Source organism: Nicotiana tomentosiformis, chromosome 5 (genome assembly GCF_000390325.3).
Source record: "Nicotiana tomentosiformis chromosome 5, ASM39032v3, whole genome shotgun sequence".
NCBI classification, from domain to species: domain Eukaryota; kingdom Viridiplantae; phylum Streptophyta; class Magnoliopsida; order Solanales; family Solanaceae; genus Nicotiana; species Nicotiana tomentosiformis.
Genome location: NC_090816.1, coordinates 96,137,363 through 96,209,451, shown reverse-complemented (window position 1 = coordinate 96,209,451; position 72,089 = coordinate 96,137,363). Strand labels below are relative to the sequence as shown.

At 39.9% G+C, this 72,089-nt stretch overlaps 3 protein-coding genes across 3 annotated transcripts; all 3 read left to right on the top strand.

Annotated features, from left to right (window-relative positions):
* Nucleotides 1-2,568: 2,568 nt before the first annotated feature.
* Nucleotides 2,569-2,949, top strand: LOC138892831 (uncharacterized). Its single transcript, XM_070176576.1, has 2 exons — nucleotides 2,569-2,744; nucleotides 2,793-2,949. Exons 1-2 carry the CDS (start codon nucleotides 2,569-2,571, stop codon nucleotides 2,947-2,949), a joined length of 333 nt encoding a protein of 110 aa, XP_070032677.1.
* Nucleotides 2,950-38,205: 35,256 nt separating this feature from the next.
* On the top strand, nucleotides 38,206-39,083 carry LOC138892830 (uncharacterized). Its single transcript, XM_070176575.1, has 2 exons — nucleotides 38,206-38,549; nucleotides 38,636-39,083. The coding sequence occupies exons 1-2, from the start codon at nucleotides 38,206-38,208 to the stop codon at nucleotides 39,081-39,083; spliced, it is 792 nt and encodes a 263-aa protein (XP_070032676.1).
* A 15,107-nt stretch (nucleotides 39,084-54,190) lies between these two features.
* On the top strand, nucleotides 54,191-60,139 carry LOC104117141 (uncharacterized). The gene is made up of 3 exons (XM_009628144.4): nucleotides 54,191-54,331; nucleotides 54,555-59,279; nucleotides 59,847-60,139. The coding sequence occupies exon 2, from the start codon at nucleotides 54,566-54,568 to the stop codon at nucleotides 59,246-59,248; it is 4,683 nt and encodes a 1,560-aa protein (XP_009626439.1). The 5' UTR covers nucleotides 54,191-54,331; nucleotides 54,555-54,565; the 3' UTR covers nucleotides 59,249-59,279; nucleotides 59,847-60,139.
* Nucleotides 60,140-72,089: the final 11,950 nt, after the last annotated feature.

The following is a 72,089-nucleotide window of genomic DNA, read 5'->3' as shown; positions in this document are numbered from 1 at the left end:
GTGATCTTGGAGCGAGTATCAATTTGATGCCCTATTCGATTTTCAAGACCTTGGGAATTGAGCAACCAAGACCCACATCTATGAGATTACAAATGGTTGATCGTACAGTGAAGAGACCGTTGGGGCTGATCGAAGATGTATTGGTTCGTGTTGATAAGTTCATTCTCCTAGTGAATTTTGTTATTCTTGATTGTGAAGTCGACTATGAGGTGTTGATTATTCTTGGAAGACCTTTCCTTGCTACGGGGAAGGCTCTTGTTGATGTGAAAGCCGGAGAACTCACTTTCTGGGTGGGTGATGAAAAAGTGTTGTTCCACGTGTACAAATCTATTAGGCAACCAAATAGCAATAAAGTGTGTTCATTTGTGGACTTGGTGACCGATGTGATTATTGATGATACAAATGTCACGATTAATGTGGGTGATATGTTGGAGGTCGTCTTGCTCAATTTTGATGATGACGAGATGGATGGATTTATGGAATGTGTTAATTATTTACAAGGAATGGGGTCGTACAACTATGCACCCCGGAAACTTTCCTTGGATCTTGAGAATAGGAAAACTCCTCCTACAAAGCCTTCAATTGAAGAGCCTCCAATCTTGGAGTTGAAGCCATTGCCTCCACATCTCAGGTATGAATTCCTTGGTTGTTGTTCTACTTTGCCGGTTATTCTTTCTTCTTGCTTGACTAACGTGCAGATTGACTCTATATTGGCGGTGCTCCATAAGAGGAAGAAAGCTATTGGGTGGACTTTGGCGGATATTCGGGGAATAAGCCCTGCATTTTGCATGCACAAGGTTAACTTGGAGGAAGATACCAAACCCTCCATTGAACATCAAATGAGACTCAATGAAGCCATGCAAAACATGGTCAAAAAGGAGATTATCAAATGGTTGGATGTCGGGGTAGTCTACCCTATTTCTGACAGTTCGTGGACTTCTCCGGTGCAATGTGTCCCAAGAAAGGGGCATAGCAGTGGTCACCAATGACAAGAACGAGTTGATTCCCACAAGAACAGTGACCGGGTGGAGAGTGTGTATGGATTATCGGAAGCAAAACAAAGTCACAAGGAAAGACCATTTTCCACTCCCCTTCCTTGACCAAATGTTTGATAGGTTGGCCGGCCTTGCTTTCTATTGCTTTCTAGATGGATATTCGGGCTACAACCAAATCCTTATAGCCCCAGAAGATCAAGAGAAAACAACTTTCACTTGTCCCTATGGCACTTTGGCATTCAAGCAGATGCCATTTGGCTTATGCAATGCACCGACAACTTTTCAACGATGTATGATGGCGATCTTTACGGATATGGTAGAATACTACCTTGAAGTCTTCATGGATGATATCTCGGTAGTCAGAGATTCCTTTGATGATTGCTTGGCAAATTTGGATAGAGTATTGGCAAGGTGTGAAGAAACAAACATGGTGCTAAATTGGGAGAAATGTCATTTCCTGGTCGAGGAAGGCATTGTCCTTGGCCACAAAATTTCAAAGAAGGGCATAGAGGTCGACAAGGCAAAGATAGAGGTGTTTTTTAAACTTCCACCTCCAACCTCAGTGAAAGGCGTGAGAAGTTTCTTGGGTCACGCGGGGTTCTACCGGCGCTTCATAAAGGATTTTTCTAAAGTGGTGAACCCATTGTGCAAGCTCTTAGAGAAAGATGCTAAGTTTCACTTCAATGATGATTTCATGAGAGCCTTTGATTTGCTAAAGTTCAAGTTGACAACCACTCCTATTATCACTGCTCCTAATTGGATTATTCCTTTTGAATTCATGTTTGATGCTAGTGATGTAGCGGTTGGAGCAATTTCAGGGCAACACATCAACAAGATTTTTCATCCGATCTACTATGCTAGTAAGACCATGAATGATGCCCAAGTCAATTACACCATTACATAAAAAGAGTTCCTTGCCATTGTGTTTGCAATTGAGAAGTTCCGCCCATACTTAATGGGTGCAAAGTTTATTGTTCATACAGATCATGTGGCACTTCGCTATCTTATGAGAAAGAAAGATTCAAAAGCTAGGTTAATGAGATGGGTGCTATTGTTGCAAGAGTTTGATATTGACATCCAAGATCGAAAAGGGAGTTAAAATCAAGTGGCGGACCACTTGTATCGTTTGGAGGAGGAGGGGAGGCTGCATGATGGCATTGAAATCAATGACTCTTTCCCCGACGAGCAACTCTTGGCTATTTCAATGAAGGAGATGCCATGGTTTGCGGATCTAGTAAACTTCCTTGTGTGTGGAATCATCCCGGATGAGATCTTTTCAAATCAAAGGAAGAACATCAAACGGGATTGTCAAGATTATTATTGGGACGAGCCATATCTTTTCCGAATTTGCATGGATGGGGTAATTAGAAGATGTGTATCGGACGAAGAGTAAAATGTTATTCTTGCGGCTTGCCATTCTTTGCCTTATGGTGGTCACCATGGCGGAGCAAGAACGGCATCTAAAGTGCTAAGTTGTGGTTTCTATTGGCCCACTCTCTACAAAGATACAAGTGATATGGTTAAAAGATGTGATGAATACCAACGGGCCGGTGGAATCTCGAAGAATAATGAAATGCCTCTCACTACCATTTTGGAGATTGATATTTTTGATGTGTGGGGTATTGACTTCATGGGTCCTTTTGTGAGTTCTTGTGGAAACACTTACATCTTGGTTGCCGTTGATTATGTGTCTAAATGGGTGGAGGCCGTTGCTCTACCCAACAAGGCTTTTGACACTTTGCTTATCAAGTATGGTGTCACTCATAAAGTTATGAATCTCTATCATCCACAAGCTAGTGGTCAAGTGGAAGTCTCCAACGAGGACATAAAGAGTATCTTGTCCAAAACAGTGAATGCAAACCGGATGGATTGGTCAAAGAAGCTTGATGATGCACTATTGGAAAATCTTGTCATATTCCGGTGGAACTTGAGCATAAGGCCATGTGGTCTTTAAAGAAGTTGAATCTTGATTGGGATGCAACCGCTAACTTGAGGGTTGCACATTTGAATGAATTGGATGAGTTCCGATACCATGCATATGCAAGTTCGTCCTTGTACAAAGAGAAGATGAAGCACCTTCATGACATATACATCCGAAACAAGGAGTTCAAGGAGGACGATCTTGTGTTGTTGTTCAACTCACGATTGAAGATGTTTCCCAGAAAGCTAAAATCTAAATGGAGTGGCCCCTTTGAAATTGTGGGTGTGACACCTTTTAGTAAATTGGACTTGAAAAACAAAAATGATGAGGTATTCCCAGTCAGTGGTCACTGGGTGAAGCATTATTTGGGAAAGTTTAATGATGACCACGTGGTGGCAGTTATTCATTTGAAGTGATGGTAATCTGCGTCGTGTCGCGATGTTAAATCAGGCGCTTCTTGGGAGGCAACCCATGTTTTCTTTTTCTTTTTCTTTTCCTCTTTTGTAGATAGGTGTTATTTTTATGCTAACTGTATTTGAAGTGTGTTGCAGGAATGAGTGTGCTTTACAGGAACTGTGCTAAGAAAATTGGCTAAGTGTGGAAAAAGTGTGGACCGTACATGTATTGTGCGGATCGCACAATTGTGAGTGCTACAACAGAAGAAAACTGCACAATTACAGTGCGGACCGCATAAATTGAAATGGGAAATTGCAAACTCTTTGAAGTTTGGGCTGTCAGAGAAATGGCCAAAGTGCGGCCGCACACCAAAATCTGCGGTTCGCACCAAAGATCTGCGGCCGCACCACACATTCTGTGGACCGCAGATCAGCAAGGCATTTGAGCCTTCAGGTAATAGAGTGCGGACCGTAGAAGGAATTCTGCAGCCGCACTCAACCCGTGTCCCTGCAGTCTGATCATTAAGTATAAATAGTGACCTTAGGGGCCACTGTACATTTTTTCCCCTCTCTGAGCACTCAAAAACTCTAAAATAGTGAAATCACTTGTTCAATCATCTGCCACACTTAATCCACATCTGTGTTCGCTCATTTGCACTACATCATATATGGTATGCTTCAATTACTCATAGAAAACTTCAATTTTTAGTTTAATTTTATAATTTGTTAGGTAGCTTTAGGCCATTTGTCAATAGATTTCAATTTTACAACCATGTGGGGTTTAAATTGTGTTGGGTCAACTGATAATTTCTTTATAGGGAATGGGTAGATTGACTTTTATGCTTAATTGTTAATACCATATCAAATTTGTGCAAACATTGAAAACCCTAGAAAGTCTGCTCGATTTTATTTTGAAATTGTGCGGTCCGCAGAAGTTGAAATTAGGGTTCCTTAGCCAAGGCTGATTTTGCGGCTACACTTGAAATTGTGCGGTTCGCAAAAATCATATCGCGACTGTAGAAATGCGAGTGCAGCCGCAGAACAGCGTAATCTCTGTCATCAGAAAGTTGTCACTTTTGGGATATCTAATGTGCATCCGCAATGATAAAAGTGCGGACCGCACTTCAAATCTACGATTTCTCTCAAAATTGTGCGGACTGATTCATTGATGCGTCCGCAAGTTCAAATTCTGCGGTCCGCACTACCCAGCCTGTGGCCGCACTTGTAATTGTACGGACCGCATTTCCCTACCCTGCCAGCATATTCTAAATTGTGTGTTACTGTCTGTTTGTAATTGAACTACAACTGACTGTTGCTCTTGCTTGTTACAGAAAATGGTCAGATCTCAAGGCCGTGGTGATGCATCAAAGGGGAGGGGTGAACCTTCCAAAGGACGAGGCACAAATACTTTACCCCTCGCCTTCCAAAAGATAATCGCAAAGAAGGCTAAAGTCGGCCGAGAAAGAAATCTAGAGCCCTTCGAATCTAGTTCATATGCCCCATCTCAGGAAGCATCGGAGGGCATCTTAGGGCAAGAGCAGCATGTTATCCAATCATATCCACATGGAAGGTATCAACTCTGGGACGATCCTTCCTCCTCACATAGAACCTCCGAGAGTTCGAAGAGTGCCAGTCAGGCTTCAGAGCCCTCTTCTACACCTGTCCCTGCGGCACCAGCAGCTACTGTTGACGATATTACGGATGATGGTCGAGGGGGTGATACAATAGTTGTTGGCCTTGAGAAGTCTGGGAGGACCATTTTGTTAGTCTAGCTGCTTTCACCAGCTTCCGTGGGTGGTGGCCTGTGAAATTGCTCACTCTTGAGCGACAATTCCAACTTAAAGATATTGACAAGTATAATACAGCAGTATTGAGATAGTTCCGAGAGCGAAAGGGATGGATGTGGTTCACCCAGACTGTTGTGGACGCCAAGGAGTTTTTGGTCCGGGAGTTCTATGCCAATGTGGAACACATAAAGAAAGGGATCAAAGTGACAAAAGTGAGGAATTTGAAGGTGAGATTTGACCAACACACACTGAACTCTTATTTGGGTTTTGAGGATGTAGAGCCCGCACAGTACTTAGAGAAGCTGGCGATGGGTGATGCAACTCGCCCATGGCTAGCTGAGCTTCTTGTAGCCCTGGGGCCACCAACACCATGGATCACTGCAGGGGTTCCTATTCAGTGGAACACCCTAAATTTCAAGGCGAAGGGATGGCAGACCTTCGTATGCAACATACTAGATCCGTGCCAGAACGAGACAAACTTACCTATTCCACGGGCAGTTCTAGTCGCCTCCATTATGGCCGGGTACACGACCAATGTGGGTGTCGTGATATCGGCCAACATATCAGTGGTGGCCAGGCAAGCTGATACCTCCTACCTGTATCCCAACACCATCACTGAGTACCTTACGGATGCACGGGTAGAGCCTAGAGATTTTGACACGAAGGTTCGGGCAAAAAAGCCTTTCTCTTGGTATTCTCTGATAGATGCACACAACCCGAAGAGAAAGGATCAGCCGACTACTACAGTAGACTAGTCAGATGAGCCATTGGTGGTAGCTGCAGAGTCAGCAAATATGCCTTCCACTTCAGTAGAGCCTTCAGCCAATGCAGCTGCCATGTCTCCACCTTCAGCCTCAGTGCCTTCTACCCCGGCTTTGAAGCCGGTGCCGATGCCCACTGCTCCACTGACTACGCTGCGAGTCTCCCAGACACCGGCGAGCCTCAACAACTGGATGCAAACAGCTACTGCAAAGCTGTTTGACATATCCAACTATGTTGCAGCACAGTCATTCATTCCGGTACCCCAGATTCCCCCTACAGTTAACGAAACCTTGAAGAAGCTACTGGAAAATAAAAAGACTATTATGGCCACTCTGGTACAACATGGGTCCGTGATTAAGGAGCTGTCCAAGTAAGTGAAGAAGATACGGAAGTCCCAGGCCTCCAAGAAGTCAGTGGACAAGCTCCAGCGATAGGTTACAAAGATTGCAGCAGCTGGAGACATTCCATTTGATATGCAGATAGACCCGCACCACCCAGGCCCAGATCCTACAGTACCTACAGCATCAGATGGCCAGTCTGAGGAGCCAAACACTGTTGAGGTAGTCCGTCAGATATTCACTAACCCAGCCACTCCCGGACTTGAGGATGAGATCCAATTGGATGAGGTTGAGGTCAGTGCCACTGCTGGGGACGCAGAGATGGCCATAGAGCGATAGCGAGTTTTCTTCACTCTCGCCCTTCTTTTACTCTTATGTTGTTAAGCAGTGGGGACAATGCTTAGTTTTATTCGGGGGGGGGGGTGAGTTTCTTTGACTAATTTTGATGATTATGTATTTTGATAACTATGAGACATTTGGCCTATAATTAACTTATTACTATTTTTTTCTTCTTTCTCATGATGTATATATTCTCTCTTATCTCTCATTATGTATATATCCATTACGCCTTAAATAGTTTTTCTTTTGCTTTGTAGCTTCTTTATCTTTATGTTTGTTTTCTTTTTGAATTAGTAGCTTCTTGTTGATTTAATAGCTTCTTTCTATGTTTTAGTGGATAAATAGCCTTTGGTTTTCTTAATGCCACGGTTCTTTCCAAAGGTAGTTTTTGTATGAACCGAGTAACTCTTCACAACGATAGATGGCATGACAATCTTCTTAAGGGATTGAGTCCATTTTTGGTGTTTAGGTAATAATAGTTATGGTAATGAATAAAAAGACCTAATTGAGTCATGCTCGTAGAGTCAAACATGCTTCACTTGGTACCAACACACTTAACTACGTGCTTATGGTTTAAAACAAGGTTTTTGGAAAGAAATAGCTCTAGCTAGTGACCTTGTGACTCTTATGTTGACTTAGACAATCATCAAATGGTTCAATTGAACCATAGTGATTTTCAATCTTGAATATGGTCGTTGTGGGCCCTCGACTCTATCCTCTTTAATAATCCAGCTGTGTGAGAGGTGAGATATTGTTGTTGCAAGTCCAAGCACCCCTACTAATGGTCTAGAACTTGTCCCGAATGTGCTTCTAGGCGAAATTGTAAGTTTTTCTTGGCTTTAGAAGTGATTGTAGGCTCTCCTTGACCCGCTTGAAGTTTTTCATTGCCCACCAATGTGTTGTTATCCCTAGTCAACCCATTTAAACCTAAAACCCTTCTCATTTGATAACAATTTTACAAGTCTTTACCCGTTTTGTCGTGACCCTCTCTTGGCCCGAACTTTCCTTAACACTCTTGTGAAACAATTGGCTAAAAACGTAAGTTTGGGGGAGAGACGAGGAACTTGAAAGAGGTATCAAGGCACAAAAAGAGAAAATAAATTATGAGAAGGAAAGGCAAGAAAAAAATGAGGAACAAAAAGAAAAAAATGCAAAACGAAAGTGAATAAGGTGAAGAGTTGAAGGGATTTAAATAAAAGTAATGAGGAAAAGTATGGAGAAATCAAAGAAGGAGAAAATGAATATCATAATCTAGAAAGAGTGATCTTAAGTCTCTCTAGTTCCCCCAAGGAAAAGAAAATGCCTCAAAGAGTTGGAAAAGCAAGAGCCGAGAAAAGAAAATGGAGTGCTTGAGGAAAGATGAACCCGTTCTATCATAGCATATCCAACCTTAGTCCAAAATCCTTCATTGCATTCCGAAAAACATGATTTCAGGCCGAGTGAGCTTACATTAGTGGTGATTTACATGAGGGGCAAGCCTATAGTACTTAAAGCCGTACTTGCGACATTCTTTTGAGAGAGATGAGTGAACCTTTCGCAAATCTTTGGATTGAGTGCTAAATTCGTAAGTGAGATAGGAAAACAGAGAGTAGAGGAGGAGGAGTTTGGGATCCACTAAATTCAACTCTTGATGCTCAAGTGTCACATTAGAACTATTTTTGCTTAAAGGTTTAACTTGTTGCCTTGTTGATACTTCATAAGTGGTGTGAGTAATTGCTGGTTCCAATTGATGTGTGAGTGACTCACTTTGAATTGATGGAATGGCTCTTAACTTATGGAGGTGGGAACTACTTTATTTGCTTGAGGACAAGAAAAAGCTTAAGTTTGGGGGAGTGAATAAGTGGGGATTTTGACTACTTATTACCGCTTTTTAGCTTTTGGTTTAGTCCAAAAGCGTTTAATTGTGTTCCCAAAAACTAATGAATTGTGCTTAATAGCAGGAATATTAGAAGATGAACTCCTGATATGAAATCCAACTAAAGAAGGAGTAATCTGAACTTAAAGATATAAAAGGCACAGAAACTCATAAGTGCGGACCGCAAAATTCCATCTGCGGCCACAGGTTATAAAGGAAATTCCATCAGAGATTTGTGCAAAGTGCGGTCCGCACATGAATTGTGCGGCCGCAAAAGCTGAGCGAGAAGCATAGTTCAGAGAAGATGCATTCCAAGTCTCCTAGAAGTGCGGACCGCACAACAATTGTGCGGCCGCAGATACAATTGTGTGGACCGCAGAAGAGTCAGGTGTGGCTGCAGTTACAATTCTGCGTACCGCAGAAGGAATGCATTGTGGCCACAGTTCAGAATTATGCGGACGCAGTTTTTCAATGCTGTCAAGATGAAGAAAAGTGCAAACCACACATGAAATTGTGCGTCCGCAGAACCTCTGAAAGGGCATTAGTGTCCAAAATTTCTAGCCCTGTATAAATAGACAAGTTTCTCATTTTTAGGTCAACTTTTGACATCAGCTGCTACAGTAGCCATTTCCTTTTACTCTTTTTAGTAGTTTTACATATTTTGAGCTATTTGAACATATATTTTATCATTTTAATTAGCAATATGAGTTTAATTATCATTTCTTCTTTTTCTTCTATTTCAAGCATGAGTAGCTAGATTTTCACTAGGGTTGTGTAATGGGTGGTTGAGTGTTTATTATTTAGCCTTGTTATTGCTTTTATTTGTGGAATTAATGGTTGAAAATATTAGTTTATGCCTATTTGACTTGGTGTCTACTTGAGAAAGAGAGACTTAGTCTAGGAAAACGTGGCTAACAAGAAATTGGATCAATCGAGATATTGACAATCCCAATTAAAAGGTTGAACCTAGAGATAGTAACAACCTGACTTGAGCTTTTTATCAACCGTTTTGTTCAATAGTCATTTGGAGTTGAGAAAGCCAAATTGAGAAAAATCACTCTCTGACCGAGAGGTATTGAGTGGGTAATTGAGTGTTGATGGCTATAATACATCCCCACCAATAAAACAAGCTTTAAAGTTTATATCCCATTAGGCAAACACCTAGGTGAAGGTCATATCCCTAGGCCTTTTTACAACATTTGAAAAACAACAAAAACGACTTTAAAATAACCCAATTTTGTGGAAGTGCAAATTTAGATATACAAACTCACGCGCTACGATATATACTACTAACTCCCACACATATAGCTCCATGCGGAATTCGACCCCGACACTTGTTGGGTATTATTATTGCATCGACTATTTTCATAACCTCGAATTGAGGTGTGAATTTGGATGAGATCACTCACCCCTGCCTCTAGCGGGCTGAGCGGGTGGTGAAGCAACCGGTGCCGGAATCATGGCATAAGAACCCTGCTTTTGCATGTCGCCCTGTGATTTAAGGTAAAATCTCGCAAGGTGCCTCGGATCTCCACAAGTATAACAAGCCTTCGGCTGCTGTGACTTTTGACCCTGGAACTGGCCCTATCGACCTGGGTAACCACTCTGATAATTCTAGATCGGAGGTGCACTAATAGGAGATGGTGGTGCACTGTAGGCTAGCTACTCAGGACGAGACACATAAGGACCACGACTGCCCGAAGCAACATGGGATGCCTGAAGCGCTGACTGAAACAGCCTGGGAGGATGGCCTCTACCAAAAGTACCCCTGCCTCCAGACGAGGCTCCACTGAAACCACCGAATTAACGAGGCCTCTTATCATGTACCGGACCCCTCTCCTGACCACGAACCATCTCGATCTGCCTAGCAATATCCTCACTCTCTACATCTCAATAGGAAGCAAGATAGTGGTGTGGAAGCTAGGTCCACAAATTGAGTCTCATACTAGGTAACAGTCATACTACCCTCCTGAAGACGCTCAAACTGCCTGCGGTAATCCTCTCTCAGAGTGATAGGAATGAACTTCTCTAAAAATAGCTATGAAAACTGATCCTAGGTGAGCACATGCGAACCAGCCGGTCTAGTCAACATATAATCTCTCCACCATCTCTTGGTGGAACCGGTCATCTGAAACACTGTAAAGTCGACCCCATTGGTCTCAACTATACCCATGTTGCGCAACACCTCATGGAAATGGTCCAGGTAATCCTATGGGTCCTCAAAAGGTGCACCACTGAAATGAACATGTAAGAGCTTGGAAAACTTATCCGGCCTCAACAAGGCCTCAGAAGACATAGCGGCCTATCACCGTCCTATTCCGTAATAATCGGTTGAACCACCCCAACTAGCTGGGCTACTGAAGTCTGATATAGGGGATCCCCCTGCTTCGGGGTGTGAGTAGCAATAGTCTGTGCTCCTCCCCCAACCCGAGAGACGGTTGGTGCCACCGGTAATGCACCGGTCTAGGCCACACTGTCCACAAGGCCCACCAAGGGGACAAGAGCGTCCTGAAGCACTGAAGTGGCTATGAATCCCTCCGGGACCTGAGCTGGCCCGACGGGCACGGTCTGAGCGGGAACCTCCTCCTCATGATTAATCTGAGGCTCCACTGCGGGTGCTGCTGCTCGAGCTCTAGGCTGAGTTATGCCTCTGCCTCGGCCTTTGCCCCTAGTAGCAGCTGTCACAGGGGGCTCCGGCTCCTGTTCGGCTGTAGCTGTTGTGCGTGGTTCAATCATCAATGATAGAATAAAATGGCACGATAGAGAAGGAAAGAAGTGAAATTTTTCCTTAACTCCATAGCCTTTGGAAGATAAGTACAGACGTCTCCGTACCGATCCTCCAGGCTCTACTAAGCTTGCTCATGACTCGTGAGATCTAGGCAACCTAGGCTCTGATATCAACTTGTAACGACCCGGAATCCCGACCTCGGGGTCGTGATGGCGCCTAGCATCCACTTGCTAGGCATGCCGACGTGAGATAATTAAATTGTCAATTTTAACAGTTTGAACACAATGATAATATATAGAATGAGAATAAAAACCCAATATGATACAGTGCCAACATAAGCTATATGATAACATCTACTCCCAAAGATCCATAGTCATGAGTACACGAGCAACTAGAAGTTCTACAAACAGAGTCTAAAATAAATACAACTGATTCGAAGGAAATGAATAGTAAAAGAGGGAAGAGGAAGGGGACTTCAAGGTCTGCAGATGCTAGCAGATCTACCTCAAGTCTCCATATGCAATGATCTGAGCTGACACACCTCACGCACCGCTAGGAACAATACTAGGATCTGCACAAGAAGTGCAGAAGTGTAGTATGAGTACAACCGACCCAATGTACTCCGTAAGTGTCGAGCCTAACCTCGACGAGGTAGTGACGAGGATATGACAGGACACCTATGTAAATAAACCTGTACGAGTATATAAGAAGCAGTAACAGCAACAGAGAATAACAACGTACAAACTGGGAGGGGACATTAAAAAAGGAGGAAAATATAATGATTATGACAGGTAGGAAATCACGTAATGGCCAAATCAATCATCAACCAACAAAATCAGATAAACCAATGATATAAAAATGGCACGGCATCACCCTTCATGCTTTTACGCTCATCCTTACCATGAAATGATGACATAAGTGAAATGAAATGGTACGATATCACCCTTCGTGCTTTTACTCTCAACCTCGCCACGTAACAATGAATAAATGAGATGAATGGCACGACATCACCCTTCGTGCTTTTACTCTCTTCCTCACTATGTATCAATCAATAAATGAGATAGATGCAATGGCAAGGCATGACCCTTCGTGCTTTTACACTCTTCCTTAGCATGTAATGAAGATAATATGAATTCGAAAAATATATAAAATGTGGAGAATATATTTAACGTCAAATATGATGCCAAGATACCAAACCTCAACTTCCAAAATACTCAACAATTATGAAGTGAGCAATAATTACGGAATAATCAAAGAAGTAACAACTCAACCTAAGCATGGATATAACAATTAATACTTCAATAAATCACGAAGAAATAAGTTCCACCTACATGCTTTAACCCAAAAACAATGCATAAGTACTCGTCACCTCACATATACATTGTTCACACTCATTAAACACGTAGCAAATAGACTAACAAGTCCTAATCCCTCAATCAAGGTTAACCACGATACTTACCTCGCTCCGTAATCAAATCAAAGCTCTACCGCACCCTTTCCTCTAAAATTCGCCTCCAAACCAATCGAATCTAACTAAGTATAGTTTAAACAAGTCAAAATAAGCTTTAGAAACTACCCATGAGTGAAAAAGATTCAATCCTTAATGATTTTGGAAAAGGTCAACAAAAGTCAGGCCCGTGCCCGCTTGGTAAAAACCCGAGATTCGGACCAAAAATCAATTACCTATTCACCCCCGAGTCCGATTATGTGATGAGTTTCGAAATCCGACCTCAATTTGAGGTCTAAATCTCAATTTTACAAAATTCCCAATTTCTACCCAAATCCCTAATATCTACCATAAAAATTCTAGATTTAATGTTGAAAACACTTGGAAAGTAATGGGTAATTGAAAAGAAATGGATTAAATTTGCTTACCAATGTTTTGGGGAAGAAATCCTCGTGGAAAATCGCCTCTAGGGTGTTTAGGGTTTAGAGTTTGTGAGAAATGAGCTAAATCTCATTTTTCCCCTCTTTTACCTACCTGCAGATATCGCAATTGCGAAACATAGTTCGCAATTGCGATCATCACAAAAGCGATCAACTCTTCTCAAAAGAGGAAAAGTCTCTGAGCATGCTATCATCGCAAATGCGAACAAGGACTGTCCGCAAATGAGAACAATAAGCTCGCAAATGTGAGTTTGCCCCATTTTCCTCAGAGTCGCAAATGCGAACATACCCACCATCGCATCTGCGGACTTGACTTCGCAAAAGTGAAGCTGACCCAGCCCCCACCAACATCGCCTATGTGAGCCTGACCTCGCATTTGCGAGGCTCGTATTTGCCAACAGGTTCTCGCAAATGCGAGACCTACAGACCTGATGAACCAGCATTCTTCTAAGTTCAAAAATCACTCTGTAGCCTATCCGAAACTCACTCGAGCCTTCGAGGCTCCAAATCAAACATCCACACAAGTCTAAAAAATCATATAAACTTGTTCGCGCGATCAACACACCAAATTTTGCTGACCAGTCATAAATAGTGAAATGAACCTATTCCAAGTTGTGGAACCGAAATCCGAACCCGGTAGCAACAAAGTCAACCTACGGTCAAACTTAGAAATTCTTTAAACCTTCAAATTGCTAGTTTTTAACAAATCAAGTTAATTCAAGTTAGGGACTTCCGAATTCGATTCCGGGCATACACCCAAGTCCCAAATCATGATACGGATCCACTAGGATCGTCAAAATATAGATACAGGTCCATTTAAACAAAATGTTGACCGTAGTCAACACAAACGAGTTTTAAGACAAAATTTCACATTTTCTTCATTTTTTCACATAAAACTTTTCTGAAAAAAGACACGGACTGTACACGCCAATCGAGAAAGACTAAACAGAGCTATTCGAGGTCTCAGAACACAGAAATGAAGGTTAAAACTCAAAATGACCTATCGGGTCATCACATTCTCCACCTCTAAAACAAATGTTCATCCTCGAACGGACATAGAAAGGTACCTGGACTGGTGAAAAGGTATGGATATCTACTCCGCATTTCAAACTCGGACTCCCACGTGGTTGCCTCGATCGGCTGACCTCTCTACTATGCTCTAACTGAAGGATAATTCTTAGACCTCAACTTCCAGATCTGCCCGGCTAGAATAGCCACCGGCTCCTCCTCCTAAGTCAAATCCTTGTCCAACTAGACTGAGCTGAAATCCAACACATGGGACGGATCACCGTGATACTTCTGGAGCATGGAGACATGGAACACCGGATGGACTACTGATAAACTGGGCGGCAATGCCAGCCCTTAGGCCACCTCACCCACTCTCTCAAGAATCTCAAAGGGTCTGATATAGCTAGGGCTCAACTTGCCCTTCTTTCTGAACCTCATCACACCCTTCATAGGTGAAACCCATAGCAATACCCTCTCTCCAACCATGAATGCAACATCATGAACTCTCTGATCGGCATAACTCTTCTGCCTAGACAGTGTTGTGCGATGTCGATCTTGAATCATCTTGGCCTTTTTTCAAGGCATCCTGAACCAAATCGGTACCCAATAACTGAGCCTCCCCCAGCTAAAACAAACCAACTAGAGAACGGCACCGCCGCCTGTACAATGCCTCATAGGGAGCCATTTGAATGCTCAACTGGTAGCTGTTATTGTAGGCGAACTCCGCAAGCGGAAAGAACTGATCCCAAGAACCCTCGAAACCCATAACGCAAGCGTGAAGCATATCCTCCAATATCTGAATGGTGCGCTCGAATTGTCCATCTGTCTGGGGTGAAATACTGTACTCAACTCAACTTGTATGCCTAAATCATGTTATACGGCCTTCCAGACGTGCGAGATGAACTGTGTACCTCGATAAAAAATGATGGACACGGGCACACCGTGAAGACGGATGATCTCGCGGGTATAGATCTCATCCAACCGCTCTGAAGAATAGGTAACTGCCACTGGAATGAAATGTACTGACTTGGTCAACCTATCCATAATGACTCATACCGCGTCGAACTTCTTCCGAGTCCGTGGGAGCCCAACAACAAAATCCATGGTAATATGCTCCCACTTCCACTCAGGAATCTCCAACCTTTGAGGCAAACCCAACAGGCCTCTGATGCTCATACTTTACTTGCTGACAATTTAGACACCGAGATACATATGCAACTATATCCTTCTCAATTCTCCTCCACCAATAATGTTGCCCCAAATCTTGGTACATCTTGGCGGCACCCGCATGAATGGAATACCGGGAACTATAGGCCTCCTCAACAATCAACTCACGAAGCCTATCCACATTGAGCACACAAATTTGACTTTACATCCACAAAACCCCATCATCTCCAATAGTAACCTATTTGGCACCACCATGCCGCACCATGTCCTTAAGGACAAGCAAATTAGAGTCGTCATACTGACGCTCTCTAATGCGCTCATACAAAGAAGACTGAGAGACCGTGCAAGCTAGAACACGACTGGACTCAGAAGCATCTAACCTCACGAACTGGTTGGCCAAAGCCTGAACATCTGATGCTAGCGGCCTCTTCCCAACTAGAATATACGCAAGGTTGCCCATACTCACAGCCTTTCTACTAAATGCATCGGCCACCATATTGGCCTTCCCGGGATGATACAAAATGGTGATATCATAGTCTTTCAACAGCTCCAACCACCTCCTCTACCTCAAGTTGAGATCCTTTTGCTTGAACAAATATTGTAGACTCTGGTGATCCGTGAACACCTCACACGACACGCTGTAGAGGTAATGTCGCCAAATCTTCAGCGCATGAATAATGATTGCCAACTATAGGTCATGAACAGGGTAATTCTTCTCATGAACCATCAACTGCCGCGATGCGTATGCAATCACCCTGTCATCCTGCATCAATACTACACTGAACCCAATATGAGATGCACCACAATACACCATATAGGATCCTGAACCTGTGGGTAACACCAACACTGGCACCATAGTCAAAGCAGTCTTGAGCTTCTGAAAACACAATTCACACTCATCCGACCACCTGAATGGAGCACCATTCTGGGTCAATCTAGTCAATGGGGCTGCTATGGATAAAACCCCCTCAACAAACCGGCAGTAATAACCAGCCAAACCCAGGAAACTTTGAATCTCTATAGCTAAAGTAGGTCTAGGCCAGTTTTGAACTGCCTCAGTCTTCTTAGGATCCACTTTTATGCCCTCTGCCTTTACAACATGCCCCAAAAAGGCGACTGAGTCTAACCAAAACTCACACTTTGAAAACTTGGCGTATAACTGGCTATCTCTCAGAATCTGAAGTACAATCTGAAGATGTTGCTTATGCTCCTCTCGATTGCGGGAGTAGATCAAGATAACATCAATGAGTACAATCACAAAAGAATCCAAATAGGACTTGAAACTCATAATGCCCATACCGAGTCCGAAAATCTCTCTTAGGGACATTCGGTGCCTAATCTTCAACTGATGGTAGCCAAACCTCAAATCAATCTTCTAAAATGCCTTGACACCCTAAAGCTGATCAAATAAGTCATCAATCCTCGGCAACGGATACTTGTTCTTGATAGTGACTTTGTTCAACTGTCGATAGTCTATACACATCCTCATCGACCCATCTTTCTTCTTTACGAATATCACAGGCGCACCTCAGAGCGAGACACTAGTTATAATGAATCCCTTATCAAGCAAATCTTGGAATTGCTCCTTTAATTCCTTCAACTCCGGCGGGGCCATACAGTATGGTTGAATGGAAATGGGCTGAGTGCCCGAAGCCAAATCAATACAGAAGTCAATATCTCTGTCGGGTGGCATCCCCAGCAGATCTATAGGAAACACCTCTGGAAACTCATGCACAACTAGTATTGAATCCATGGAAGGAACCTCCGCACTTGAATCACGAACATAGGCCAAATATGCTAGACATCCCTTCTCGACCATACGTCGAGCCTTCACATAAGAATAACCCTGTTGATAGAATGGCCAGGAGTCCCTCTCCACTCTAATTGAGGCAACCCCGGCATGCCTAAGGTCACCGTCTTGGCGTGACAGTCCAATATAGCATGATAAGGTGGCAGCCAATCCATACCCAAGATAACATCAAAGTCTACCATATCAAAAAGTAGGAGATCTACACTAGTCTCAAGACTCTCAATAGTAATCACACATGAGCGATAGACACGGTCTAAAATAATATAATCTCCCATAGGCGTGGACACATACACAGGATCACTCAAAGAATCACAAGGAACAACCAGATATGAAGCAAAATAGGATAACATGTAGGAATAATTAGAGCCAGGATCAAATAGAACTGAAGCATCCCTATCGCAAACTGGAACAAAACCTGTGACGATGGCGTCAGATTACTTGGCCTCAAGTATAGCTAGGAATGCATAAAATTGGGGCTGGGACCCACCACCCTAACCTCTGTCTCTCTAACGACCTCTAGCTAGCTGGCCTCCACCTCTAACGGCCTGACCTCAACCTTTAATGGTCTGACCTCCACCTCTGGATGCCTGACTGATAAGTGGGTATTTTGACTACTTATTAGCGCCTTTTAGCTTTCGTTTTAGTCTCATCCTCACGATGAAATGATGACATAAGTGAAATGAAATGGCATGACATCACCCTTCATGTTTTTACTCTCAACCTCACCATGTAACAATGAATAAATGAGATGAATGGCACGACATCACCCTTTGTGCTTTTACTCTCTTCCTCACCATATAATAATGAATAAATGAGATAAATGGCACGGCATCACCCTTCGTGCTTTTACTCTCTCCCTCACTATGTATTAATCAATAAATGAGATAGATGCAATGGTACGACATTGCCCTTCATGTTTTTACACTCTTCCTTACCATGTAATGAAGATAATATGAGTTTGGGAAATATAAATATGAGTTCGGGAAATATAAATAATGCGGAGAATATATCTAACGTCAAATATGATGCCAAGATACCAAACTTCAACTTTCAAAATACTCAACAATTACGAAGTAAGCAATAATTACGGAAGGAATAATCAAAGAAGTAATAACTCAACCTAAGCATTGATATCATAATTAATAATGCAATAAATCATGAAGAAACAAGTTTCACCCGCATGCTTTAACCCAACAACAACGCATAAGTACGCGTCACCTCACATATATGTTGTTCCCACACATTAAACACGTAACGAATAGACTAACAAGTTGTAATCCCTCAAGTCAATGTTAACCACGACACTTACCTCGCTCTGCAATCAAATAAAAGCTCAACTGAGGCCTTTCCTCTAAAATTCACCTACAAACCAATCGCATCTAACCAAGTATAGTTCAAACAATTCAAAATAAGCTTTAGAAACTACCCATAAATTAATAAGATTCAATATTTAATGATTTTGAAAAGTCAACAAAAGTCAACCCCGGGCTAGCTTGGTCAAAACCCAAGATTTGGATCAAAACCTATTACCCATTCACCCCCGAGCCTGATTATGTGATTAGTTTCGAAATCCGACCTCAATTTGAGGTCTAAATCTTAATTTTATAAAATACCCAATTTCTACCCAAATCCCTAATTTCTACCATGAAAATCCTAGATTTAATGTTGAAAACACTTGGAAAGTAATGGGTAATTGAAAAGAAATGGATTAAAGTTGCTTAAGATTGTTTTTGGGAAGCAAATCCTCTTGGAAAATCACCTCTAGGGTGTTTAGGGTTGAGAGTTTGTGAGAAATGAGCTAAATCCTGTTTTTCCCCTCTTTTACCCGCTTACGATGATCGCAAAAGCGAAAAAGTCTCTGAGCCTGCTATCATCACAAAGGCGAACAAGGGCTGTCCGCAAATGCAATTCCGCCCCATTTTCCTCAGAGTCACAAAATGCGAGTCTGCCCCATTTTCCTTAGAGTCGCAAATGCGACACAAACCTCGCAACTGCGAACATACCCACCATCGCATCTGCGGACTTGACTTCGCAAAAGCGAACTGACCCAGCCCCCACCAACATCGCATATGTGAGCCTGACCTCGCATTTGCGAACAGGTTCTTGCAAATGCGAGACCTGCAGACATAATGCACCAGCATTTGTCTAAGTTCAAAAATCACTTTGTAGCCTATCTGAAACTCACCTGAGCCCACGGGGCTCCGAACCAAACATCCACACAAGTCTAAAAACATTATACAAACTTGTTCGCACAATCAAAACAAAAAAATAACACCTAGAACTACGAATCAGATCTCAAAATGAATGTAATTTTCAAAGAAACTTAAGGACATGCAAATTTACAACCGGACGTCTGAATCACGTCAAATCAACTTATTTTTGCACCAAATTTTGCAGACAAGTCATAAATAGTTAAATGAACCTACTCCAAGTTCCGAAACCAAAATCCGAACTCGGTAGCAACAAAGTCAACCTACGGTCAAAACTTAGGATTTCTTTAAACCTTCAAGTTTCTAGTTTTCAACAAATCACGTTAATTCAAGTTAGGGACTCCCGAATTCAATTTTGTGCATACGTCCAAGTCCCAAATCACGTACGGACCCATCGAGACCGTCAAAACACAGATTCGGGTCCGTTTATACAAAATATTGACCGTTGTCAACTCAAATGAGTTTTAAGGAAACATTTCACATTTTCTTCAATTTTTCACATAAAATTTTTCAAAAAAAGACACAGACTGTGCACGCCAATCGAGGAAGGCTAAAACGGAGCTATCCAAAGTCTCGAAACACAGAAATGAAAGCTAAATCTCAAAATGACCTATCGGGTCATCACATAAAGCAACAACATAGTAAGAATACAGATGAAATATAAATGAGCCCAAGTAACGAAACAACTGAATTAATCAAATCCTTCCTAATGCATGAGTTACAACAAGAATTACCCGAGGTAGCACTCCTCTTAAATCTTAAATCTCAAATCATAAATCACAACTTTCAAATGTTACGCGTATGGCACCTCGTGCCCAAATTTTCCAAAACACTTTCGCACGGCAAAATCCACGTGCTACCATGTACATTGTATCCATGTCAAATGCTAAATAAAATGTTTGAGAGATTTATTTATATACAATAAGACATAATAACAACCTTGAATAAAGTAGGGAATCAAATAAGAAAATGAGTTTATTTTAGAAATCATTTGGGTGAAGAAAATAACATTTTCAAATAAAATAAAGCATCGGATAAGTTACCGAATTAAACATAGAGTTTTTTAAATTAAAATATAATAATGATTTTTAAGTAAAGTAAAAACATCAGATAGGGTAAGGAGTTTAATTTGAGAAATTAATTAGAGTGAAATATGACAACTATTAAGAATAGTAAAGTACCGAATAAAACGACGAGTTTTAACTTAAAAGTCACATAAGGTAAGAATGTTCATAATTCTTTTATTTAAAAATGTTATGTTACCAATAACTCAACAGGGGTATGAGATAATGACTCTGCGCAGTAAATTCATCTTGAAAATCAATTCATCAAGTAACCACGGAAGCACAGATTGACACATTGAAGTAATACAACAGTTCACGTAGGATGCATGACTCACACAAGACACAACAAAAACAACAGCAAGTACAACACACATGCGGCGCACAACCCGATCCCACTGTATCATCATTTATCAATATAATAATTCTTCCTTATTCCACCATAGTATCATTAATCAATATCAAGTATCACGTATACAATTCGTTACCGCGCGCAACCCGATCCCACCATATCATCATTAATCAATATCATAATCCTCCCTTATTCTACCATATCATCATTATCAATATCGTTGCGGCGTGCAACCCGCTCCCTAAGCAATATGATTTAAGCAACGAAACTACAACCAACTATGGCTCACAAAATCAACGCAATAACGAAGCTGCACAAAGAAGTCATAACGGATGAAGAAGTTATACGATAACTCACCAAGTCAAATAGCAAGTAGTGAACGTTCATGAATAAAGGTACAATTAAAAAGAATCAATTAACAATTAAGGCACATAACGGATAAGGCATGAATTCAACAAGTAATTGCCATTTAACAATTTAAGCAGATAAGGAGTAAACTTGACAATAAAAGATGGAACATGTACTAACAACTTCAAGTAAGCCACCTAAGAGCAAATTCAATTTAAATAAATGAAGCATTACGAGTAAGATGTGATAAAAGGGTGGTAACGGTAAATAATAATATGACAGGATGGCATAGTCTATAGTCAATTAAAGGAAAAGACAAGAGGTGGAAGGCCTTGAGACTATAAAGAGTATAAGCCATAAAGTCATATCCTCATTTCGAGAAAATGAATTGGCGACTCCAACGTAATTACCAGAAGGCTAAGTTAGACCCCCCAGAGTAATAGAAATCAACATAGGCTAGTAAACAAAAAAATATCGAACATGATTTAGGGACCAAAGGATTCGATAATAGTCGGCATCGTAAGAATTTTAGGAATCGTGTTCCGGAAATGATAGAATGGACAACGGAAGAATAACCATTAAAGGTCATTCAGGAAGACGCTTTCCTAAAGCTAGCAATGTGAGCAGAATTATGATTAAGGGATTAAGTGTGCCAGTTACACTAGGTGTCATCCTTGCGCATAAGAAATTCAGTTATCCCTGGTATAGAAGGATTACTGCAAGGCGAGTAAAAGTTAGTGAATATGTGAAAAGATGCCAAAGATGAAGAGGTAACTATGGAGGAAGAATGCAGTAAAAAGGTGAAAGGGGTGAGATTGAATTTATTCAGATCCTACATATATGTTATGACTCTAGAAAATTATACAAGCACGATGGTGGGGAGATGCAGTAAGGTTTCCCTCCCAGGATGTTATTGATAAGAAAGTGTGAATGAACACTTGATACATTAGGAGCCAATGCAAAAGGTAAGTTAAGACAAAAGACATTAGCCAAGAGAGGTTACGCAGAATATAAATATGAGCATGGACTAACGAGTAGTTAGTAGTTGATTCAGGAAGAGCTTAGCTATTGCTGGATAAGAGGTCTCAGATAAATTAGTAGATCACGCAAGATAAAAGTAGTGAAACCCAGCATAGGAAATTCAGTCTCGCAGATACGATATCGTAATCCTTAAGAAATATTCAGATAGGAGTTGGGGTAGTAAAAAGTACCGTATAAGTGTTACGGATATAAAAGAGCATTCCACTAGGGAGACAATCGAAATTTTAATTCAAAAGCAACCCTACGAGCACAAGGGTGTGGAGGTAAGTAACTAAGGATAATGATAGGCGAGAAAGAATATCACAAATTCCGTGGGGTATACAATGTAATAAGCTCGCAGCTTTACAAGAGTCAGAGAGTCTTCCCTAAATGCTACAACGAAAGACTAGCTGAGGAAATAAGGAAGACGGCTTCAAACTAAGCATAGTGACCTAAATAAATAACGGTCTTGTAACAACAGTCTCACTACAACATCGTATGCACTCTATAAGAAAGTGGTACCTATTGCGACTAACGAACGAGAAGTAAAATCCAAAGTAATATTCGAGATCATATGAGTTGCACAAAATTCCAATATATGTGGGCACTAAGATAAGCCAAGTATTCATGCAACAAGTGGCAGAACGACCAAGAAAAGTAATTTCTTACTTTTAACAAAAGCTGAGAAGGCACGAAAGGAATTATTTGATCTATGACCCAGAGTTAGTTACCTTACGAACACACTTAAGATTTCAGAGTGTTATCCGTGCAGCATATATATTGACAATGATATAGCTATAGGAGACTCCAGTACAAGTTAAAAGAAAGAATTGAGTCCACACCACAGACAAAGCTTGAATTGCTAGAAGGTTATGTCATGGATGTTCCATAGCGTCCACGAGGGGCTAAAGTAATAACTAATACCCTGAGCCACAGATCAGAAGATAGTGTAAGCCTAGTTAAAGGCTGAGATAGAAGAGGAAACTAAAGAGTTACATCAGCTAAGTGAATTAGGAGTTTGATTATTAGACCCCAATGAGTATGGAAATCGTGATTCAGAACATTGTAGAATCACTCTAAATATCAGAGGTACAAAAGATATAGTACAACGGCCATATTCTATAATGGCTCTACGATAAATCTAGTTAGAAGAGTACCAACCTCATAAGAAGTCAGTATGAAGCTTCCGCCGGATTGTGTATGCACATGAAGTGCGAGTATTATAGTAGAGCTTTAAGGTGTGGATGTGAATTCCACCTATATGAAAGGGAGATTATGAAAGAGATAGAAGATACAATACAAGATTTAAAGGTAAGTAAGGTACATATGAAGAAGGTATGAGATGTCCAAGTACAGAAGGTTACGAATAATCCAAATATCAGATAGAGGGCTGGAAGCGTCGTAATTTTATATCAAGAAATGATAGTTGTGTCGTCAGTGGCATATCTTCTAGCCTATGGTTTCCAGGTACATAGAGGTCTCGTTAAGAGAGTAAAGAAGAGTTAGAGATGATATGATGTCTTTCTTGAGGTTCCAGAATAACATAAGGAAATCTATGGTGCTAGCAAGTTAAAGGAAGATTGCGAGTAGTATAAATAGATATATGTAGGTCGCAAGCTAAAGTATAGTAGAGCGACAAGGGTTTAGGTAGACAGGAGTAAGGATAAGAAAATGTGAGTGAAAAGGTGACGAGAATAGGTAAGTCCTCGGGATTAAACCCATCACAACAAGAGAGCTGATGGTTTCCATAAGTTATAAAAATCTCAGTATAACCTAAATGAACTCGGAGGAGTTTAAGACTAGGAGCATTTAGAAAAGAGGGAATGTCGCCCTGGTAGTAGAATAAGGGTGTGATCGTGATAAATGATAAGTGGATGACATTTAGTCCTTCGATTGAGTAATGATTTAGAGAAAAAGGGATTTCATGAATTGCACAGGATTAGAATACCCCCATAAGATGAACCACGTTAGGATGCTATGAAATACGGTTAATAAAGTATTGTATCGTACCTAGGTGGATCAGGCAAATGACTTCAGATATTCCCTGATGATACGTTAGCCCTAACGCTAATGTATTACGTAAGAGGTTTCAAGTTATCAGTGGTAGATTATAGATCAGCATTAAGGTGAATCAACAATAGGCAGATTAAAGTTCCAAAGTATGAGATGAGATTAGGCCATCATTCTTAAGATGAACAGTAATGAGGAAGAACTAAAGGACTTAGATTTATACATATAGGATAAGCAGCGAGAGAGTAACCTGGAGTTGGGTAGTAAACCTCGATAATAATAAACCGAAGTAAGTGTTGTGGTATAGTATAAGATACCTAGATATAGTAAAGCCATAAGCATACCTAACCGAGGCTATGAAACAAGATATAGCAATAGTCGTAAGTTCGACAAAGTACCGAGCGAAAAACTTCACTACACCTACAGATTCCCAGAGGGACAGCTTGTTATAGTTATGTATATGTTCACAAAGTAAGCCTAGAGATTGGCTAAAATCTAAAGGAAAAAGGAGAGAAGAGTCACATAAGCGCACATATAAGGATAGAGTCATACAGGCTGCATGACATAAGATAACAACATTTACAAGATTGGAAGAATTCCGACCACAAGTCATGGTGTGAGAAAGAGGCCTAAAGGGGGGAATGCCCTGGCCTTTGGATTTATTCACAAACTAGTTTCCTACATGGAAAGGACAGCAGTAAAGTATTTGTAAGAGCTATAGGTTATGAGACTGATAAGCGCATCAGTCAACATATGAGGACGAATGTTCCAAATGGGGGAATGATGTTACACCCTATGTTTTCGTACGTAAGATTACGTCATAAGTCAATTGATGTAACCTCAGAAATGAGATCATCTTTGAGAGTACATAAAGTAAGTTAATCATGTTACTTTGGTGATTACAAATCTTTAAGATAATGGATAACAAGTGCCAAGAGGGTTGAAAGGCTAAGAAGCTAAACAAATTGAAGAAAATAAGTTTCGTCGAATGTCGACAAGTTGGGAAAGTTATGATATGTACTTTTTTGATGAGAATAGGATGCTTAACAATATAAAGAGGTTATGTTATGAGTTATTTTAGTCGTATGATAGTCGTGTGTTATGTTTTTAAGTCAAGCATGTTGTGGAACAAAAGTTGGCAAAGGTCATCACAAGTTACATTCATAAATGTGCTGAAAATTAGGTCAAATGTAGATGCAATTTTCTCCCAATTTACTTCGAATTATGGGGTGATCTACCTACCAAATTAAATATCTATGAGTCTAGTTTCTAACGCATTAAATATTTCATTGATATGATGTCATAGTAGATAGATATTTGTGTTTTTGGGAGACTGTGCCAAGCAGCTCTCTATGGGACCCACAATGGCGTTTGAGATATATTGATATATTTAAGACGCCTCAACCCTGTTTTAACTCGTTATTTTTCAGTATCTTCAGACCCTAGACACTAAAAACAGCCTCTCAAGGTTATCTCATGATCCAAGACCCAAACAAAGGGCAAACAACACAAATCAAGTGTCGGAAATCCCGTCGCGCTAGTAAGTTTCTTGTTCTTCTTGTTATTGTTGCTTTTTGGGTGGTTCCAGCTCTTGTGGGAGGTTGTTTTAAGTGGTTTAAGTTCTTTAAAATACTCTCCCAAGGTTTTCATATCAACCCTAGGTTATTTCAAGTCTTGCAAATGGATTACACCATATTTCAACATCAAAAATTAGTTCTAGTGAAGAACAATACCTCTTTGAGGCTGTTCATTGAGGATAGTTGTGGGCTGTGTTTGGCTGAAATTTCAAGTTGCTACTGGATAAGGTGAGTATAACAGGCTACTAATTGTGCTTAAGCTTGATTGTATGTTGGGTAAGTTGTTAGGATGATAAACTACAAGATAATACTTGGATTAGCTTAAGTCACTTCTATGGTGTTGTATTGCCATTGAGGGTTGTTGTAGGCTAAATATAACTTGCATTTCGACTTGAAGATACTATAGGAGATATTTGTATTGTGTTCTTGCATGTGCTTAAGGTTATCTTGATTTTGATTAAGTTAAATGGATGTACTAGACATGAACAAGTGAATAAAGTTGCTAATTGAAGATAGTTGGAGTTGTGGATTATTTCCTTTGTTATAAATATATGATATAAGGATGGAATCATTGATGAATGACTTCATTATCATGCTAATGATTCTGTTAAGTTAATGTAAGAAGACTATAAGGGGTGATAATGGGGTTGAAGGGTGCTGAAGGGATTCAATCCGAGCTTGCCGCTCGTCGTGATATGTTGACGACTTGTTAATGAAATATTTTGTACCCTATTGTTGATATTGTTCTTATTGTATTGCTCTGGTTGTTTTTGTTGGTATATGGTATTGGAGGAGGCCCTTGTTACAAGGGAGATACTGCCCAAATTTACATAAAACGAGCTACTAGCTTAAGTTACAGACTTACCCTTTATTCAGCACTGATTTTGAATATCCTTATGCTATGGTAGACTGAGTTGAGTTGTTTGAAGAGTTACTTAGAAGCTATTAAGGACTCAACGAGGTTAAGGTATGTTAAGTCTAAACCTTTCCTTCATTTTGTCATGATCCAGTAACTACATGTGTTTGATAATGAGACATAAAGAGAAGTTCATATTCCTGAATTTATGTACATTAGCCTAGTCTCTTAAGTTACAGTTTTCTCCCTTATCGGGACATTCTATTCAGTTAAGTATTATCTTCTTCCAGCCAAAAGAGCAGAGGATGTATATATATATATACCGTATTACAGTATTTTCACTACCATTGAGCTATAATCGATGGACAGGCCGCTATTGGGCAACCTCTGATCAGATGGTACGTTATATACCGAGCCTACTGTGGCCGAGCGCCTATAAGCGAGCCTAGAATGGCTGAGATACAGAACCTAGTATGGCCGAGCTCCTACGAGCGAGCCTACTAGGGCAGAGCAGTTACACATACCAAGCCTTATAAGGCCGGACAGCTATTTTACTTATTATATTGAGAGAGTTGAGTCATTATCAGCAGGTAAGCATATCTTCATATTATCTTTGACTCCCAGTTACTTTCAGTTGTAGCTTTCAGTTATTCTATTGTCTTACATACTCGGTACATTATTTCGTACTGACATCCCTTTTTCCAGGGATGCTGCATTTCATGCCTGCAGGTCCTGATAGACAGTTGGATAGACCTTCCTAGCAGACAACGTCAAACATCAGCTTGGTTGGTAAGCTCCACTTCCTCGGAGTTACCAGGTCTAGACCTTGGAGCCCATTTTATATATACAGGTTTGATGGGTAGGTCGAGGCCCTATCCCGACCATGATACAGTTCAGCTATCTCTAGAGGCTTGTAGACGAGTCCTGCATATTTTGTATATCAGTAGATGTTCATGGCGGCTTCGTCGCCCTGCACAGTTATATATATTAGCTTTTGGGTATGTTTACCCCACAGATGAGAGAGGCATTATTTTCAGACAATTCAGAATATAGCCTCATCTGCCTAAGTTGAGTGTTACCCCTCCAGAGTTCACAGTTACAGAATCCCGAAACTCACCCATATGAAGCAAGATAGGAGGAATCACCCCGATAACCAAAACCGAATCAAAATAAGAATGATGCTCCTCTATAACAAATCGAAACCATACCTGTAACGACAACATCTGGTGAAGTGGCCTCAGCCCTACCATGAAAAGCATATCAACGGGCCGGGCCTCCCCCTCTAAGGCACCCTCTACCCATATGTTCTCCATCCCTAGCTGGCTGCGCAGGTGGGGTAGTAACTAGAATGGAGCCCATAGCATGAGTGCTCTGATGAAATCCGCCTCTCTCGAGTCTAGGACAATCTCTCATGATGTGTCTGGTTTTACCACACTCATAACAACCCATATGCGGGCGTGGCTACTCGTGCAGAGTTGTGCCGAATAACTGGAATAACCGTTGTAGGAACCTCGTGCTAGTGGTACACTAAAAGATGACTACCCCATATGAGTACCCTGACTAATTGGAGCACCACAAGTAGTCTGAAGTGCAGACTATACTGGCCGACTGCCCGAGCCTTCGCCATAATGGGCCCTAGCTGAAGAGTAGAATCCACTAAATCCTCTAGAACCTCGAGACCTCTTGGCCTCCTTGTCCTCCCTCTACCTACCCTGAATATGCTCTAATCTCCAAGCAATCTCCATAATCTGTTGAACTGGAGTATCAGTCTCCAACTCCCGAGTCGTGCTGAATCTAAGGTCGTAATTGAGCCCCTCGATAAATCTACGGACTCGCTCTCTAATTGTTGGAACAAAAATAGGTGCATGACGGGATAACTCATTGAACTTAATGGCGTACTCTAACACCGTCATGGTTCCCTGACTCAAATGCTCGAACTCGGTGGGCTACGCATCCCGTAGGGTCTGGGGAACAAACTCAGTCAAGAATATCTCTAAAAATGAGCCTAAGTGGGTGGTGTTGCATCGGCTGGTCTACTCTCCTCATAAACATGCCACCACTAATATGTTACCCCTGACATCTGAAATGTAGTAAAAGCAACTCTGCTCACCTCCACAATGCCCATGGTGCATAGTATATGGTTACACTTCTCTAGAAAGCATTGTCAGTACACAACGATCCCAAAACCAAAGCTCAATGCAGAAGATCCTAACAAGAACCACGTAGCCCAGAAGCTCATAAACCACTATATTTCCTCTCAAGCATCCCATAATGCCGCAACCGAAATACCATTTCCGAATAGACCTTCTGTGAGTCTAAATCTGTTACTCTAACCTCCCTGATACTGAAGTGTAGAATTAGTAATGATGCAGAAATATCGCAAGTCCCAGCATTATCCCATGCAAATCTCAAATCTTAATCATAAATAAATTCCGGGGAACCCTTCAATACCACATATACATCGCAGGCTAGAACTAATATAACATATGACCCTGCAATTTGATCGTCGATAGTAGACTCCCCCACTTGGTGCAAAGTCATAGGACACAACATCCGATGATCCACAATACTAACCCTCATAGCTTGTACAACACCAATCACGAGATACCTCAAATTATCTACTAAGTGCATGCCCACCCTCGTGACAGTCAAACTCTCTTCTTCCAATCCCTTGAATGATAATATATACCTTTCACTGAGTAGAAATCTCATACGAACCACATAGTCCCTAGTACCACCCACTATCCTCAAATCATCATCCACCTCATGACCCTACCACGATCGCGAAGAGTAGGCAATCAATTAAATCTTCCTAAGCTCGTACTTATCAACCAGATGCCAGAACCCGCTACACCCCCATGCTACCATGTACATTGTATCCGTGTCAAATGCTAAATAAAATGCTTGAGAGATTTATTTATATACAATAAGCCATAATAACAACCTTGAATAAAGTAGGGAATCAAATAAGAAAATGAGTTTATTTTAGAAATCATTTGGGTGAAGAAAATAACATTTTCAAATAAAATAAAGCATCGGATAAGTTACCGAATTAAACATAGAGTTTTTTAAATTAAAATATAATAATGATTTTTAAGTAAAGTAAAAACATCAGATAGGGTAAGGAGTTTAATTTGAGAAATTAATTAGAGTGAAATATGACAACTATTAAGAATAGTAAAGTACCGAATAAAACGACGAGTTTTAACTTAAAAGTCACATAAGGTAAGCATGTTCATAATTCTTTTATTTAAAACTGTTATGTTACCAATAACTCAACAGGGGTATGAGATAATGACTCTGCGCAGTAAATTCATCTTGAAAATCAATTTATCAAGTAACCACGGAAGCACAGATTGACACAATGAAGTAATACAACAGTTCATGTAGGATGCATGACTCACACAAGACACAACAAAAACAACAGCAAGTACAACACACATGCGGCGCGCAACCCGATCCCACCGTATCATCATTTATCAATATCATAATTCTTCCTTATTCCACCATAGTATCATTAATCAATATCAAGTATCACGTATATAATCCGTTGCGGCGTGCACCCCGATCCCACAGTATCATCATTAATCAACATCATAATCCTCCCTTATTCTACCATATCATCATTATCAATATCGTTGCGGCGTGCAACCTGCTCCCCAAGCAATATGAATTAAGAAACGAAACTACAACCAACTATGGCTCACAAAATCAACGCAATAACGAAGCTACACAAAGAAGTCACAACGGAAGAAGAGGTTACATGATAACTCACAAAGTCAAATAGCAAGTAGTGAAAGTTCATGAATAAAGGTACAATTACAAAGAATCAATTAACAATTAAGGCACGTAACGGATAAGGCATGAATTCAACAAGTAATTGCCATTTAACAATTTAAGCAGATAAGGAGTAAACTTGACAATAAAAGACGGAACATGTACTAACAACTTCAAGTAAGGCACCTTAGAGCGAATTCAATAACGAAAGATATAACATGTTGTGACAAATACAATTAAATGCATGAAAGAAGTCTAGGAGTCTACAATGGTCAAATACCACATATAAGTCCGTGTACACACTCGTCACCTCGTGTACACGGCTTCCACATGACACAGAAATAGCACAAATGACTCAAATCCTAAGGGGTAGTTCCCCCACACAAAGTTAGACAAGATACTTACCCCAAAGAAGCTAAACTGATACTCTAAAATGACCTTCTCGAGTGAAACAACCTCGTCTCAAATCTAGCCAAAATAACTTCATATCATAAATAAAAACCATAGGAAATAATTTCGGACAATAAAGCTTCGATCTTTAAAGAAAATTAAAAAGTCAACCCAAAAGGTCAACCCTAGGTCCGCACCCTGAAACCCAATAAAATTCACAAAATACGAACACTCATTCCGATACGAGTCCAACCATACCAAAATTATCCAATTCCGACATCAAATCGTCATTCAAGTCCTCATTTTACAATTTTGAAAGTTTATACAAAAATTCTCATTTTCTCCTATTCAAATCACTAATTTAATGTTAAAAACAAAGATAAAATCACGAAATATAATCAAATCCAGATAAAGAACACTTACCCAAACCAACACATGAAAATCCCCTCCAAAATCTCCCAAATCCGAGCTCTCTAACTCAAAAAGTGGTAAAATATCAAAAGCCCTCGAAATAGAGTACTTATATTATGCCAAGTGACTCCTCTTACGCTATCGCGGTACAATCTTCGCGATCGCGAAGAACAAAATGTTGCCCAGTGAAAATAAAGCTTCGAGTTCGCGGCATACACCTTGCGAACGCAATGAACAATGGCCAAAGGCTTCACGAACGCGTATAGACAATCGTGAACACGTTGAGTAAAAGTCCACCAGCTCCCAGCTCCACTGTGCGAATGCGAACAGACAGGTGCGAATGCGGGCAACAGACAGCTAAAGCATCACAAACACGTGCCCACGATCGCGTCCGGGATGAGAAAAATCCCTGAGCTCCAAGAAACCTTTCGCGATCACATCTTCATCTTCATGATCGCAACAACAGGCACACCAGCAAATCAGCAGTCCAAAAACGTGGAGAAATAGCCCGTAGCCCATCCGAAACACACCCGAGGCCCTCAGGACCCCGTCGAAACATACCAACACGTTCCATAACATAACGAGGACCTGCTCGAGGCCTCAAATCACATCAAAACTACGAATCGCACCTCAAATTGAACTTAATGAACTTATGAACTTTCAACTTCTACAACTCGTGCCGAATCATATCAAATCAACCCAGAATGACGTCAAATTTTGTATGCAAGTTCCAAATGACACAACGGAGCTATACCAACTCCCGACATCAAAATTCAAACCCGATATAAACAAAGTCAACTCCCGGTTAAACCTCTCAACCTTCCAAACCTTCAACTTTCCAACTTTTGCCAAAATGCATCAAATCAACCTACGGACCTCCAAATCCAAATCTGGGCACACGCCTAAGTCCAAATTCACCATACAAATCTATTAGAGTCATCAAAACACTATTCTGGAGTCGTCTACACAAAAGTCAAACTCCGGTTCACCCTTACCGCTTAAGATCCTAAAGCAAGAATCATCCTTCCAAATCAATCCCGAATCATCCAAAAATCGAACTCAACCACACATGCAAGTCATAATACATGATACAAACCTGCTCGAGACCATAAGCCACCGTACAGGAGACTAATTCTCAAAACGACCGGTCAGGTCGTTATATTCTTCCCCTCTTAAACAAACGTTCGTCCTCGAACATGCCAAGAACTATTCCGAAGTCATCAAATCACTGCATGAACTCACCATACATATACTCGCGGGTGATCCCCACGTCACCCCAGTCCACATAGGCCCAACAACACCATCTCAACTGAAAATTATTCCTTCCACCCACACTAATAAGCCTTAGAACCAAATTTTTCACCATCTGAATCTTCCAAAAGACTCGATTCCCACATAAACACATTGTATCAATCTCAATAAGCTGTCGCAGCTTATGCATACGCCCATAAGGTATGACCACCCGACGTAATACATTGCCCATATGCCTATAACAATATCTCTGACCACCATAGCTGCCCATAATCAAATCCAGCACCAGCAGTTAACCTCATACCAGCTAGAACCTTGTTCCAAACCCTCATAACGCTGACAACGATGCAAGAAACATGAAGATCCCATAACCATTTACTCAAATCAACTAGTGACATCTCATGCCACATGGGCACACACCTCGCAAGCTAAATCCCAATAAGCACAATGCGAATATGAATGAATATGCAAAAAGAAACACATGAGAGAACTACCAAAGAGGCCCGACAGGCACAACTCCCTATCAGTATCATACTACGGATCAATTCCATAAGGGAGAATCAAAACATATGAACTAGTCACAAGGATATCATCTTAATATAACTCCACCGCGGCACAAAGCCCGGTTCAAACATATCAAACCGCATGAAAATGCGAGGATCCCATCCTCAGCTTTGAATCACAAGTAGAATATACATCATACCAATAGAATTTTTCCACTAATTCAATTTAGTGAAACAAAATCATAACACGTAACAAACTCCCCGTACCGGTAGATGATCTAAATCACCAATCGTAACCAAACCATCTAGAAATCATATCAAAACCTACTGTAATGAGTAACAGAAAGTCACTTCTAGTCTCATGGCTCTCAATAGTGAACAAAACAAAACGATAGATACGGGCTACCACTATAGAATCTCCCAGTATGGGTAAACACATAAGCAAGGTACAAAATCACGAAACTCACTCATATGAAGCAAGATAGAAGGAATCACCCCGATAACAAGAACTGAATCAAAATAAGAATGATGCTCCTCTATAACAAATCGAAACCATACCTGTAACGACAACATCTGGTGAAGCGGCCTCAGCCCTACCATGAAAAGCATATCAACGGGCCGGGCCGGGCCTCCCCCTCTAGGGCACCCTTTACCCACATGTCCTCCACCCCTAGCTGGCTGCGCAGGTGGGGTAGTAACTAGAATGGAGCCCATATCCCGAGTGCTCTGATGAAATCCGCCTCTCCCGGGTATAGGACAATCTCTCATGATGTATCTGGTATCACCACACTCATAACAGCCCCTATGCGGGCATGGCTACTCGTGCAGAGTTGTGCTGGATAACTGAAATAATCATTGTAGGAACCCCGTGCTAATGGTACACTAAAAGATGACGACTCCATATGAGTACCCTGACTAATTAGAGCACCACAAGTAGTCTGAAGTGCGGACTGGACTGGCTGACTGCCCGAGCCTTCGCCATAAAGGGCCATAGCTAAAGCGTAGAATCCACTAAATCCTCTAGAACCTTGAGACATCTTGTCCTCCCTCTCCTCACCCCGAATATGCTCTAATCTCCTGGCAATCTCCACAATCTGCTGAACTGGAGTATCAATCTCCAACTCCCGAGTCGTGCTGAATCTAAGGTCGTAACTGAGCCGCTCGATAAATCTTCGGACTCGCTCTCTAACTATAGGAACCAAAATAGGTGCATGACGGGATATCTCACTGAACCTGATGGTGTACTATGACACCGTCATGGTGCCCTAACTCAAATGCTCGAACTCTGTGCACCACGTATCCCGGAGGGTCTGGGGAACAAACTCACTCAAAAATATCTCTGAAAATGAGCCCAAGTGGGTGGTGCTGCATCGGCTGGTCTACCCTCCTCAGAAACCTGCCACCACTAATATGTTGCCCCCGACAGCTCAAATGTAGTAAAAGCAACTCTTCTCACCTCCACAATGGCCATGGTGCATAGAATATGGTTACACTTCTCTAGAAAGCCATGTCGGTACACAAAGATCCCAAAACCAAAGCTCTATGCAGAAGATCCTAACACGAACCACGTAGCCCAGAAGCTCATAAACCACTATATTTCCTCTCAAGCATCCCATAATGCCGCAACCGGGATACTCTTTTTGAAGAGACCTTCTGTGAGTCTGAATCTATTTCTCTAACCTCACTGATACTGAAATGTAGAATTAGTAATGACACAAAAATATCGCAAGTCCCAGCATTATCCCATGCAAATCTCAAATCTTAATCATAAACAAATTCCGGGGAACCCTTCAATACCACTTATACATCGCAGGCTAGAACTAATATAACACATGACCCTGCAATCTGATCGTCGATAGTGGACTCCCTCACTTGGTGCAAAGCCATAGGACACAACATCTGATGATCCACAATACTAACCCTCATAGTTTGTATAACACCAATCACGAGATACCTCAAATTATCTATTAAGCGCATCCCATCCTCGTGACAGTCAAACTCTCTTCTTCTAATGCCCTGAATGATAATATGTACCTTTCACTGAGTAGAAATCTCATATGAACCACATAGTCTCTAATACCACCCACTATCCTTAAATCATCATCCACCTCATGACCCTACCACGATCGCGACGAGTAGGCAATTAATTAAATCTTCCCAAGCTCGTATTTATCAACCAGATGCCAGAACCCGCTACAGCCCCACATGAACAACTGACTGGTCTCACAATACATCTACATCCTCAGTCTGGACGACACATGATGTGCCGTAAAATTGCGGCACTTTTGTATACTAATTACATAGACTTTAGCTCATCTTTTAAAGCATTTCAAGTCATTTCTTATGTAGTTTTGGTGGTTTGTAGGAGACGAGACTTGAATAACCAAGATCATAAGAGAAGTTATCAAATAGCTATGAAAGGATGCAAATGCGGTTGATCTGCGATCGCATAACTGACATGCGGGTCACAAAAGTATCGCATAATGAATCAGTATGTTCCAGATGTTGCTCTCTGTGTATGCGATCAATTATGCGGTCGCATAACAGTTATGCGAACCGCATACTGATCGTACAATATTAAGATCAATTAGCTGAAGGATGATATATGATGGATTATGCAGGCCGCATATCTAAAATGCAAAGGAAAAGACTGGACAATTGTCAACCAATTCTGTGATGGAAATTAAGTTCTGCGAACCGCGAATGCCTTCTACGTCCTCTTCTGCGGTCACGAAATATCTTTGAAGGGAATTTTTGTCAGGTTTTGACAACAACTTTTAGACCATTATAAATAGAATGATTAGGGTTTGTGTGTCAGATCTGGTCTGACAGAAGGAAGCTACACTTAGAGAATTGAATGCACCATTATTTTGGAAGCTTGTGAGATAAAATCCAAGATTTTGTCTATAATTGTAACCTTCATGACTTTATTTATTACATTGTTTTTGTATTCTAGTATGAGTAGCTAAGTTTAAATACTAAGGTTGTGAATCCTATTTGGGTGTAATGTTAACGTGTGTTCATCAGTGAATGTTTATATAATGGTTAGTCGATTTCTAATTCATTTCTCATGCTTCATTATAGTTGATGGTTGCAAACATTGACTAGTGCCAATTCATTCTATCTTTACTTGGGAAAGTAGGTTAGAGTTTGGTAGAATTGAATAGCAAGAACTCAAGGCTCTAAACCTTATTTAATAGAATTTCTTAGGGATAAGTGGGTTCTACTTGGCATAAATTGGTTATTCTTAATTATCACTTCTTTTATATTTGGGAAAATCATAAATAGGAACTACTCTCTAATTATTGGAAAATATTAGTTAGTAACGTAGGAATCATTTGCATATCAACGGGCTTTCCATTTAAAAATATAAAATATGAACACCTTTAGCATTACATTCTATTGATGGAGACACAACCTTGGTTTCTTAATCATTTTAATCAAATCATATCGACGAAATAGCTTTTATTGATAATTCACAATTACAACACTCACTTTTTAAGCTAACGGAGCAGGATTATAACTTAAGTCAAGTTTAACACTACTCAAGTAACCTTTTCACACCTATTCTCTGTGGGATTCGACCCCAACCTAGTTGGGTTACTATATTTGACATCAACCGCCTTACAAAATTTATTTAGGTGTAATTTGAGCGTATCAAATTTTGGCGGCGTTGCCGGAGAATATGGTTTTGAAATTACTAACTAGTGTGTGCTTCACTTAACGTCTTCTTCTGTTCCACCACACTTTGCTTGTTTTGCTTGGTGTCATTAGGTAAACATGGGTGAGTCGAAAGAAGAGAATGTGTTTGCGGTTATAGATGAGTATATTGAGGATACAAATTCCATTGTCCCTCCAAGAGTTGATGTTGCGACCTTCAAAGTGGAACACAGTTTAATCCTAATGCTAAAAGTGGAGGGGTTCTTCCGAAATTCCACCGTTGATGATCCGACACAACATCTCAGAAATATTTTGGGTATGTGTGCGATGCACAAGAAGAATCATGTCTCGGATGATGCCCTAAGGTTGAGGGTGTTCAAGTACTCTCTAACTGGAGAGGCAAGATAGTGGATCCAAAATCTACCTCCTAATTCCATCCACACTTGGCCCGAACTTGTCTGAGCTTTCCTAGCAAAATAGTTTCCACAAAGCAAAAAGTCCGAGCTCCGGGATAAAATCTTCTTCTTCAAGCAATTACCAAGAGAGAATCTACATGAGGTATGGGATAGATTCAAGCTATATTTGGCAAGGTCGCCGAATCATGGCTTTCCGGATAATATTCTATTGGAGAAGTTTTATATGGGCTTGGATCCTATGAATCAATCCATAGCCAAAAATGCAGTGGATGATTCCTTTATGGACAAAACATTTGCAAGGGTCACACAAATACTAGATAAGATGGTTGAACATAACTAAGCTTGGCACTCAGAAGATACCCCACAGGTGGAATTACATATGGTACTCCCTCCTTGTCCAACATAATTAAAGAGAACCAAGAAAGAGATCAGATAATTGCCGGGCTTGCCACCAACATCAACGTATTGACGAAAATGTTCACTGAAAGCCAAACAAAAAAGGTAAATATTGTGGAAGATGTGCAGCCCATGTTGAATGAGGAGTACGAAGAAGCAAATTATGTCAACAATCCTCAAGGAGGATATCAAAGACAATCTTACCAAGGTTCAGGAAAACAACACCAATGGAGGTCTAACCCGCAAGGGCAAGGCAATCAACAATGGCGAAATGACCAAGGTAATTCCAATCAAGGAAATTGGAATAACAACAACAACAACTTTTCAAATCGAAGTTCAAACCCCTATGTTCCACCAAAGGGGCAATATTCTAATTCTTTGCATTGGAAAGAAAGCTCTTCAAGTGATTCCAAGTTAGAAAGCATGCTTGAAAGAGTGTTGCAAAATCAAGAGAGATCCGACACTTCAATAAAGAATATGACCAAACTTGTGGGTTCTCACACCACATCCATACAAAAGTTGGAAATGCAAACGAGATATCTCTCAAGAGAGTAAAATCCAAAATAGAAAGGCACACTCCCAAGTGACACAATTGCAAACCCAAAAGGTAATGGGAGTGGTCCGACTTCCCATTGTATGGCAATCACAACTCGAAGTGGGAAACTACTTCAAGGAGAGAATGAACAAGTGGTCGAAGTGGAAGATTCTGAACAAGAAGTTAAGGCACAAGTTGAGGTACCAATTGTTGTTGAAGTTGAAAGACTCCCGAAGAAGGTGAAAATTCAAGAAGTGAACAATGAAGAGGTTAAGGAAAAGGTAATAGAGGCGCCAAAAACTCTAGCACCAATTCCTAGGCCTCCTCCTCCTTTCCCTTAAAGACTTTCTAGGAAGGTCGATGATAGCAAACTCGAGAAGTTCTATGACATTCTCAATAAATTATCGGTGAACATTCCATTTGTGGAAGCATTTCAAGAGATGTCGGGTTTTGCAAAGTACTTGAAGGACTTGATCACTAAAAAGAGAACCACCAATAATGAAGTGGTGAATGTGACTCACCGGGTTAGTTCCATCATTGCAACAACCACCATCCAAAAGAAAGAGGACCCGGGAGCCTTCATCATTCCATGCACTATTGGATTGTGCAATTTTGCACGAGCCCTTTGTGATAATGGGACTAGCATCAACTTAATGCCCCTTGCTATTTACAATAAAGCGGGATTAGGTATGCCTAGGCCTACAAATATGAGGTTGCAAATGGCCGACCATTCAATAAAGCGACCGGTGGGGATTATTAATGATCTTCTTGTGAAAGTGGGCAAGTTTCTCCTACCGACTTTGTTATCTTCGATTGTGTTGTTGATAAAGAAATCCCTATCATCTTGGGGAGACCATTCCTTGCTACCAGGAGAGCACTCACGGATTCGAAACGAAATGAGATCATGTTCCGAGTTAATGACGAAGAGGTTACCTTTCAAGCGAGTAAAGGTATGAAATTGCCACATACATACGAAATTATCTCAGTCATTGATGTTGTTGATGAGGTAGAGGATGCAGTCGAGGTAAAGATAGAAGAGGAATGCCTTGGTGAGGCATTGGCGGCTATTTTGGTAAATTTTAATGGTGAAGACATGGAAGGATACATGGAATCGATGAATGCGTTGGAAGGGTTTGGGTCCTACACTTATGCATCAAAGAAGCTTTCCCTTGACTTAGAGAATAGAGTCACCCCTCCTGCTAAGCCTTCAATTATCGAGCCGCCACAACTTGAGCTCAAGCCATTTCCACCGCACTTAAGGTATAAATTTCTTGGCTCTAATGAAACTACATGTAATTGTTTCTTCTTTGTTGAATGACACCGATCATGCTGCTCTCCGCTACCTTATGGCGAAGAAGGATGCTAAACTAAGATTGATTAAGTGGGTTCTTTTGTTACAAGAGTTTGACTTTGAAGTCAAAGATCGGAAAGGAACAGAGAATCAAGTTGCGGATCAGTTGTCTAGGCTTGAAGAGGCAGGGAGACCAAAAGAAGATCTTGAAATTAATGATGCCTTCCCTGATGAACACATATTGGCATTGTCTAGCACCTTCACTCCTTGGTATGCCGACATCGCTTACTTCTTGGTTAGTGACCTTATCCCCGACGGATTGGAAGCTTATCAAAAGAAAAAGTTTTTGCGGGAGTGCAGGCAATACTTTTAGGTGGAACCTTTTTTATTCCGGATTTGCGCCGACAACATCATTCGGCGTTGTGTTCCAAATGATGAGGTAATTCAAATTCTCAAAGCATGTCAGGACTCCCCAGTTGGGGGCCACCACAGTGGAAATCATACTGAAGCTAAAGTGCTTGAATGCGGCTATTATTGGCCATCAATCTACCGGGATGCAAACCAAATGGTCAAGGAATGTGATCAATATCGAAGACAAGGGTCAATTTCTAGAAGGCATGAGATACCTATGAACTTTGCAAAAATAACCTCATTTGGTCTCAATCGAATAAGTACATAGTCTAAACATGATTTTTAACATGGATCATTGTCTAATTACTTTAACAAGAAAGGATTTCACTGATAGAACAAGATTTGATAACAACACAGTACAAAAGAAACAACTGGATCATAATTACCATGATGCACGGCCACACGCATGTCATCTAGCATGTGTGTCACCCAACACAACATGTTAACATGTTTTCCAGGGATAAATACCCTCAATTCCAGGTTTAGAAATGTTACTTACCTCAAAGTGTGCAACTCATTACTCCAACAAGCCCTTGCCTCAAGAATCGGCCTTCATACTAATCGAATCTAGTCACAAACAACTTAGTATAATCAATACAAGCTATAGGAATTGATTCTATAGATAAAGCTAAGATCTTTAACCAAAATCAAAGAGTCAACTCAAAAAGTCAATCGCTGGCCCGCACCTCAAAACTCGACAAAATTTACAAAATCCGAATGCACATTCAATTACGAGTCAAACCATACCAAAATCATTCAATTCCAATTGTGTCATGACCCAAATTTCCATCCATAGAATGTCGTGACGGCACATAGTCTCTAAGACTAGGTAAGCCTAACACTTACTGATTTAAAAACAAAGTTTAACCACAACAACTACGAAGCATGAAACTAAAATTTCTATAGTAAAACCAATTATCCTAAGTACAATACAATACCCCAAAATCGGTAGTACAAGTCATAAGCTCTACTGAGTTTGTTAGAAATATCCCTAAATAATATCATAAGGTGACTCTGAGGCATGCGAATGCGACGACATGTTTACCTTGAGTCTCCACAGCAATGCTCGACCAGCTAGCTAATAATCAACAATATCCGAGAAACCTGGATCTGTACAAAAATGTACAAAAGCGTAGTATGAGTACACCATAGTGGTACCCAGTAAGTATCAAGACTAACCTCGATGGAGTAGTGACGAGGAACAGTCAAGACACCCACTGGACTAAACACCTGAACAAGTATAAATGTAGAACTAACAGGGAACAATATCAATATAAAGCTAGGCATGATGACAATAATAATACAACGTTTGTAATAGGGACTAAAAGCAACAGTTAGCGACGAGACACAATAGGTAATAACACTGTAGAGTAAGCTGAACACAGTTCAATCCGGTGAAATGATATAAAAGGAAAACATGTGATAACTCAATAGGAACAACCGCTTTCACACCAGGTTTATCCAAGAATTTCCACGAGGTACCAAACCTCAAAATCACAAATCACGGGTCCCAATTTGTAAACCCTAATCACTTGGCATCTTGTGCCCACATTATAATTCATAACAGTACGAACGACTCACGTGCCAAGGGAGTGACAATATCTAATATCTGCATAGACCACTCACGTGCCAACAATAATCATGACTCATGATTGCACGGACAACTCACGTACCAATAGGATAACTCTCACACATAAGGCAAGTATACGGGAGTACATGTAAATGGTCAAAAAATCAGGATTCATCTTCTTAGACCGATATGGGTGATTTATTTATGTGTATGCTTGTGCAAGTGTTCTACCACAATTCAAGTAAACAAGTAAGAGTAGAGACAATGAATGGCACATAAGAAACGATCATCACAGAATATACAGTGTAATAAAGATAGCAATGAAATTAAAACCACGAATAATACAACAAGATTAACTACACAGAACTAAACAAATAGTGCAACACGGAGTAAGACAATTAATAGTATGCTAAGGAAACAACCATCAAACACAAGTACAAAAGAATGAGGAAATGTCAACAAGAGCCATTACCGAGGTACCGCCTCGCAGTCTCAAATCACAAAGTGAATCACAATCTTTCCTTATATCACCACGGGAGCCTTTACATTTAGTTTTGAAAATTATTTTTCCTGAAATAGCACCCTGCGTTTTAACCCACCTTATCACACCACATGGCTTCTAGTAGTTCCCCTACTAACCACGCATATCAAGCCCACCTTATCTCACTGCATGCGTTTCAACATCCAGACTTTATACCACTGCATGTGTTTCAATAATAACAACATCATGGCAGAAATCTCGTGCAAACACCATAATAACAGCACGGCAAAAACCTCGTGCAAACACCATAATAACAGCATGGCAGAAACCTCGTGCAAATACCATAAACACAGCACGGCAGAAACCTCGTGCAAACACAACAATAACACGTATGCCAAAACATAACAGCTCAATAAAATGACGTTCACAATATGTGCCCATATGCCATAATATCTCCTCAAAACAGTTTCAATATCATAACCACGCATAGCCCTCAGCTCAACAACACTGAATACAACTGTAACAACAATAATAACACGAGAATACGATAAGTAAATCAACTCAGGAACTTGATAATACGAAGAAACGATGGAACAGGCTAATAAGAAAGACACAACAGGGAATAATGGTCTCAACAAGAATAGCTCAACAAGGAAGAGATAATGTGTAGCAATGATTCCAAATAAGAATACGTCGACAATGGAAGGAATAACAAACTTCAATTAAGGCTAAGCAATTACGGAAGAGATAATAGTAATTTCAATTAAGGTTAAGTAATTACGGAAGAGATAACAATAAATTCAATTAAGGCACATAAGGGTTCAATTGGCAACAAGGTTAAAACATGAATCAAATAAATTCCTAATAGGACACGTAAGGGTAAATTTAGTAAGTGGAGGATTTAGCATGATAAAACAACTTCATATCTAATGAACATAAGAACCAAAGGCCCTAAACGGTCAAATTTCTACAAATAAGCTCGATCACGTACTCGTCACCTCGCGTGCACGGCTTTCATATGACACAATTAGCATAAATGACTCAAATCCTAAGGAGTAGTTCCCCCACACAAAACAGAACAGCAGAAACCTCATGCAAACACCATAACAATAGCACGGCAGAAACCTCGTGCAAACACTATAATAACAGCATAGCAGAAACCTCGTGCAAATACCATAACAACAACACGGCAGAAACCTCGTGCAAACACCTAAACAATCCTCTCAACAATAACACGTATGCCAAAACATAACAGCTCAATAAAATGACTTTCACAATATGTGCCCATATGCCACAATATCTCCTCAAAACAGTTTCAATATCATAACCACGCATAGCCCTCAGCTCAACAACACTGAATACAACTGTAACAACAACAATAAAATGAGAATACGATAAGTAAATCAACTCAGGAACTTGATAATACAAAGAAACAATGGAACGAGCTAATAAAAAAGACACAACAGGGAATAATGGTCTCAACAAGAATAGCTCAACAAGGAAGAGATAATGTGTAGCAATGATTCCAAATAAGAATACGTCGACAATGGAAGGAATAACAAACTTCAATTAAGGCTAAGCAATTACGGAAGAGATAATAATAATTTCAATTAAGGTTAAGCAATTACGGAAGAGATAACAACAAATTCAATTAAGGCACATAAGGATTCAATTGGCAACAAGGTTAAAACATGAATCAAATAAATTCCTAATACGACACGTAAGGGTAAATTTAGTAAGTGGAGGATTTAGCATGATAAAACAACTTCATATCTAATGAACATAAGAACCTAAGGCCCTAAACGGTCAAATTTCCACAAATAAGCTCGATCACGTACTCGTCACCTCGCGTGCACGGCTTTCATATGACACAATTAGCATAAATGGCTCAAATCCTAAGGGGTAGATCCCCCACACAAAACAGAACAGCAGAAACCCCATGCAAACACCATAACAATAGCACGGCAGAAACCTCGTGCAAACACTATAATAACAGCATGGCAGAAACCTCGTGCAAATACCATAACAACAACACGGCAGAAACCTCGTGCAAACACCCGAACAATCCTCTCAACAATAACACGTATGCCAAAACATAACAGCTCAATAAAATGACTTTCACATTATGTGCCCATATGCCACAATATCTCCTCAAAACAGTTTCAATATCATAACCACGCATAGCCCTCAGCTCAACAACACTGAATACAGTTGTAACAACAATAATAACACGAGAATACGATAAGTAAATCAACTCAGGAACTTGATAATACAAAGAAACGATGGAACGAGCTAATAAAAAAGACACAACAGGGAATAATGGTCTCAACAAGAATAGCTCAACAAGGAAGAGATAATGTGTAGCAATGATTCCAAATAAGAATACGTCGACAATGGAAGGAATAACAAACTTCAATTAAGGCTAAGCAATTGCGAAAGAGATAATAATAATTTCAATTAAGGTTAAGCAATTACGGAAGAGATAACAACAAATTCAATTAAGGCACATAAGGGTTCAATTGGCAACAAGGTTAAAACATGAATCAAATAAATTCCTAATAGGACACGTAAGGGTAAATTTAGTAAGTGGAGGATTTAGCATGATAAAACAACTTCATATCTAATGAACATAAGAACCTAAGGCCCTAAACGGTCAAATTTCCACAAATAAGCTCGATCACGTACTCGTCACCTCGCGTGCACGGCTTTCAAATGACACAATTAACATAAATTACTCAAATCCTAAGGGGTAGTTCCCCCACACAAAACTGAATAGCAGAAACCTCATGCAAACACCATAACAATAGCACGGCAGAAACCTCGTGCAAACACTATAATAATATCATGGCAGAAACCTCGTGCAAATACCATAACAACAACACGGCAAAAACCTCGTGCAAACACCCGAACAATCCTCTCAACAATAACACGTATGCCTAAACATAACAGCTCAATAAAATGACTTTTCACAATATGTGCCCATATGCCACAATATCTCCTCAAAATAGTTTCAATATCATAACCACGCATAGCCCTTAGCTCAACAACACTGAATACAACTGTAACAACAAAAATAACACGAGAATGCGACAAGTAAATCGACTCAGGAACTTCAGACCACAAAGAAACGGTGGAACGAGCTAATAAAGAAAGACACAACAGGGAATAATAATCTCAACAAGAATAGCTCAACAAGGAAGAGATAATGTGTAGCAATGATTCCAAATAAGAATATGTCGATAATAGAAGGAATAACAAACTTCAATTAAGGCTAAGCAATTACGGAAGAGATAATAGTAATTTCAATTAAGGTCAAGTAATTACGGAAGAGATACTAATAACTTCAATTAAGGTTAAGCAATTACGGAAGAGATAACAACAAATTCAATTAAGGCACATAAGGGTTCAATTGGCAACAAGGTTAAAACATAAATCAAATAAATTCCTAATACGACACGTAAGGGTAAATTTAGTAAGTGGAGGATTTAGCATGATAAAACAATTTCATATCTAATGAACATAAGAACCTAAGGCCCTAAACGGTCAAATTTCCACAAATAAACCCGAGCACATACTCGTCACCTCGCGTGCACGGCCTTCACATGACACAATTAGCACAAATGAATTAAATCCTAAGGGGTAGTTCTCCCACACAAAACAACGCGACAGAAACCTCGTGCAAATACCATAACAACAACACGGCAGAAACCTCATGCAAACACCATAATAATAGCATGGCAGAAACCTCGTGCAAATATCATAACAACATCAAGGCAGAAACCTCGTGCCAACACCTGAACAATCCTCTCAACAATAACACGTGTGCCAAAACATAACAACTCAATAAAATGACTTTCACAATATGTGCCCATATGCCATAATATCTCCTCAAAACAGTTTCAATATCATAACCACGCATAGCCCTCAGCTCAACAACACTGAATACAACTGTAACAGCAACAATAACACGAGAATACGATAAGTAAATCAACTCAGGAACTTGATAATACAAAGAAACGGTGGAACGAGCTAATAAAAAAGACACAACAGGGAATAATGGTCTCAACAAGAATAGCTCAACAAGGAAGAGATAATGTGTAGCAATGATTCCAAATAAGAATACGTCGACAATGGAAGGAATAACAAACTTCAATTAAGGCTAAGCAATTACGGAAGAGATAATAGTAATTTCAATTAAGGTCAAGCAATTACGGAAGAGATACTAATAACTTCAATTAAGGTTAAGCAATTACGGAAGAGATAACAACAAATTCAATTAAGGCACATAAGTGTTCAATTGGCAACAAGGTTAAAACATGAATCAAATAAATTCTTAATACGACACGTAAGGGTAAGTTTAGTAAGCGGAGAATTTAGCATGATAAAACAACTTCATATCTAATGAACATAAGAACCTAAGGCCCTAAACGGTCAAATTTTCACAAATAAGCCCGAGCACGTACTCGTCACCTCGTCTACACGGCCTTCACATGACACAATTAGTATAAATGACTCAAATCCTAAGGGTAGTTCCCCCACACAAAGTTAGGCAAGATACTTACCTCAAAGAAGCTAGACCGATACTCTAAAATGACCTTCTTGAGTGAAATAACCTTCGAACGGCTCAAGTCTAGCCAAAATAACTTCAAATCATAAATAAAACTCATAGAAAATAAATTTCGGATAATAAAGCTTCAATCTTTTAACAAAACTAAAAAGTCAACCCCTGGGCCCGCACCTCGACACCCGATAAAATTCACAAAACCCGAACACCCATTCCGATACGAGTTCAACCATATAAAAATTACCAAATTCCGATATCAATTCGTCATTTTACATTTTTGAAAGTTTTTCTCAAAATCCTCATTTTCCCCAACTCAAACCACTAATTAAAAAATAAAAATAAAGATGGAATCATGAAATATAATAAATTCTGGGTGAAAAACACTTACCCCAATAATTTGCTTGGAAAACCCACGAAACATCGCTCAGATGTGAGGTCTACAACTCAAGATATGATAAAAATGGCCACACCCTCGATTTGGAAAATATATTCCGTTGCCCAGGTATTTGCACATTGTGATCGCGGAAATATACATGTGATCGCGAAGAAGAAACAATGACTGCCCCAAAAATGCATTACGCGATCGCGAATGAATCCATGTGATCGTGAAGAAGAAATGACACTGCCCCACGAAAAGGTACTATGCGAACGCGGAAGGCCCAATGCGAACGCGAAGAAGGAATCACTCACACGCACGCAATCGCGGACTGATCCTTGCGAACGTGAAGAGGAAAAAGGACCAGACCACCAAACATCCTTCGCGATCGCATCTACGCCTACGCGATCGCAGAGAAGGACGCCAGACACCAGAAATGCAACATTCCAAAACATAAGAAAATGGCCCGTAGCCCATCCGAAACACGCCCGGGGACCCCATCCAAACATACCAACTAGTTCCATAATATAACGCGGACCTACTCGAGGCCTTAAATCACATCAAATAATGTCGAAACTACGAATCGCACCACGAATCGAGCTTATAAATTTCTAAATCTTTCAACTTCCAAAACTCGTGTTGAAACATATCAAATCAACTCGGAATGACATCAAATTTTGCATGCAAGTCCCAAATGACATAACAGAGCTAATTCAACTCTCGAAATTGCAATCCTAGTCCGATATCAACAAAGTCAGCTCCCGATCAAACCTCTTAACCTTCCAAAACTTTAACTTTCCAATTTTTGCCAAAATGCATCAAATTATCTTACGAACCTCCAAATCCAAATCCGGGCACACTTCTAAGTCCAAAATCGCCATACGAAGCTCTTGCAATCATCAAAACGTCATTTTAGAGTCGTCTACACAAAAGTCAAAACTCCGATCAACTCTTACCGCTTAAGCTTCTAAAACAAGAATCCTTCTTCCAAATTGACCCAGAATCATCCGAAAACCGAAATCGACCACACATGCAAGTCATAACACATAATAAGAAGCTGATCGAGACATTAAGCTGCCGAACTGGATGCTAATTCTCAAAATGACCAGCCGGGTCGTTACAAATCATAAATCGACCCTCAAATGCCAAAATCTTACTCTCAAATACATAGTCCAAAAATTCTCAAATTTTACCTCAAACACACATAATCTAGGTATAAAAATCAATGGGTAATAAATATTTATCAATATAAGGGATGAATATTCACTTACCTCTTTCATTATAGTGAAAATCGTCTCAAAAATCGCCCCTAGCCGAGCTCCACAAGTCCAAAAATGAGAGAAAACTCAAAATCCTTCGAAATATATCACTGTCAGTCAATCCGCACCTGCGAGTCACTAAATCGCATATGCGATTTCGCAGGTGCAACCAAATCCCGCATCTGCGATACATCAACGACTCTCGACCATCCGCATTTGCGGACCATGCTTCACATTTGCAAGTCCGATTCTACGGACGAACATTGCACATGCGCTTCCACAAATGCGGCTCCCCGTCCACATCTACGGCCAAGACCTTGCCCAACCCAACTTCGCTTCTGCGGAAAATAACACTCGCAGATACGACATATACATCGCACCTGCGACCCATCAGCAGCCTCCCAAAATCTCGCACTTGCGCACAGATGGCCACTTCTGCGGCTCTGCACCTGCGGCTAAAACCTCGTAGGTGCGGTTACACCATAACTGATGCCAACAAAATTTACATAAGTCCAATAACCCAATCCGATTTCAATTTGAATCACACTCGAGGCTCCCGGGACCCCATCCAAACATACCAACCCGTCCTAAAATATGATACAAACTTAGTCGAAGCCTCAAATCACATCAAATAACATCAAATTCATGAATCACACCCCAATTCAAGCCTAACAAAACTAATGAATTTCCAACTTCTAAAACCAATGTCGAAACCTATCAAACCAACTTCGATTGACCTTAAATTTTGCACAGAAGTCATGAATAACACAACGGACCTATTCTAACTCCCGTAACCAAAATCTGAGCCAGATATCAACAAATTCAACTCTTGGTCAAACCTTCCAAACCTTCAACTTTCCAACTTTCGCCAATGCAAGCCAAAACAACCTACGGACCTCCAAATCAATATCCGGACATACTTCTAAGTCCAAAATTATCATGCGAAGCTATTGGAGCCATCAAAACTACATCCCGGAGTCATTTACACAAAAGTCAAACTCTGGTCAACTCTAACAAATTAAGCCTCCAACCTTGGGACTATGTGTCCCAATTTACCTCGAATCATTCAGGAACCAAACCAACCACCCCGACAAGTCACACAACCACAAATGAGCATAGGATAGGTGATAAATGGGCGAACGGTGCTGCGATACTCAAAACCGGCCGGGTCATTACAATTATTATATTGGTTTAATAAATAAATAAGTTAAATCCTATTAGACGCGAAAAAGTTATTAACCATTATTAAAATTTTGTATTTTCCTCCCACTATTACACGGTTGAGGGAACATGTGGATAAAAGTTCAAAAACTCTAATGTATAACAATTTTTCATCAGAATTGTTTTGTCAAGAAAAGGAAAGAGAGAAATAATTTTTGAAGAAAGCTTCCACTAAATACAATTAAGAAAAAACACCATGGATCTAAATAAGTTTTCTTGATGAAAAGTACTATTTATGGACTTTGTGAAAGCCATTAAGTTCCCTCAATTATAAAATTATTGATAGAAGTATTATGTTAAATTATTTTTTGAATTAGAGTCTAGAACTGAAAATCCTAACAACTTGGAGATCTGTTAGTTTTGAGGGGCCAATTTGAGGCATTCCTTTAATGGTTAATTGCTAAGGAGCAGGCCACGTGGGAAGATTATCATGTGCTGAAGACCACATTTCCAGCTTTCTTCCTTGAGGACAAGGAAGGTTTCAAGAGGGGAGAAATGATGCAGAATCAAGCTGAGAATAAAAAAGGTGGTTGATCGCGGTTGGACTCCAGGCTATAGTAGCAGTACCTAGCCATTAGTTATTTAGTTAAATAGAAGTTCTGTTAAGTTACGGTTGAGTCCACTATAGTTTTAAGTAGAAGTTTCTGTATTTACACATTTGGCACGTTAATTTCCTTAGATGTCACTATCTAGTCCATCGTCAGATTTGTCTTATAGACTTGTATTGAATCCTTATACATTTTGCTTTCTGGATGATTCAGCTAGGGTTAGAGAGGGTATAAATTATAACTATTCTTCTTTTTACTCTTTTATCAATCAAATTATCTTTCAGTCGTAACCTAGTTAGCTTAGTTAGTCTTCTTCTTGATTTTACTATTCCATTCATCTGCTTGACTTCATTCTACAACATTTGGTATCATAGTACTTTCTCGAGCTCTGTGGGTGAAGTTATGGCAGACATGGATGAGATTAAGTCTATGTTCGAAAGGATGACTGTCGAAATTATAAATTTTGCAGTTCGACAGACCCAGCTTAAGAACCAACATGATAAGGCTTTCACTGAGCTTAAAGAGTCCCTTGAAGCTGTGAACAAGTATGATAGAGGCAAAAGTATAGAAGAAGCTGGAGAGATCTACACTCTTTCCGGCAACCTAGCTGCTTGGGTACCTCCCAGTCATGGAGGGTTGGACTACCACAGCATATGCCTACTCGTTACCACTTTGGACTAGGCCCTTTACCTCACTCTCAAGTTCTCCTAAGGGCCGCTTCCCCTCAAGTCCACACCTCTACAGGTCATGTTCATGGCCAAACATCTGCCAATAACAAAGGAGGTAGAGATACAGTGGGAAAGAACCAACAACTTGCAGTCACTTCTCCGAGGGGAACAACTATGACAAGGATGACAAAACTGGAGTTTCCTCGTTTTAATGGTACCAACCTCAGTGCCTGGCTATACAAGGTAGAACGATTCTTTTCTCTTGATGAGGTAGAATATTCTTAGAGGGTTAAGGTAGCTTCAATGCACTTTGATGACTTAGCTATTGAATGGCATCTTGCTTACTTGAGGAGTAGGGCTCATCTTCCTTATCCTGCTTGGGAAGAGTATGTGTATGTATTGATGGACATGTTTGGGTATGAATATGCAGATCCTATGGTTGAGCTTAAGCTGATTAAGCAAACAGGGTTAGTAGAAGATTACCAAAGAGACTTTGACAGGATAATGACTAGATTAATCATTCTTCCTGAATATGCAATCACTACATTTGTTACTGGCCTAAAACCTGAGATTGGCTTCATAATCAAGAATCACAGACCTTATTCCTTACCCCAAGCATACCGGTTGGCTAGAAACATAGAAGCTCAGCTTATGGCCCAACTGAAGGTAACTAAGGCTTCTCTATTCAGTGGAGGGTCCTCCCATTCAAAGGGAGGCTCTTACAATTCATCTCCAAGAAGTACATCATTCAGAAAGGAAGGAGGCCAGTATAAGAAAGAGCCTGCTATTAACCTAAACAAAAGTTTCACCAGGAAACTTACCCCAGCTGAGATGAGTGAGAAAAGGCAGAAGGGGTTATGTTTATTTTGTAATAAAAAGTTTGTCCCGAGTCATAAGTGTAACACCTCCAAACAATTGTACTTGCTGGAGGTTAATGAAGATCCTGAGCCCATAGTTGAGGAGGAACTAGTGGAGAAAGAAGTGATAGAAGGAGAACTAGAGGAAGAATAGGAGAAGGCTTGTGAAATCTCCATTCATGCACTGAATGGGGTCCCAGGTTTCCATACCTTGAGGGAGACATGATACTCTGAAAGTAGGCCCTTGAGTATTTTGATTGATCCTGGTAGCTCACATAATTTCATTGACTGTGAGCTAGCTAGAAAGCTCAAGTGTGCAATGCATGCCATTAGGCCCTAGTCAATTAATGTAACTGATGGGTTCAACAAACAGACTGCAGAGTTATGTAAAAACTTCACTTGGATGATGCAAGGACTCACTTTCACTGATGATTTTTTATTATTGTCACTAGGGTCATGTGATATGATCTTAGGTGTGCAATGGTTATTACTTTTGGGTGATCTCCAGTTGAGTTTCTAGAAATTGACTCTGGGATTTGTGTATCAAGGAAGAGAAGTGGTATTAAAGGGAACAAAGGACAAAACCGGGATAGTGGAAGCCAAAATACTTGGTAAGTTGGCGAACATAGGTAGTCAACTCTTCATGATCAGAATGTTGCCAGCAGAGGGAGAAGGAGTAGAGGGAATCAGAGAAACCCATCCTCAGATACTGACTTTCACTGATGAGTACCATCAACTTTTCTCTGATCTAAAAGAGTTACCACTTTTTAGAGGGATTTTTTTATCATAGAATCCCTTTACAGCAAGGTAGTAACCAGTGAATGTCAAGCCTTACAGGTATTCTTCAAGTCAGAAGGATACCATTGAGTAGCTAGTTAAAGAGATGTTGAACCAAGGATAAGTACAACCTAGTTCTAGTCCTTATGTGCCACATGTGTTGCTAGTAGGAAAGAAGGATGGTTCTTGGAGACTATATGTAAACTACATGGCCCTAAGCAAGATGACTATCAAGGACAAATTTCCAATTCCAATCATAGATGAATTATTGGATGAACTAGGTAGATCGAAGATTATTCAAAGCTGGATCTAGGGTCAGGCTACCATCAAATAAGGATATCAAAGGAAGACATTTAGAAAACTGTATTCAGAACTCACTCTGGCCATTTTGAGTACTTGGTAATGCCATTTGGCCTTACTAATGCACCTTCAAGTTTCCAAGGCCTCATGAACCATGTGTTCAAGGATTACCTCAGAAAATTCATATTTGTGTTCTTTGATGATATTCTAGTATATAGCAGCAGCCTTGAAGAACACTTGCAGCACCTGCGAATCACCTTTAACCTATTAGTTCAGCACATGTTCTTTATAAGGAGACCCAGGTACTCTTTTGGAGCTACAAGGGTCGAGTACTTAGGCCAGTTTATAACAGTAGAAGGAGTATCTACTAATCCCAAGATGATAGTTGCAGTACAAGATTGGCCAATACATAAGACTAAATGAGCTGAGGGGTTTTCTGTGACTAGCCGGGTACTACAGGAGGTTTATTTGGAGATATGGTATTATTAGCAAACCCCTCACAGACCTATTAAAGAAGGAAGGGTTCCATTGGAGTGATAAAGCAACTTCAGCCTTTGATAAGCTGAATGAAGCACTGACCAGTGCACCTATTTTGGCCCTTCCCAACAGTTCCCTATTGTTTGTTGTTGAGATAGATGCTTGTGATCATGGAGTTGGGGCAGTGTTGATGCAAGAAGGCCATCCTTTGGCATATATCAACAAAGGCTTGTCAGTAAGGCATCATGGGTTATCAGTGTATGACAAAGAGCTTCTGGCCTTGGTGATGGCCATCACCAAATGGTCACAATACTCGATAGGAAGATATTTCATAGTGAGGACAGATCAAAAGGCTCTAAAGTACTTGTTGGAGCAGAAATTACACATGGGAACACATATGAAATGGATGGCCAAACTTATGCAGTTTGACTTTGAAATTGACTTTGGAAAGAAGAATGATCAAAAAGGGGAACAAGGTTGTTGCTCAATTGCTAAGGAGCAGGCCACGTGGGAAGATTATCATGTGCTGAAGACCACGTTTCCAGCTTTCTTCCTTGAGGACAAGGAAGGTTTCAAGAGGGGAGAAATGATGCAGAATCAAGCTGAGAATTAAAAAGGTGGCTGATCGCGGTTGGACTCCAGGCTATAGTAGCAGTACCCAGCCGTTAGTTATTTAGTTAAATAGAAGTTCTGTTAAGTTACGGTTGAGTCCACTATGGTTTTAAGTAGAAGTTTCTGTATTTATACATTTCGCACGTTAATTTCCTCAAATGTCACCATCTAGTCCATGGTCGGATTTGTCTTATAGACTTATACTAAATCCTTATCCATTTTGCTTTCTGGATGATTCAGCTAGAGTTAGAGAGGGTATAAATTGTTGTAACTATTATCCTCTTTACTCTTTTATCAATCAAATTATCTTTTAGCCGTAACCTAGTTAGCTTAGTTGGTCTTCTTCTTGGTTTTTCTGTTCCATTCGTCTCCTCGACTTCATTCTGCAACATTCTCCTAAAAATGGACTTTATGTCAAATTACTCAAGTTTTTCTGTGTTGGAAGTCAGAGCTCTGGTTCTAAAATACATTGTTCCTGTTTGGCCATAAATATTAGAGTTTTTTTTAAAAAAAAAAAAATATTTTTGATTATGAAATATGATTAGTTTTTGAAAAAAATTGATAAAAATTTCAAGTTCCCAAAAACTTATTTAGAACAATTTTTCAGTGAATTTTTTTTCTTTCACTTATAAAACTTTATTTCTTTTTCAAATAAAATGCGTGTCCAAACACAATTTCAACTTTCAAAAATTATTTTTCTAACACAATTTCAAAAATTTATTTTTTAAGTTTCAACTAAATTTATGAACAAGCTTTGTTTCGGACCTTTCCCTCAAGTAGCCCGATGCACAAAACATTCCTTATTATAAATTGAACTTACGCCTCAAACTTCTCCAAATTTCCTTTTTATGCCAATAAAGTTTTCTGAATAACTCAAAACACACTTAATTTTCCTGCTATACGAGCAGTCAAATCACGAGCGTGTCAAGATGTCGTTGGATATTCACATTATCTTACTATGGAACAGCAATTACGTTTCAAAGATTCAGAAGCAAGGACAAGCAAGGACTTAATTCGGCTAATTCTTTTCTGTTTCAATTCATTTTCAATTTTTCCTTTTTCATTTTTCCTTATTATACAAACCTTTTTTCTCTCTCTTTCTCTCACACACAGTAAACCCTCAAAAACTCAGCTTTCGTGAGTAGCTCTAAAAGGTACAATCTTTTTCTCTAATTCTTCCGTTTTCTTGAATTGCTCCTCAGAATACTATCTGGGCATATGCTTCTTGTGCTAATCTTGAATTTTTCATGCTGTTTTCGTGATTCTATAGATTCACATGCTTAGATTTGTTAGTCTATGCCCATCAGGGTTTTTGGAGTTATTGTCTTTAGGGTGATTCTTGTAAAGTTGAAAAATTTCTGCTTTTCTTGTACCCAGATTCTGTAACTATGGATGAGCAAGAAGGGGTAAGTAGAGTCACTAGTGTTTCAGAGCCCACTGTGGGTAATACTGTTGATGAAACCCTAGTAGAGAATTTGCGATGTGAGGGGCAGGCTTATAGTGAGGGGGATGGTGGGGAGATAATGGTGGAGGTTGTAGGCACTGATGTGTTTGTTGATGGGGTTTGTGGTCATGGTGCTGAATTGGGGCATGAGGGATCGGGAAAAGGAGCCGACCCTTATAGGGATTCTCTGTCAAGGGATGCTGAGTACTCATCTGGGAATACTGGAAATGGTGTTGAAGGTGTACTTTATGTTGAAGGGTCATCTGGGGATGTTTTTGTGACATCTAGCGCTGAAATTGTTCCGAGTGTAACAGCTTGTACAGTTGTACAGCAAGTCAGCTTCAGTGATGCTGAGGGTAATGTTGTCAGGAGCACTGAATCTGTTGGTTTGACTTCACCTGATGTTGCGGGGGATGTTTCCAAGACAGTGGACAATGAGGCTGTGAGTGAAACAGCTGATAGAGTTTTGGAGCAAGTCAACATCAGAGTTAATGAGGAGGGGAATGTTGTGGGAAGCTCTGTATCTGTTAAAGGGAGTGCTGATTTGACACTGCAAAGAGTGGGTCTTTCTGGTGATGGGGTGTGGAATCCTGGAATTGAACCTCTGGCTGGATCTTCTTCATTTGTGCCACAAGACAGTTCTAATATTAAGGCTAGCAATCTGAGATTGGATTCTTCTGAAAAAAATGAAACTTCAGTCACAGAGATAGTTGGCCAGGCTAGTGACAAAGATGTTGCCAATCATGCAAGGGATCAGATATCAGATCATCCAGCTGAAAGAGTTGTGTCAGGGGATGGTGAGTTGGTAGAAAAAATGCATTCAGAGGTTGAAACCATGGAATCCGAAATCCCTGATCAAGAGAAAGATGACTTGAGCAACAAGGATGAGAATTCACATACTGATGTTGAAACAATGGAAACCGATGTCCATGATCAAGAGAAAGATAACTTGAGCAACAAGGATGAGAATTCACATACTGATATTGAACCCATGGAAACTGATGTGTATGATCAAGATGGTGGGTTCCCTAACAAGGATAATAATAGCAATTCTGTTGATGACACAGTTTCTTTGAGACCAAACAGTCCAATCCCTGAAGATAAGGGAGGGGATATCAAGGTAGTTAGTGGCGATTCAAGAATATTAGTTGACCACACCCCAGTTGTACATGATCACTCCTTAGGCATCAATGGTAACACTGCGCCATCGTACCCTGGGAAGCAAGAACATAGCTTGAAGGAAAATTTGGCAGCAGAGAATGGGGCTATTGGTTCTTCTTATGAAAAAGCAAACCATGCCGAGGTTCGGGTATTTAAGGTTGATGCCATGCATGAAGATATAAGCGATCTTGCTTTATGTACACAACCAGAAGCTTCTCATTTGGAAGCCCAAACTGGCAATCTTAAAGAGGTGTTTATGGATGGTAGTGAGGTCTCAATTTTAAAGATACGAGTATCCAGTGATAAAGATGGGATCTTAAGTGGTTCAGACGAGTTTCCAGATATACAGCCTAAGGTTGCGGATGGAGTTAGTGAAATTTCTAGTGATGATCTCCCACTGTCTTCTGAACAGGCGAGTGCTCATGATACAGGAAACTTTGAGGAGATGGAAGTCGAGGGGGTTCATCACGAGACAACTGGCACTATGACCTTTCCCATGAATGATGAGAGTCTGAATGTAGTGACGGTTGATGCCAGGTTGGATAATGACGCGGGAATTGGACACTTGGAAACCTCTCATGAACCAGCTTGCAGAACTGATGGAGATAGTGTTGAAATGGACAGGGATGGGGATGCCCAGCTTGGAACTGCCACAACAAGCTTAAGTTGCACTGTGGATAAAAATATTTTAACAGCTGAAACAACAGTGTCTCTTGAGACTATGGCTAGCCCAGGAGAGAAGAACACGATGGATGAAACAAACAGAGTAACCCACTTCCTGCCGGAAGGCTTGGACGGGGACATGTCGCTGCAGCGTGTTGAGAACGAGAGCTTATTGCCTTTTGATGACTATGCAGGAAAAGAAGACGATCCCAAGATGAGTGCAGTGTCATCTAACGATGATGTTATGACTGAAACTTCATTACTTCAGGATACTGACAAAACTTCAGATTCTGATGTTGTTAATGGGAAGTCGCCTCTTTTACTGGAAGATAATGACTTAAAGGTCGAGGCTGAACAGAAAGTGGAGACTAAGGACACTGCTCTTAGAGAGGATCCTACTCAAGCTCATGATTTGGCTCACGATACAAAAGGTGTTATTACAGGAAAGCATTCGGATATTACCAAAGAATTTGAATCCACTGCGAATCAAGAGGGTGTAGTGGAGCATGATCATATGCTTGCTCTTGAGATGGATCATGAGGCTGGGAATGCAGCAACTGCTGATAAAATGTCAATTGAAGAAAACAACTTTAATGTAGAGGGTGCTATAAAATCTCAAGCTGTAACAAATTCTGGTGCTGATGTCCCTCCTCCAGTTGGAGATCAAATTGTAGAAACTTGTATTTCTCATACTAGCAATGCCGAGACGTATCTAGCCAATGAGTACCAGGATTCCTCGAACGCAAATGAGGGTCTTGTTTCCCGTGCGCATGCTGTAGAAATGAAGGTTGCCGATGAACAAGAGAAAGATGAAGTTGAAAAGCTTCATGCTGATACTGTGCAGGAATCTTCAGAGCAAGACAAAGGAACTGAAGAAGTTGCTTCCGAGTCTAGCCACACTGTGATGTTGAATGAGAAGCCTGTGAGTTTGTTGAAAATGCAACCTGGTTATCTCATTCCACCACAAACTGATGACGATGAGTACTCTATATCTGATTTAGTCTGGGGAAAAGTCAGAAGCCATCCATGGTGGCCTGGACAGATATTTGATCCTTCCGATGCTTCAGAAAAGGCCATCAAGTACCACAAGAAAGACAGCTTTTTGGTTGCGTATTTTGGAGATCGTACTTTTGCATGGAATGATGCATCTGTGTTGAGGCCATTCTGTTCTCATTTCTCCCAAATTGAGAAGCAAAGTAATTCAGAAACATTTCAAAATGCTATAAGCTGTGCTTTGGAAGAGGTTTCTAGACGGGTTGAGCTTGGTCTTGCTTGCTCATGCACACCTGAAGATTCCTATGATGAGATTTCATGTCAGATTGTGGAGAATACTGGGATTCGTGAAGAATCAAGCAAAAGATATGGAGTGGACAAATCAACTGGAGTCACTTCCTTTGGACCTGATAAGCTCATGCACTATATGAAAGCGTTAGCCCTATCACCAACTTGTCGGGCTGATAGGTTGGATCTCACTATTGCTCGAGCTCAGCTAGGGGCCTTTTGTCGCTTCAAAGGATATCGTCTGCCACCCAAATTCTTGTTAAGTGGAGAATTGCTGGAAAACGATGCTGAAGTTCCACAGGGGGACAGTGCAACTGACGAAAAGGGCCATGCTTCAGAAGACAACGAGCAACATCCCACCAGTAAAGTCTCTGCTCACAAACGTAAGCATGGTTCAAAAGATATTTCACAGACGAAAAAGAAAGAGCGAAGCATGTCAGAGCTGATGGTTGATGTGGAATGTGAGTATTCTCTAGATTGTGAAGATGATCAAGATGGAAAAACATTCACTTCTAGCAAAAAGAGGAAGGCTGTTGATTCTCTTACTGATGGATCGGACAAGAGACCAAGTGTTTATGCAGCTAAAGTGTCAACCACAGCATCTGTATCCCCTAAGCCGTCCTTCCGTATTGGTGAATGCATTCAAAGAGCGGCAAGCCAATTAACTCGTTCAGCCTCACTTCTGAAGTGCAACAGTGATCAAACTGGGGCTGATGTTCAATTGCAGGACTCGCCAAAGGGAAAGGTTGTGATTCCGACTGAATTGCCTTCCCCAAATGATTTGCTCTCACAACTTCAGTTGGTGGCATGGGCTCCACTGAAAGGCTACAACTTCTTAAAAACCATCACTTCTTTCTTTTCGGGATTTAGAAATTCAGTTGCTTTGAGCCAGCATTCTCGGAGGCAGAATTCATCAGCCGGAAGACCTAGCGGTGGTCGAAAGAGGAAAGCTTCACAAACTGCAGCTGGGCTTGCTGAAGAATTTGAATTCGATGATGTAAATGATTCTTATTGGACAGACAGGATTGTACAAAACTATGGTGAGGAGCAGCTACTGCAGAATGGTCAGAGTGGGGAAGGAGACCGTCAGCTTACGGTTCATGATCCAGAGAAACCCAATAAACCAGGTCGTAGACCATACTCTAGAAAACGAAAATCCAGTGCGGATGATGATACGACACCAGGTGTTCCTCCGGAGAATATTGAGAAGAGGAAGCATGAGCCAGCAGAACTCATATTAAACTTTGCAGAAGGTGGTCCTCTTCCATCTGAAATGAACCTTAATAAAATGTTTAGGCGGTTTGGTCCACTGAAGGAGTTAGAAACTGAAGTTTATCAGGAGTCTTCTCGTGCTAGGGTGGTCTTTAAAAGGGGTTCTGATGCAGAGGTTGCTCATAGTAGTGCCGGAAAGTTCAACATCTTTGGGTCACGGCAAGTGACTTATGAGCTCAGCTACACCCCAGTTATCTCATTTAAGCCGATGCTCATTACACTTACACCAGATCTGGAGGGAGCTATTTGATGATACAGTTCCAAGATGATGGTAGTTCCAGGTAGCTATTTGCTCATTATAGATGCACTCTTGAAAAGCTATACATTCGAATGCTGATCTTTGGGTCAAAATTGGCATAATCTGGCAAGTAACAACCCTTATTTTTGTGGCCTTCACTCCTCTCCCCTTCCCCAAAGGAGTTTCCATGTGTTCTCTATACGTACCCTTTCATGAGAAATTCTGAAGAATTCCTAAAATTTTCGCTCTTCAAAAAAAATTAGTCGTGCCCATATGAAGGCAAAGTCTTTCCACTATCTAAATTACTCCCTCTCGATCTCCCAGATATGGTATTTTCTGAAGTTCTCAAGGCTATCTTGCTGGAAAAATTTTAAGCAATATTTTGCTAGTGAAGAACTTCACCATTATAATTTCCAGGGGTCGAGTTCAAATTTTAACTACATTTGATGATTGGAAAAGAATCAGTCCCTTTAGTTCATTGTGTTTGTTATGTTGCTGCTTGATTCTTGTATGTTGGATGTTATCTGTCTTCGTTTTCGGCACAACAGTCTTTGCTCGGGAACTTTTTTTTTTTTTTTTTTTCTGACTACTATTCTGCTTTGTATTGTAGTTTGAAGAAAAAATGACTATGCAGCGACGGCCAACAGTAACACTTTGAATAGAGTGGGTTTGCTGGAGTAGAGGGTGACCAGAGACACAGATGCATCTTTTTGTATAAAAGACCTCATTTCTGTCTTATGTACTTTCTTATCTCTTTGTATTGGCGAAAAGAAGAGTTGTCCCTCCTGCATTAGAAATGATATGTGCATGATGCATCGATATCGTGCTGTGTTCATGCTTATGATCATCTTCCCAGTTTCCTCTTGATTTTTCTGGATGAATGAAGATGAAATTTTTGTCTGAGCCTCGGATGATGCAAGTATAGAAATTTGTCCACAAACACTTCGGGATGTTGTTGAAACTTAAATGGCAATTAAGTTAGACAAGTGTAGTCGGCTTAAGAGATTGTCAAGCTTAAAAAATAAGAAGTGAAGACTCCTTTAGCTCATTTTCTGGTTAGGTGCCAATTTCCTTATCAGGAACATTTTGATACACACTAACTTGTGAGACATGGTAAACAAGAATTGTGCAAGAAATTGACCAGGGCATGTCCAGTTGCTAGGTGGGATTAGTTTCTTTGTAGCCAGCCCTTATGTTTCAATTTGCATGAGTCTACTTTGGGTTTATAAATTATTAACGTCATGATGATATAAATATAAATGAAACTATTAGGCATATATATATCCATTGGGCTCTATCAGTCACTGCTGAGTTTAAGGTGAAGCTCAAACTTGCATACACGTATTCTGATTGTTTTCTGGCAAAAAGATTGCAGAAAGATAACACCATAGGTCAAAATTCAAAAAGTTTTGTCCTATTAAAGATTTGCCCATGGGACAAGCGGGTCAAAAGTTCAAGACTACCTAATATCAGGGCCGTTCTGATAAATCACCTGAGCGACCAACTTATGCCTGTTTCAACTTTACCTGTGATTCATTCGCAGCTCAACGAATTAGTAACTATTAGCCGTTGACCAAAAAAAAAAAGTAACTATTAGCCCAGTTTAGACTTAGTTCAGAACAGTCTTTAATAAATAGTACTAATGATTGATAATTTCGAGCACCGACCAACCTTAGAGTTTTCATTTTTCACTTTCTCAACTTTAATTAAGTACTAATGAATGATAATTTTGTACACTCTGGACAGTTTCTTTACAAAAAGAGTGCAACGACAATGAATTTGAAAAGTGAGGGGAAAAAGGGAAAAGGAGATCGTCCCACACACATTCAATCGGTTGGGGTGTCATTTATAGAAACTTACAGAATTTCGGCCTACATAACCAAGTTTCTTGGTCGTTTGGTTAGATCCAAAGATTGCTGGATAATGATCCCACATTCGATGTGAGATAAATAATATCGAAATTTTGATATAAAATTTATATCGATAGCAGTTATACGCATAACCAAACATTGAATAAATATAATTTCAAATCTTATACCGAGATTAGTATCCTAATCTCCTTAACCAAACATCTCTTAAGGTTTTGAGTTAGATTGTTCAAATTATGCTTAAAATGCATTGAAATTCATGTATGTTACAAGTAACTACATATGTTACTCCTGATACGGAAAATATTCAAATATGCCCCCGAACTATTGAAAATAGAGCAATTATGTCCTCCGTTTGCATTTGGGTACAAAATTGTCCCTGCCGTTAATAAAGTGGTTCACTTTTGCCCCTTCCCACTAACATACTCCACATCAAGGACAATTTTGTATCCAAATACAAACGGAGGGCATAATTGCTCTATTTTCAATAGTTCAGAGGCATATTTGACCATTTTTCGTATAAAATAATATTTTTTTTGCTGAGTTGAAAATCCATATTGGAGAAAAAGTATATAAAAAAAAGAGGGAATGGAATGTCTTGCCATATCTTTTACGTAGTAATTACTACAATGACGAGAAATCTCACCGGAAAATCCCTCCGGCCAGCTGATCACAACCTCCTGCTTCACTTTTTTTGCTTATTATTTTCTTACTGGATCAAATTCGTGTGATTTGATTTTTATATTCTTTGAACTCCTAAGTCCTAGAGGGACTCGAATCCGGATCTGCTCAAAGGATACAATGCCATTGTTCATCATTGATGTATCCGTAATAAAATGACCTATTACATTGTAATATCAATTCTTAATGCAAAATCTTATTATTAGAGTACCAAGTAATTAATGGTGAAATTTTTTTCGTTTCGTCTTCCTATTGTAATTTGCAACCACATATCGATACATCCATAAGTTACTATCACAAATTCCACTTTTACATTTCTCTGATGTGGGTATTTGGGTACAAAATTGTGCCCTCCTTTTGTACCCAAATGCAAACGGAGGGCATAAATGCTCTATTTTAATAGTTTAGGGGCATATTTGGACCTTTTCAGTTCAGCAAAAAAGTATTATTTTATACGAAAAAAGGTCAAATATGTCCCTGAACTATTGAAAATAGAGCAATTATGCCTTCCATTTGTATTTGGGTACAAAATTATCCTTGATGCGGAGTCTGTTAGTGGAGAGGGGCAAAAGTGAACCACTTTATTAACGGCAAGGGCAATTTTGTACCCAAATATAAACTGAGGGCATAATTGCTCTATTTTTAATAGTTCAGGGGCATATTTGACCCTTTTCCGTTTCTGATATATAAGGATAACAATAATTCCAAGTAAGTTGGGTTGGATGTATGGATTTTTATTATACATGTTAATTCATTTAATCCTGTCCCAATTCAATATTATTAAAAAAAGGTTTTAAGTGTTCTCTATATCAGTGTTTTAAAAGGCGTGAGCGTAAGACGAGGCGTTTTACATATGCCTCAGCAAGGCGTAAGCTCCGAGGCACGGGGCGTAAGCCCCATGGGTATTTAATTTTTAATATTTTATAAAATAATATAATTACAATAAATATTTATAAATAGGTAAAATTACATAAAAGAAAATTATATATATATATATATATATATATATATATATATATATATATATATATATATATATATATACTATATATATACACACGCTACTTACAAGCACAAGTAACTTGAGTCGAAGAGAATAAAGTTTTCTACGTGGAGGAACAAAAAGGATAACTAACCTACAATTTAAACTTTGAACTTGGTGCTATGAAGGAGAATGTAGTTCTCTTTGTATTTGTAAAAAAGATATAGACTATTAAGTTGCTTTTGGGAGATAATAACAGACTAACGGACAAGATAAAGAATTGAAAAAGACCATAGATTAAGGCTTCAATAAAAAAAAAAAGGTCTTGACTTTTAAATTTAATACATTTAAGTTCCTTTTTAAAGTTTTTGAGTAATTACAAGTTGACTTTTGAGAATTTGGGTATTATATGAAGGACTTATTCAACAAATTTTATTTTAATTTGAAAAAGTCTCTGGGGCTTGTGCCTCACTACAAAAACGCGCCTCAAACGCCCGGACGTATGCCCTGAATTGCCGGGCGTATACCTCTTGAGACTTTCGCCCCACACCATCGCCTCGGGGCATTTTTGGTGCGCCTCTCCCCAGGGCTAGCTCCAGGACTCGCCCCGAAAACGTCTTTTAAAACACTGCTCTACATTTTCTGTTAGCATATAAATTTCTAACTATATTAAAAGACTTCTAACAAAAATAAATAGCTAAAATGACTAAACTTAATCCCAATTAATTGGAAATATTTATATCGATCTTTGTTTGTTAGGCAAAATACATAAAGACCCCATTAAACTTGTTCAAAAAATAGGTTTGAACACTTAAACTAAACGGGTATTCTTTTACCCCCTTAAACGTATTTGGAGTGAATTTTATTCCACCCAAATAGCTGATATGGCCCAAAAAAAAAAAAATAATAATTAAACGTGTAAAAGGTGGGCCCCTTTCTTTTCTATTCTTTAGATCTCTTCAACTACCCCGTTCTTTCTCCTTCTCCCCCTTTCTTATTCAGATCTGAGTTCCTTTACTTTCTTCTTCTTCTTCTTCTTCTTCTTTTTTTTTTTTACTTCTTTTCTTTAATAAGTTTAACCAAATTTTTTGAATTAATACCCAGATCTACTAATCTGTAAGACAAATATGGGAACTAATCTTCAAGAATCTAGAATTTGATTTATCAAATTAACAAAGCAAATTGAGGAAAAATAATTTCTATTTGCAATATATGATTTGCTTCATTTTTTCAACAAGATTGCCGTAAAGTAGCATATAATTTGTGATTTAAAATTATTACACTCAACTCAGGAAGATTGTCAATTTACCCCAAAATAAAGTTTTAAGCCATCAGTCTCCTTCGACCGCAGTGGCATCTTCCCAATTGGCAGCAATTTCTCGGCGTGGAATGCTATGGAGTTTGGTGTAACAATTCACCTGTAGGTATTGCGATTAATTTGTTGAAGAAATATGAATATATTAGGATTTTGTTATATCTAAATTCTTACTCATTTGATTGAAGAGAGATGGTTAAATCTAGCACTGAACTTGGTATTATTATTGAAGCATTTTAATAGTTAATTAGGATTATTAGTGTAAAATTATGAGTAAGAAAAAAGAAAAAGAAAAAGAAAAAGAGGAAAGTTTTCCAAAGAAAAAAGACAGACTTCTTTCTTTTTAGGCATAATACACCAATGCAACCTTGTTTAATTCCATTTTTAGGATAGAAAAAATGCCGAGGAATGGAGGTGAAGTTCAATGATTTCGTTGTGCAAAAAGAACAGTGATATTCAAAATTTCAACAACTATAGGGGTATCAAGTTACTAAGTCACACTATGAAATTTTGGGAGAGGATGGTAGATATGAGAGTACGGAGGGCCGTGTCTATTTTCGAGAACCAGTTTGAATTCATGTCGGGGTGGTCGACTACAGAATCAATTCATCTTATTAGGAGATTAGTGGAACGGTATATGGAGAGGAAGAGGGACTTACATATGGTGTTCATCGATCTAGAAAAGACATACAACAAAGTCCCAAGGGAGGTTCTATGGAGATGCTTGGAGGCTAGAGGTATACCTGTCGTCGCATACACTAGGTCGATTAAGGGCATGTATGTTGGAGCCAAGACCTAGATAAGGATAATGGAAGGGGACTCGGGACACTTTTCAGTAAAGATGGAGTTGAATAAAGGATTAGCTAGCTCTTAGCCCATTCATATTTGCCTTGGTGATAGATGAGTTGATGTGACACATTCAAGAGGAGGTACTTTGGTGCATGTTATTTGCATATAACATAATACTAATTGACGAGACGTGAGGTGGTGTTAATGCTAGGTTGGAGATCTCTGGAGGTAGACCCTGGAGTTTAAAGGTTTCAAGTTGAGTAGGACTAAAATAGAATACTTAGAGTGCAAGTTTAATGACGCGACTCGGGAGCTGACATTAAAGTGAGGCTGGACACACAAGTCATACCCAAAAGAGAAAGTTTTAAGTATCATGGATCTATAATCCAATGTATTTGCGATATTGGAGAGGATGTTACACATAATATTAGAGCGGGGTAGATGAAGTGGAGGCTCACATCTGGCATCTTGTGTGACAAGAATGTGCCACCGAAACTTAAAGATATATTTTATAGAGTGCTGGTTAGACCGACTATGATGTATGGGGTAGAGTGTTGGCCAGTCAAGACCTCTTATGTTTAGAAGTTAAAAGTTATGAAAATAAGGATGATGAGATGGATGTGTAGCTATACTAGGAGAGACATGGCTAGTAATGAAGATATTTGGGACAAGGTGGGAGTGACCTGTATGGTGGACAAGATACGGGAAGCGGGACTGAGATAGTTCGGGCACGTGAAGAGGAGAGGCACAAATGCCCCAATGAGGATGTGTGAGAGATTGGATATGGCGGGTCCAAGGAGAGGTAGAGGTAGGCCAAAAAAGTATTGGGAGAGGTGATTAGGTAGGACATGGCACATCTTCAGTTTACCGAGGACATGACTCTTGATAGGAGTGTGTGTAGGTTGATGATTAAGGTAGTAGGCTAGTAAGTAGTCGAGCGTATTTCTTTTTCAAACTTGTACTTACTTTTCAGAGTTGTAGTACTAGTGTTATTGTGTTCCCTATTTTTAGATTGCTATTGTTACCTGTTTTCTTTTCTTCGGTTATATATTTTTAGGTTATAACTGTTGTGATTTTGCTTTTATTGAGCCGATGGACTATCGAAAATAACCTTTCTATATCTTCACAAGGTAGGGGTAAGATCTGCGTACATACTATCCTCCTCACTAGAGACAGATCCAGGATTTTGGGAAGATGAGTGCACTATTACGAAGAGTTGGATCCAGACTATAAATTTTACGGGTTTAACCTTTGATTTTTACTATTACACCCATTACACTTTTGAAATTATAAGTTCAAAATTAATTTATTTTAAAATAATAATTTTCTTACATCTATATCAATACTCCGTGTCAAAAATGTTAGGGTCAGTTAAACCAATTGACTATATGCTACGTCATTCATTGCCACTAGCTTTAATATACACATTTTATTTAATCATATAAGATTTTACAGTGAAAAAAATAGAAATTTCAATGTGTGAAAATTTTGAAAGAAAGAAAAAAAAAGTACTTAATTAATAAGGAAAAAGTGACACCAAATATGTCCATCTCCCATGGGCACTGTCACGATCCGAAATCCCAATCACGAGGTCGTGATGGCGCCTAACATCTACTTGCTAGGCAAGCCAACGTTAGATAATCAATTAATCATTTTTACAATTTAAAACAGAATAATAATAATAATTAATGATTAGCAAATGAAGTAAATAAGATAAATCCATAATATAACACGGTCTAGACTAATCCTAGATATCCGGTGTCACCAGTACATGAGCAACTAGAATACTACAAAGTATGGTCTGAAAAAAGTATAATTGTTTGAAACAAAATAAATAGTAAAGATAGAACATAAAGGGGACTTCAGAGACTCTGAATGCCAGCAGATCTACCTCAAGTCTCCTCAACAAGTCGATCCGGGAAAATCTTCTCTACACGCCACTGGAACCAACACCGGGATCTGCACAGGAAGTGCAGAACTGTAGCATGAGTACAACTGACCCTATGTACTTTGCTAGTGTCGACCCTAACCTTGACAAAGTAATGACGAGGCTATGACAAGACACTCACAATAAACCTGTATGAATAATAATAATAGAATATAAAAATATAGATAAAACAGAAAACTCATATAAACAGACCCGAAGGTCAACTACCAGAGGGCCCCGGAATAATATGATCTCAAATCTCATATCACAATACCGAAAATAAACTCTACAACCACAAACAACTACAACATATCAACTCTGTTGTATTATGAAAATCAGGGAGCAAATAGGCAGTTTAATATTTATTATGCTAAATGTCAAATAACAATTAAGGCACATAATTTAAATAGCATGTAACAATTAATGCAGGAATTCAAGAATTTATATTTACAAAGAATAAGAGAGACACAATTATTATAATAATTAATTTATGATTAAAAATAATTTATGATTTTTCAAGTAAGCAGGCAAACAATTAATTTGACGACGTATAGACACTTGTCACCTCGCCTATACGTCGTTTACATGCAATTCACATAACAAACAATTTAAGGGTTCTATTCCCTCAAGTCAAGGTTAGCCCCGGCACTTACCTCGCTTTGCAAATTTCAATCAATTATTCAACCACAACTTTTCCTTTTAAATTTGCCTCCGAAAGCTTCAAATCTATTCACAAATAATTTAATATATTCAATACTATTCATAGGAATTAATTCCATATGAATTTATAATTTTTTCGGATAATAATCCGAAATTCATTAAAATATTCGGCAGTGAGACCCACATCTCAAATCTCGGAAAAACTCACGAAATCCAAACACCCATTCCGATACGAGTTCAACCATATCAAATTTGTCCAATTTCGATTTCAAATGGACCTTCAAATCTAAATTTTTTCTTTTTGGAAAGTTTTAAAACAATTCCAATTTCTTCCATCTAAATCCGAAATAAATGATGAATATAGACATGGATTTGTGAAATATAATCACTTTATGATAAAGAACACTTACCCAGTTCAAAGTCGTAAAAATCCTCCTTGAAATCGCCCAAATCCGAGACATAAAACTCAAAAATGAGTAAAAATGGCTAAGACCCGATTTTATGTATTCTGCCTAGCATTTTCGCATTTGCAGGCTATATTTTCGCACCTGCGGTCTCGCATTTGCGAGACAAAGCTCGCATTTCCGAAGTGGGGCTTCCAGGCGAGGTTCCGTGCCTGCGGACAAAATGTCACACCTGCGACGTCCGCTTCTGCGCAAAAAGGCCGCACCTGCGATAGAAGTCTCGCTTCTGTGAGCTCGCACCTGCGGTCAAAATTCCGCAGGTGCGATTACACCAGAACTCAAAATTTCAGATTTTGCTTAAGTCCAATTCTTGTTCCGATTTCAATCCGTTTTACTCTCAGGATACTCGGGACCCCGCTCGAATATACCAACAAGTCCCGTAACATAATACGAACTGACTCGGGGTCTAAAATCACATCAAGCAACACTGAAATTACAATTCATACCCCGATTCGAACTTTGAGTTTTAAACTTTTAATTTACAAATCTTGTGTCAAAACATATTAAATAAATTCGGAATGACTTCAAATTTGGCACACAAGTCATAAATGACATAACAGAGCAGTTCAAATTTCCAGAATCGGATTCCGGCTCCGATATCAAAAAGTCAACCCCGTGGTCAAACTTGAAACATTTAGCCTTTAAATGGCTAGTTCCGTTAAATGGTCATAACTTGAGCTAGGGACCTCCAAATTAAATTTCCGACATACGCCTAAGTCCCAAATCACGATACGGAGTTACCGAAACTGTCAAAATACCGATCCGTGTCTGTTTTCTAAAAATGTTGACTAAGGTCAACTCATTTAAATTTTAAAGCTCTATTTTCCATTTTAATCCATTTTTCACAAATTTTCCGAAAATTTTTTCGGACTGCGCATGCAAGTCGAGGAATGAAAAATGGTATTTTTTGAGGTCTTAGAACACAAAATTACTTATTAAATTTAAAGATGACATTTTGGGTCATCACATTCTCCACCTCTAAAACAAACGTTTGTCCTCGAATGGAGTTAGAAAAAGTACCTGAGCTGAGAAAAGGTGTCGATATTTACTCCGCATGTCCGACTCGGACTCCCAAGTAGATGCCTCTACCGGCTGACCTCTCCATTGCACCCGAACTGAAGGATAACTCTTTGACCTCAACTGTCGGATATGCTGGGCTAGAATAGCCACCGGCTCCTCCTCGTAAGTCAAATCTTTGTCCAATTGGACTGAGTTGAAATCTAGCACATGGGACGGATCACCATGATATTTACGGAGCATAGACATATGGAACACCGGATGAACCGCTGATAAACTAGGTGGTAATGCAAGCTTGTAGGCTACTTCACCCACCCTTTCAAGAATTTCAAAGGGTCCGATATACCTAGGGTTTAACTTGCCCTTCTTTCCGAACCTCATTACACCTTTCATAGGTGAAACCCGAAGCAATATTCGTTCTCCAACCATGAATACAATATCACGAACTTTACGGTCGGCATAACTCTTTTGCCTAGACTGAGCTGTGCGAAGTCGATCCTGAATAATCTTGACCTTATCCAAGGCATCCTGTACCAAATCGGTACCCAACAACCGAGCCTCTACATCGCCTTCCGTATAATGCCTCATATGGAGCCATCTGAATGCTCGACTAGTAGCTATTATTATAAGCAAACTCCGCAAGTGGTAAGAAATGATCCCAAGAACATCCAAAGTCTATAACACAAGCGCGAAGCATATCTTTCAATATCTGAATAGTGCGCTCTGACTGATTGTCTGTCTGTGGATGAAATGCTGTACTCAACTCCACCCGCATGCCTAACTCACGCTGTACAGCCCTCCAAAAATGTGAGGTAAACTGCGTACCTCGATCTGAAATAATAGACACGGGCACACCGTGAAGGCGGACAATCTCACGAATATAAATTTTAGCTAACCTCTCTGAAGAATAGGTAACTGCTACTGGAATAAAATGGGCTGACTTGGTCAACCTGTCCACAATGAACCAAACTGCGTCAAATTTTTTCTGAGTCCGTGGGAGCCCAACAACAAAATCTATTGTGATACGCTCCCACTTCCACTCAGGAATTTCTAACTTCTGAAACAAACCATCAGGTCTCTGATGCTCGTACTTAACTTGCTGACAATTCAGACACCGAGCTACATGTGCAACTATATCCTTTTTCATTCTCCTCCACTAATAATGTTGCCGCAAATCTTGATACATTTTTGCGATACCTGGATGAATAGAATACCTGGAACTGTGTGCCTCTTCAAGAATTAATTCATGAAGCCCATCCATATTAGGCACACAAATACGGCCCTGCATTCGCAGAACACCATCTTCCCCTACAACAACCTCTTTGGCATCACCGTGCCACACCGTCTCCTTAAGGACAAGTAAATGAGGATCATCATACTACCTCTCTTTGATGCGCTCATAAAAAGAAGACCGAGCGACTGTGCAAGCTAGAACCCGACTGGGTTCTGAAACATCTAACCTCACGAACTGATTAGCCAAAGTCTGAACATCTGCAGCTAATGGTCTATCACCAACCAGAATATACGCAAGACTGCCCATACTCACAGCCTTTCTACTCAAAGCATCGGCCACCACATTGGCCTTTCCAGGGTGATACAAAATGGTGATATCATAGTCTTTCAACAACTCCAACCATCTTCTCTGCCTCAAATTAAGATCTTTTTGTTTGAATAGATACTGAAGACTACGATGATCAGTGAATACCTCACACGAGACACCATAGAAGTAATGCCTCCAAATCTTCAGCGCATGAACAATGGCTGCCAATTCTAAGTCATGAACAGGATAATTCTTCTCGTGAACTTTCAACTGCCGCGATGTATATGCAATTACCTTGCCATTTTGCATTAATACTGCACCAAGCCCAATGTGAGATGCGTCACAATATACCGTATACGAGCCTAAACCTGTGGGTAATACCAATACTGGCGCCGTAGTCAAAGCGGTCTTGAGCTTCTGAAAGCTCAACTCACACTCGTCTGACCATCTGAATGGAACACCTTTCTGGGTTAGTCTGGTCAAGGTGCTTGCTATAGATGAAAACCCTTCCACGAACCGACGATAATAACCTGCCAAACCCAGGAAACTCCGGATCTCTGTAACCGAAGTAGGTCTAGGCCAATTTTGAATAGCCTCAATCTTCTTAGGATCCACCTTTTTGCCTTCTGCCGATACAACATGTCCCAAAAAGGCAACTGAGTCTAACCAAAACTCACATTTTGAAAATTTGGCATATAACTGATTATTCTTCAAGGTGTGAAGCACACTTCAAAGATGCTGCTCATGCTCCTCCCGACTGCTGGAGTAAATCAAGATATCATCAATGAATACAACCACAAAAGAATCCAAATAAGGCTTGAACACCCGATTCATCAAATCCATAAATGCTTCTGGAGCATTTGTCATCCCAAATGACATCACTAGGAACTCGTAATGCCCATACCGAGTCCGAAAAGCTGTCTTAGGGACATCAGACGCCCTAATCTTCAATTGATGGTAACCAGATCTCAAATCAATCTTCGAAAATACTTTGGCGCCCTGAAGCTGATCAAATAAGTCATCAATTCTTGGCAGCGGATATTTGTTTTTAATAGTGGCCTTGTTCAACTGCCGATAATCTATATACATCCGCATCGAGCCATCTTTCTTCTTTATAAATAATACTGGTGCACCCCAGGGCGAGACACTGGGTCTAATGAATCCCTGATCAAGCAAGGCTTGTAACTGTTGCGGCGTGCAACCCGATCCTCCAATATTAACTTTTTAACAAGTCTGTTGCGGCGTGCAACCCGATCCTCCAATATTGACTTTTAATAAGTCTGTTGCAGCGTGCAACCCGATCCTCCAATATTGACTTTTAATAAGTCTGTTGCGGCGTGCAACCCGATCCTCCAATATATTCATTATAATCAATCATGTTGCGGCGTGCAACCCGCTCCTCCAACATTTTCATATACCAATTCTTATAGAAGAAAATTTTCACAATAAATGTAACAATTAATATAAAATTACGAGACAACAAGCATACAATAATTATGGTTTAATTATGAAGCAAACAATGACAAATAGCAAATTATTATGGAAATCAGGGAGCAAATAGGCAGTTTAATATTTATTATGCTAAATGTCAAATAACAATTAAGGCACAT

Coding starts and splice junctions, on each gene's coding strand:
- LOC104117141 (XM_009628144.4), top strand. CDS start 54,566: ATGGATGAGCAAGAAGGGGTAAGTAGAGTCACTAGTGTTTCAGAGCCC.
- LOC138892830 (XM_070176575.1), top strand. CDS start 38,206: ATGTCGGGTTTTGCAAAGTACTTGAAGGACTTGATCACTAAAAAGAGA. Junction 38,550..38,635: donor CTTCTTGTGAAAGTGGGCAA/GTTTCTCCTACC, acceptor CCTTGCTACCAG/GAGAGCACTCACGGATTCGA.
- LOC138892831 (XM_070176576.1), top strand. CDS start 2,569: ATGCCTCTCACTACCATTTTGGAGATTGATATTTTTGATGTGTGGGGT. Junction 2,745..2,792: donor TTTGACACTTTGCTTATCAA/GTATGGTGTCAC, acceptor TCCACAAGCTAG/TGGTCAAGTGGAAGTCTCCA.